This window comes from Hyla sarda, chromosome 4 (genome assembly GCF_029499605.1).
Source record: "Hyla sarda isolate aHylSar1 chromosome 4, aHylSar1.hap1, whole genome shotgun sequence".
NCBI lineage: Eukaryota > Metazoa > Chordata > Amphibia > Anura > Hylidae > Hyla > Hyla sarda.
In genome coordinates, this window is record NC_079192.1 from 348146985 (window position 1) to 348207932 (window position 60948).

At 43.9% G+C, this 60948-nt stretch overlaps 1 protein-coding gene across 2 annotated transcripts; it reads left to right on the plus strand.

Annotated features, from left to right (window-relative positions):
• The first annotated feature begins 42288 nt into the window (after positions 1 to 42288).
• On the plus strand, positions 42289 to 56745 carry HNRNPAB (heterogeneous nuclear ribonucleoprotein A/B). Of its 2 annotated transcripts, none has more exons than XM_056516567.1 (9): positions 42289 to 42442; positions 42599 to 42778; positions 48164 to 48332; positions 48645 to 48803; positions 51056 to 51187; positions 54248 to 54344; positions 54752 to 54907; positions 55016 to 55098; positions 55222 to 56745. In XM_056516567.1, exons 2-8 carry the CDS (start codon positions 42630 to 42632, stop codon positions 55084 to 55086), a joined length of 933 nt encoding a protein of 310 aa, XP_056372542.1. In that variant the 5' UTR covers positions 42289 to 42442; positions 42599 to 42629; the 3' UTR covers positions 55087 to 55098; positions 55222 to 56745. The 2 variants fall into 2 exon arrangements, with proteins under 2 accessions (XP_056372542.1, XP_056372541.1); XM_056516566.1 differs by having other exon boundaries at positions 42291 to 42442; positions 42599 to 42817.
• Positions 56746 to 60948: the final 4203 nt, after the last annotated feature.

Genomic DNA, 60948 nt, shown 5'->3' on the forward strand with positions numbered 1-60948 from the left:
CAGGGAGGGCTTGGGGGACTCTCATCCCGGTCTGGAAAACTGGCTGAGCGCCTTAGCTGCATGCGCTGACACCTTAGTGGAGAGCAGAGTCACAGCACTAGGATTCTGTTGAGATGGACTACAGGACTGAGAGCGGCCATCCTCAGAAGAGTTGTTCTCATCAGAGGACTGCCTGGAAGCCTCAGCCACCATTTTAGACTTTTTATTTCTTCTCTGGGGGCCCCCATAACTTCAGCCAGGCAGACAGGGAAGCAAAGCAAAAGGTATGACCAATGCCAAGGAGTACGAGACCCAGCAAGCTCACTAACAGCCAGGGCAGACGGATGCCCGCAGAGAGCCCAGAACTGCAGGTCCAAGTAGTACTCACTATATTTGCAGTAGAGAACTCCCAAGGCCAGCCACTTCAGCTAGGGGGAAGCAATATAAGTCAAGAGCAGCGGTGTAGGAGAAGCAGCAGAGAGCAGCAGGGGGAGAGGGCCAGAATAGCCAGAGCCAAGTGCGGGAGTTGCCACAGAGATCAGAAGCCACACCCCGAAGTCAGAAGAAGGCGGACTCCACGAGGCCTGAAGAATCCGATCCCGGCACCAGGATCCCCCGGACCCACCAAAATGCAACAGCAGCAGCTGCAATGGAGACTCCACAGCAGCCTGCCACAGGAGAGACCAGGCCGTCGGCTGCAGCTCCAGCTCCCACGGCAGGACGGATCACCATGCCATCAGAGAGGCACCTAAGGACAGCAATGGCAACGGAGGGACAGTGCACCCGGAGCATGAGAGGGTAGGGAATTCAGGGTTAATTCAGCCAAGGCAGCGGAAGCTCCGGCACGTGCAACTGTCTAGCAAGGCATCCAAACCACGCCCCCAAGGTACAGTGCTTTGTAGGCCATACTTTGAAGATTTTAGAGAAGCTGGGTTTGTTTTAGATTCTACCCTGCAAAAATCCTTCCTTCCTACACAAAAGATAGAGAAGGTCCAGGTGCTTGCCAAAGAGGTTTTTGCCACCACTCGTTTCTCCATTAGGAAGGGTATGTCCCTGCTAGGGCTCTTCACATCAGCCATTCCTACAATGCCCTAGGCTTAATACCACTCTAGAGCTCTACAGCTAGAACTGTTAAATCAATGTGATGGGACTCAGGAGGGGTTAGAAAAAATTATTGTTTTGCCCCAGTTGGTAGTATCCTCTCTTGGATGGTGGTTGGTGGAAGAAAATTTGTGCTTGGGCCTAGACTGGAAAATTGAACATCCTATTATTATTACCACAGATGGAAGTCCCTGAGGGTTGGGAGGGGGGTAGATATGGGTAGGAAAGACCTCCAGGGGGTTTAGGATGTAGGAGTTCAACATCCATTGTCCAATTACAAAGAATTGATGGCAATATTTTGTGCCCTTTAGGCCCTAGGTCCCTCTATCCGGGGTTGTGATGTTAAGATTCTCTCAGATAATACTACTGCAGTATCCTTTTTTAATAGACAAGGGACCACTAGGAGTTCTCGCTTTATGTCATTATATTTATAGGTCCTATCCTTTGCAGAGACTCAGTAGAGGTCTATCTTGGTAGTTCATTTGAAGGGAGATTTTAACATCAGGGCAGACTCCCTGAGCCGGCATAAAATTTGTCAGGGAGAGTGGCAGTTGAATCCCAAAATTTTTCTGAAGATTTCAGAATTATGGGGCAGACTCCAAGTGGATCTGTTTGCTACCAGACAGAACAGGCAAGTAGACAGATTCTCTATCCAGAGATGGGATTGGGATCTAGCTTATGCTTTTCCTCCACTTGTGCTCATCCCTAGGGTCATCAGGGAGGACAGAGCGAGAGTTGTTTTGATTGCTCCTTTTTGGCTGCAGAGGACATGGTTTTCCTGTCTGAGGGCCATGTCACTCTCACACACATGGATCCTATTCAGGGGCCAATTCTATCTCTAGGTGGATCCATCAAGCTATTTCTTCAGCTTATCATGTAGCAGGGTTACCTCCTCTGGTTTATTTAAAAGCCCACTCTACTAGGGCTGTAGCCTCTTCTTGGGCAGAAAGGAAGGGGGTCTCTATTAAGAAAATTTGCAGAGTAGCCACCTGGTCGACTCGGCATCCTTTTTTTTTGCCACTACAGACTAAACTTTGATGATTTCTCTTCTATGTTCTTTGGGAGTAAAGTCCTTCAGACGTTGGTCTTACCCTTGTTGGTTTTCTCTGGTATTTTCTCTGGTGGTGCTGTCGTGACGGGGTGGAAAGCCGGTAATAACTCACCGAATTCTGTTTCTTCATAGTCACGACAGCACCATGAGATGCACATGGGTGTTACAAATAAAAAAAAGTGTGTAGAGGATTTTTGTTTCTTTTCAATGACTTTGTTTTTTTTTTTCTGTTGTATTCTAACCTTCTAACCAGTAGTTAGGCAATTCTTGGGTCTTGGCAATTCACTGAGGCTATGAAGGGTTGTACTTCCTTTTGTGCTCTAGGTTTCCTGTCCCTAGGGGAGGAGTCCATCTCTCTCTGGTGGTGCTGTTGTGATTACGAGAAAACAGAATTACCGGTAGTATTTACATATATGCCATTGACCGTGTGGTTTAATGAATGAGGTAGACTGTTCCATAAATTCACAGTTCTTATGGTAAAGAAGGCTTGTCGCCCCTTGATACTAAACCTTTTCTTCTTCAGACAGAGGGAGTGCCACCTTGTCCTTTGAGGGTGTTTAACCTGGAACAGATTTTCCCCATATTTATTGTATGGGCCATTTATATACTCATATATATGTTGATCATATCCCCCCTTAAACGTCTTTACTCAAGACTAAACAAATGTAATTCTTTTAATCTTTCCTCATAGCTAAGATGTTCTATGCCAATGCTGCACAACCCCCCTTTTATGTGTACAAAACTAAACAGGTGATTCCAGGTGATGCCGTACCAATGCTTTATAAAGGGGTAGTATTATGCCTTAAGTCTATGCCTCTTTTGATACATGACAATATCCTGCTAGCCATAGAAGCAGCTGCCTGACATTGCATGCTGTTCTGTAGTCTATGATCTATAAGTACACCCAGAGCCTTCTCTACCATTAACTCTCCCAGTTTCACTAGTGGGTCCAGTACTGAACCTTGGGTTACACCACTAATAACCAGGGACCAGAGTACGAATCATTGACCACCACTCTCTGTGTATGGTCCTTAACCTGTTAAGGACCATGGACGTACACGTACGTCCTAGCTCCCTGGTACTTAAGGACCAACGACGTACGCGTACGTCATGGAGAATTTCGGTCCCCGCTGCGCGCCGGACGGGTACCGGGGTGACTGCTGATATCGATCAGCAGGCACCCCGCGCAAATGCTGAGGGGGGGGGGGTCATCAGACCCCCCCATGTCGGCGATCGGCGCAAATTGCAAGGGAATTCACACTTGCGATTTGCGCCTATTCTGGGTCTACGGGTCTATGGGGACCCGGTGACCCGGAATATAAGGGAGATCACGGTTGTCTAAGACACCCATGATCCCCCTGAAGGGATAGGAGTGAGGTGGCAGGGGTGCCACCCCTCCTATCCCTGCTATTGGGCGTCAAAAGCGACAACCAATAGCAGATCGGGGGGCGGGGGGGGGGGGGTTTACTTTAGTTTTCCCCGTTCTGCCCACCCACAATTGGCCAGGCAGAAACGACCGGCGCCGAAGTCCACTTATGCGTCGGTGATGGCAGCGGGCGGTAGAAGAGGACGGCTATGCGGCTCCCTGGATCGTACGGAAGCCGGTAAGTTGCCTAGCAACATCTGGAGGGCTACAGTCACCACTATACGGTGGTCTCTAACCTGTAGCCCTCCAGATATTGCAAAACTACAACTCCCAGCATGCCCAGACAGCTGTTTTGGCATGCTGGGAGTTGTAGTTTTGCAACAGCTGGAGTGCCACAGTTTGGAGATCACTTTGCAATGATCTCTATACTGTAACACTCTAGATTTTGCAAAACTACAACTCCCATCATGCCCATATAGCAGTTTGCTGTCTGGGCATGCTGGGATTTGTAGTTTTGCAACATCTGGAGGACCACAGTTTGGAGATCACTGTGCAGTGGTCTCTAAACTATAGCCCTCCAGATGTTGCAAAACTGCAAATCCCAGCATGCCCAAAAAGCAAACAGCTGTCTCGGCATGCTGGGAGTTGTCGTTGCGTACCTCCAGCAGTTGCATAACTACATCTCCCAGCATGCCCTTTGGTGATCAGTACATGCTGGGAGTTGTAGTTTTTCAACAGCTGGAGGCACACTGGTTGGAAAATACTGAGTTAGGTAACAGAACCTAACTGAAGGTTTTCCAACCAGTATGCCTCCAGCTGTTGCAAAACTACAATTCCCAGCATGCACGGTCTGTCAGTCCATGCTGAGAGTTGTAGTTTTGAAACAGCTGGAGGTTTGCCCCCCATGTGAATGTACAGGGTACATTCACACAGGCAGGTTTACAGTAAGTTTCTTGCTTCAAGTTTGGGCTGCGGCAAATTTTTTGCCGCAGCACAAACTCCTAGCGGGATACTCATCGTAACACGCCAGTGGGAATGTACCCTAAAAACACTACAATATACTAACACATTAATAAAGGGTAAAACACTACATATACACCTCCTTACACTGTCCCCCCCAATAAAAATAAAAAATTTATTGTACGGCAGTGTTTCCAAAACAGAGCCTCCAGCTGTTGCAAAACAACAACTCCCAGCATTTCCGGACAGCCACTGACTGTCCAGTCATGCTGGGAGTTTAGCAACAGCTGGAGGCACCCTGTTTGGGAATCACTGGTGTAGAATACCCCTATGTCAACCCCTTTGCAATCCCTAATTTAGTCCTCAAATGCGCATGGCACTCTCTCACTTCAGAGTCCTGTCGTATTTCAAGGAAACAGTTTAGGGCCACATGTGAGGTATCTCCGTACTCGGGAGAAATTGCACTACAAATTTTGGGGGGCTTTTTTTCCTTTTACCCCTTATTAAAAGGAAAAGTTGGGGTCTACACCAGCCTGTTAGTGTAAAATTTTTTATTTTTTTACACTAACATGCTGGTTTTGCCCCATACTTCATATTTTCACAAGCGGAAAAAGCAAAAAAAAGACCCCCAAAATTTGTAACGCAATTTCTCCCGAATACGGAAATACCCCATATGTAGGCGTAAAATGCTCTGCGGGCGCATAACAAGGCTCAGGAGTGAGAGCGCACTATGTACATTTGAGGCCTAAATTGGTGATTTGCACAGGGGTGGCTGATTTTACAGCGGTTCTAACATAAACGCAAAAAAATAAATACCCACATGTGACCCCATTTTGGAAACTACACCCCTCATGGAACGTAACAAGGGGTATAGTGAGCCTTAACACCCCACAGGTGTTTGACAAATTTTCATTAAAGTTGGATGGGAAAATGAAAAAAAAAATGTCACTACAATGCTGGTGTTACCCTAAATTTTTCATTTTCACAAGGGAAAATAGGAAAAAAGACCCCCAAAATTTGTAACCCCATTTCTTCTGAGTAAGAAAATACCCCATATGTGGATGTAAAGTGCTCTGCTGGCGCACTACAATGCTCAGAAGAGAAGGAGCTTTGGGATTTTGGATTTTGGAGAGAGAATGTGTCTGAAATTGAAGGCCACGTGTGTTTACAAAGCCCCCATAGTGCCAGAACAATGGACTCCCCCCACATGTGACCCCATTTTGGAAACTACACCCCTCATGTAATGTAATAAGGGGTACAGTGAGCATTTACGCCCCACAGGTGTCTGACAGATTTTTGGAACAGTCGTCCGTGAAAATGAAAAATTTAATTTTATATTTGCACAGCCCACTATTCCAAAGATCTGTCAAATGCCAGTGGGGTGTAAATACTCACTGCACCCCTTATTAAATTCTGTGAGGGGTGTAGTCTCCAAAATGGGGTCACATGTGGGGGGTGTCCACTGTTCTGGCACTACGGGGGGCTTTGTAAACACACATGGCCCCTGACTCCCATTCCAAACAAATTCACTCTCCGAAAGTTCAATGGCATTCCTTCTCTTCTGAGCATTGTTGTGCACCAGCAGAGCACTTTACGTCCACACATGGGGTATTTCCATACTCAGAAGAAATGGGGTTACAAATTTTGGGGTCATTTTCCCCTATTTGCCCTTGTAAAAATTTAAAATTTGGTGGAAAAGCAGCATTTTACAACGAAAAGTCGTCAAACACCTGTGGAGTGTTAAGGCTCACTGGACCCCTTGTTAGGTTCCTTGAGGGGTGTAGTTTCCAAAATAGTATCCCATGTGAGGTTTTTTTTGCTGTCCTGCCACCATAGGGGCTTCCGAAATGGGACATGTCCCCCAAAAACCATTTCAGCAAAATTTGCTTTCCAAAAGTCAAATGTGACTCCTTCTCTTCTGAGCACCCGCACTGCACTTGACGTCCACACATGGGGTATTTCCATACTCAGAAGAGATGGGGTTACAAATTTTGGGGGACATTTTCTACTATTACCCCTTGTAAAAATGTAAAATTTGGGGGGAAAGCAGCATTTTGGGTTAACACACTTACTGAATGTCATTTTGAATACTTTGAGGGGTGCAGTTTTTATAATGGGGTCATTTGTAGGGTATTTCTAATAAGAAAGCCCTTCAAATCCACTTCAAAACTGAACTGGTCCATGAAAAATGCAGATTTTGAATTTTTTTTTTAAAATTTGAAAATTGCTGCTGTAGCCCTCTGATGTCTTCCAAAAGTAAAAAACATGTCAACTTTATGATGCAAGCATAAAGTAGACATATTGTATTTGTGAATCAATATATAATTTGTTTGGAATGTCTATTTTCTTTACAAGCAGAGAGCTTCAAAGTTAGAAAAATGCAAAATTTTCAATTTTTTCATCAAATTTGGGAATTTTTCATCAAGAAATTATGCAAGTATCGATGAAATTTTACCACTAACATAAAGTAGAATATGTCACGAAAAAACAGTCTCGGAATCAGAATGAAAGATAAAAGCATCCCAGAGTTATTAATGCTTAAAGTGACAATGGTCACATGTGCAAAAAATGTTCTGGTCCTTAACCACTTAAGGACCTAGGGCGTATGGATACGCCTTGATGTCCTGGTACTTAAGGACCCAGGGCGTATCCATACGCCTGTGGGAATTTCGGTCCCCGCCGCACGCCGGGCAGGGACCGGGATGCCTGCTGATATCGTTCAGCAGGCATCCCGCGCAAATGCCCAGGGGGGTCATTAGACCCCCCCCATGTCGGCGATCGCGGCAGATCGTTGGTGAATTCACACTAACGATCTGCCGCGATTCGGGTCATACGGGTCACGTGTGACCCGCTGACTCGAAGATACAAGGTGATCAGGGGTGTACAATACACCCCCTATCACCCACTGTATCTATGGGGAGGTGGCGATTTCGTCACCCCCCCCCAGGAGCGCTGCTATTGGCTGGAATAGCAGCCGGCGGGGGAGGGGTTAACTGCATCTTCTTGCAGCTCTGACCGTTAGCTGAGTTCAGTCAGCGGGCAAAACTGCTCGAAGGTGCCAGGGACCCCCCCCCCCTGTGAGGATTGGAGCCCCCTCAGGACCGACGATCCCCCATAGAGCAGAGACAGAAAACCCCCCAGGGAAAGGTAGGAAAAAATAGTGTAAAACAGTAAAAAAAAACATTTAAAAAAAATCCCCCCCCCTGACCCCCTAATAGGTCCCCAAGGGTCTGCCTGAGATTTTTTAGCTTGACCCGGGCCCTATTAGGGGTTCAGGGCGCTGCATTTGGCCCCCCATTTTTTTTTTGCCCGCAGCTTTTTATTTTTGTTCATATAACGGTGTGTGATTTCTAATCACACACCATTATATATAGTATACACCAAGCACACACACTACATAATTCCCCGCCACACACCGTAGAAAAAGGCGATGGCTCGCCGGGCATTTTCGGTAGCGGAGGCATACGCTTTTCTTGCCTCCGACTCCGAATCTGTCAGTGAGGACGATGAAGATCCAACATTCCTGTGTTCTTCATCGTCCTCCTCATCATCTAGTACTGATGATGAGCCCCCTGCATGGCGGTGGAGACGCCGCCAGACGAGGCCATGCACCCCCCATGAAAGTGCCCCAGTGGCTGGCACTAGTGCGAGTGGTGATGCCGCTCGTACTAGAAGTCCGACCCCCCAGGCAATTTTACCGGAGCTCCCTTCCGGTGAACCTGTCTGGAGACCCCCAGAGGGTTATCAGCCACGGATTCCGGAGTTTGTTGGCGACTCCGGAATCTGGATTGACACGGCTGGGTTCACTGAATTTGACTTTTTCAGTTATTTTTTCAGTGACAGCCTGGTCAATCACATGGTGGAGCAGACAAATCTGTATGCCAGGCAGTTCATCGCCCACCACCCTGATTCTTTTTTGGCCAGGTCCAATGAATGGTACGCCATCAGTGCAGCCGAAATGAGGACATTTTGGGGCCTCGTGCTGCACATGGGCCTGGTCAAAAAGCCAAGTGTCAGGCAGTACTGGAGCGGGGACGTCCTATACCAGACCCCGCTTTACAGTATGGCCATGGCACGGAAGCGGTTCGAGGCCATTCGGAAATGCCTTCATTATGCAGATAATGCGGCATGTCCACCCCGAAGTGATCCCACCTATGACCGGCTTTACAAAGTGAGGCCGGTCATCGATCACTTTGGGGCCAAATTTTTGGAGGCCTATGTACCGCTTAGGGAGCTCTCTGTAAATGAGTCTCTCATCAGTTTTAAGGGGAGACTCATCTTCCGCCAGTATATTCCCTCGAAGCGGACGCAATATGGCGTGAAGCTATATAAACTTTGTGAGAGTACCTCAGGGTACACTCTCAAGTTTAGGGTGTATGAGGGACGAGATTCACGTATTGAACCCCCAGATTGTTCCCCCACTCTGGGTGTTAGCGGGAAAATCGTTTGGGACCTTATGTACCCATTGCTGGATAAGGGTTACCATGTGTACGTGGACAACTTTTATACCAGCATCCCTCTCTTCACATCCCTTGCCGCCAGATCGACGTCCGCTTGTGGGACCGTGCGGAAGAATCAGAGAGGCCTCCCTCTAAATTTTGTTCAGACACCTATGCCCAAGGGTGAGTCCCGTGCCCTTACCCATGAAAACCTGTTGCTGGTCAAGTATAAGGATAAGAGGGATGTCCTTATGCTGACCACTATTCATGGTAACAGCAGCTCACCTGTCCCTGTGCGAGGTACCACAACAACGGTTCTCAAGCCCGATTGTATTCTGGACTACAATCGGTATATGGGGATCTTTCTGATCAAATCCTGAAGCCATATAACGCCATGCGGAAAACACGTGTATGGTACAAGAAAGTTGCGGTCTACTTGGTACAGGTTGCCATGTACAACTCTTTTGTACTGTACCAGAACGCTGGCAACACAGGGACATACCTTCAGTTCCAAGAAGAAGTCCTAAAGGTCCTGATCTTTGCTGACCGGGAAAGAGCAGGCCGGACTTCCCAAGGAACTGAAGTTATAGGTGCCAGGATCGTCCCAGGCCAACACTTTACATGTGAGGTCCCCCACACTGGAAAGAAAAGACGATCCCAGAAAAAAATGCAGAGTGTGTAACAGGAGGGGGATTCGGAAGGACACCACCTATCAATGTGACACTTGCCCTTATCATCCGGGCCTCTGCATTAAAAACTGCTTCAGGGAGTATCACACTTCCATGCAGTACTAAATTTTCCCTTTTCATTTTAATTTTCCATAATTTGACCCCAATGTACCAAGTCCAGGGTACATTCCAAGTTTTAACCCCATAAAACCACTAAATTGCCCAAAAAACTCTCATAAAAAAACTGATAAGACCTCTGGGGGTATTTTTTTCTGTGGGTCATGGGTCACTGAGTCACTATCATCGGGGACTTTTTATGTTGCCTCAAATGCGCAGCGCTCCCTCTCCACCTGAGCGGGGTGCGCATTTGAGGCAACAGGTTAGGGACGGCCACACACATCACATTCCCAGAATGATGATTCAGAGCATAGGGTTTGGGGTGGGCATATTTTTAAGTTTTGGCTATGCTCTAAGTCATCATTCTGGGAACATAACCTGTTTTATCCTTTTACGTCCCACTGTACCCCTTGTTAGTTATTAGTGTACCCCATATAATGCCCCTTGAGGGGGGGGGGGTCACACTGTTCTGGCTCCATAGGCAGAAGCTCAAGGCCCCTGACTGCCCTCCTGTTCCTCCGTGACCAGTGTGCACCCGGAGATCCGTTTTACGCCCAGATATGAGGTATGTCCTTTTTCCAAAGAAATGTATTTACAAATTTATTTTTTTGGGCTTTTCTGGCAGTAAATGCGACATGCCCCCCCCCCCCCCCCCCCATTTCAGCAAAATTAGCAAATGTGACTCCTTCTCTTCTGAGCATTGTAGCGCTCCTGCAGTGCATTTGACGTCCACTTATGGGGTACCTCCATACTCAGAAGAGATGGGGTTACAAATTTTGGGGCGTATTTTCTGCTATTAACCCTTGAAAAAATGTGAAATTTGGGGGGAAACACACATATTAGTGAAAATAATATATATATTTTTTACATATGCAAAAGTCGTGAAACCCCTGTGGGGTATTAAGGCTCACTTTATTGCTTGTTACGTTCCTCAAGGGGTCTAGTTTCCAAAATGGTATGCCATGTGGGGTTTTTAGCTGTTCTGGCACCATAGGGGCTTCCTAAATGCGACATGCTCCCCGAGCAAAATTTGCTCTCAAAAAGCCAAATATGACTCCTTCTCTTCTGAGCATTGTAGTTCACCCGTAGTGCACTTCAGGTCAACTTATGGGGTACCTCCATACTCATAAGAGATGGAGTTACAAATTTTGAGGGGTATTTTCTACTATTAACCCTTGCAAAAATGTGAAATTTGGGGGGAAACACACATTTTAGTGGAAAAAAAATATATTTTTTTACATATGCAAAAGTCGTGAAACCCCTGTGGGGTATTAAGGCTCACTTTATTCCTTGTTACGTTCCTCAAGGGGTCTAGTTTCCAAAATGGTATGCCATGTGTTTTTTTTTTGCTGTTCTGGCACCATAAGGGTTCCTAAATGCAACATGCTCCCTGAGCAAAATTTGCTCTCAAAAAGCCAAATATGACTCCTTCTCTTCTGAGCATTGTAGTTCGCCTGTAGTGCACTTCAGGTCAACTTATGGGGTACTTCCATACTCAGAAGAGATGGGGTTACAAATTTTGGGGGGTATTTTCTGCTATTAACCCTTGCAAAAATGTGAAATTTGGGGGGAAACACACATTTTAGTGAAAAATATATATATTTTTTTTACATATGCAAAAGTCATGAAAACCCTGTGGCGTATTAAGGCTCACTTTATTCTCTGTTACGTTCCTCAAGGGGTCTAGTTTCCAAAATGGTATGCCATGTGTTTTTTTTTTTTTTTTTGCTTCCTAAATGTGACATGCCCCCCAAAAACCATTTCAGAAAAACTCACTCTCCAAAATGCCACTGTTGCTCCTTCCCCTATGAGCCCTCTACTGCGCCCGCCGAACACTTGACATACACATATGAGGTATTTCCTTACTCGAGAGAAATTGGGTTACACATTTTAAGAAAATTTCTCTCTTTTTACCCCTTGTAAAAATGCAATAACTGGGTTTACAAGAACATGCGAGTGTAAAAAATGAAGATTTTGAATTTTCTCCTTCAAATTGCAGCTATTCCTGTGAAACATAACACCATTGACCCAGGGACAAGACCCTTGATTCACATATACCATATGTCTACTTCATGCTTGCATCATAAAGTTGACAAGTTTTTACTTTTGAAAGACATCAGAGGGCTTCAAAGTTCAGCAGCAATTTTCCAATTTTTCACAAAATTTTCAAAATCGGATTTTTTCAGGGACCAGTTCTGTTTAGAAGTGGATTTGAGGGGCCTTCTTATTAGAAATACCCCATAATTGACACCATTATAAAAACTGCACCCCTCAAAGTATTCAAAATGACATTCAAAGGGTTTGTTAACCCTTTTGGTGTTTCACAGGAATAAACAACAATTATTTACCCTGGAATGGGTTAGGGTCAATTAAACATAACACCATTGACCCAGGGACAAGACCCTGGGTCACTAATACCCTTCTTAATCCCACCCCCTAAAACTTAACTTTTATTAAAGTAACAATAACAATAGTGATATGGTGATCAACTGAATTAAAATAGACCTCCTTGTGTGTATATAACTATATAATTGGTGAACTATGAGCTGGTTGCTTCCTAGTAGTTAGTCACAGCCAGTGATCTGCAGTATCACTGGTTAATGAGACACAAAGGAGGTTTTGATAAAAACTGAATATGCCCCCTCTACACGTTTCATTGCAGCAGCAACGTCTTCAGGAGGGAAATGGGCATGTGTAGAGGGGGCATATTCAGTTTTTATCAAAACCTCCTTTGTGTCTCATTAACCAGTGATACTGCAGATCACTAGCTGTGACTTACCACTAGGAAGCAACCAGCTCATAGTTCACCAATTATATAGTTATATACACACAAGGAGGTCTATTTTAATTCAGTTGATCACCATATCACTATTATTATTGTTACTTTAATAAAAGTTAAGTTTTAGGGGGTGGGATTAAGAAGGGTATTAGTGACCCAGGGTCTTGTCCCTGGGTCAATGGTGTTATGTTTAATTGACCCTAACCCATTCCAGGGTAAATAATTGTTGTTTATTCCTGTGAAACACCAAAAGGGTTAACAAACCCTTTGAATGTCATTTTGAATACTTTGAGGGGTGCAGTTTTTATAATGGTGTCAATTATGGGGTATTTCTAATAAGAAGGCCCCTCAAATCCACTTCTAAACAGAACTGGTCCCTGAAAAAATCTGATTTTGAAAATTTTGTGAAAAATTGGAAAATTGCTGCTGAACTTTGAAGCCCTCTGATGTCTTTCAAAAGTAAAAACTTGTCAACTTTATGATGCAAGCATGAAGTAGACATATGGTATATGTGAATCAATATATAATTTATTTGAAATATTCATTTTCCTTATAAGCAGTGAGCTTCAAAGTTAAAAAAAAATTCAAAATTTTCAATTTTTTCATCAAATTTTGGAATTTTTCACCAAGAAATGATACAAGTATCGAAAAATTTTTACTGCTAACATAAAGTAGAATATGTCACGAAAAAACAATCTCGGAATCAGAATGAAAGGTAAAAGCATCCCAGATTTATTAATGCTTGAAGTGACAGTGGTCAGATGTTAAAAAAATGGCCGGGTCCTTAAGGTATATTTGGGCTGGGTCCTTAAGGGGTTAAGGCCAAAATGGGCCTGGTCCTTAAGGGGTTAAGCCAGTTTTCAATCCAATCACAAACCAAAATTTCCAAACCAAAAGAACTTACCTATCAGACATCTATGAAGGACAGTATCAAATGCTTTTGCAAAATCCAAAAACACCATTGGGGAGATTTATCAAAACTGTGAAAAATGAAAGAAGTAATCTGATTGGTTGCTATGGGCAACTCAGCAACTTCCCCCTGGACAGGTTTTGATAAATTTCCCCCTATATCCACAGCCATTCCTCTATCAAGGCTTGTACTCACATCTTCATAAAAGCAAATTAGGTTGGTTTGACAACTTCTATCCTTAGTAAACCCATGCTGGCTATCACTTATAATAAGTATTCCTGTATGTAGTCCACCTGAAAAACATCTTATCCCCTATCCAAAGGCGAAAGGACCCCCGCAATCTCCAGGCCAGCAGCATCCAGAACATGGAAGCTTCCGTGTTCGTGACGCCATGCCCTGCCCCCTCCATTCATTTCTATGGGAAGACATGAATGGAGGGGAGGTGTGACGGCTGTAGACTAGAGATGTTGCGAATTCTTCGTCGGCGAACAGTTCCCGGCGAATTTAGCATGTTCGCGTTCGCATCGCCGGGCGAACATATGTGAAGCTCGATCCGCCCCCTATACATTAACATTGCAGTAAACTTTGACCCTGTGAGTCAGAGTCAGCAGACACATTACAGCCAATCAGAAGCAGTCCCTCCCTTCCAGACCCTCCTACCTCTTGCACGGATGCCATTTCAGCATGCTGCAGGCTTAGGAAGTGGAGGGTCAGAGAAGCTGCTCCTGCTGTATAGGGAAAGCGATAGCTAGGTTGCTGCTAGGTGGTGTATTCAGGGTCCAGTTTACTTCTAAAGCACTAGTGTAACATCTGCTTTAAGGACAGCACCCAAAAAAGCCCTTTTTAGGGCTGAAAGATATCAGTCCGTGTGTCTTGCAACAGCTGGAGGCACCCTGGTTGGGAGGGAACCGCTGGTTAAAAGGGGTACTCCAGAATCAAACTTAAGTTCCTTCAAGCAACTAACTACTACAGTATTCAAAGGGCTGAAAGATATCAGTCCGTGTGTCTTGCAACAGCTGGAGGCACCCTGGTTGGGAGGGAACCGCTGGTTAAAAGGGGTACTCCAGTATAAAACTTAACTTCCTTCAATCAACTAACTACTACAGTATTCAAAGGGCTGAAAGATATCAGTCCGTGTGTTTTTCAACAGCTGGAGGCACCCTGGTTGGGGATTACTGCATAAAAGGGGAACTCCGCTGGCAAGCTTTTTTTCTTTAAAGCAACTAACTACTACAGTATTCAAAGGGCTGAAATATATCAGTCCGTGTGTTTTGCAACTGCTGGAGGCACCCTGGTTGGGGACACTGCTTAAAAGGGGAACTCCACTGGCAAGCTTTTTTGCTCATTGTCACACTAGTGCAAATCACATTTGGTGTGAAAGTTGAGCAAATAAAAATAAAAAAAAACTTTTTTGGCTGTTAAATAAAACCAGTCGTCACTGTCAGTTCACGTCACAGTTGCCAGGTTTTTTTGCCCGCAGGGCAAATTGTGTCACCCTAGTGCAAATCACATTAGGTGTGACAGTCGTGCAAATAAAAAAAATATACCTTTTTTGGCTGTTAAATAAAACCAGTCGTCACTGTCAGTTCACGTCACAGTTGCCAGTTTTTTTTTTTGCCTGCAGGGCAAATTGTGTCACCCTAGTGCAAATCACATTAGGTGTGACAGTTGTGCAAATAAAAAATAAAAAAACCTTTTTTGGCTGTTAACTAAAACCAGTCGTCACTGTCAGTTCACGTCACAGTTGCCATTTTTTTTTTGCCTGCAGGGCAAATTGTGTCACCCTAGTGCAAATCACATTAGGTGTGACAGTTGTGCAAATTAGGTGTCACAGTTGCCAGTTTTTTTTGCCTGCAGGGCAAATTGTGTCACCCTAGTGCAAATCACATTAGGTGTGACAGTTGTGCAAATAAATAAATAAAATACCTTTTTTGGCTGTTAAATAAAACCAGTCGTCACTGTCAGTTCACTTCCCAGTTGCCAGTTTTTTTTGCCTGCAGGGCAAATTGTGTCACCCTAGTGCAAATCACATTTGGTGTGACACTTGTGCAAATTTAACCAAAAAAATGACAGGCAGAGGGAGGCTACCCCGCAGGGGCCGTCATGGTGCTAGGATTCCCTTTGGCCCTAGAATGGCCAGTGTTCAGAGGCCACGTACCCTGAACCCCCAAAGTTCTGAGGACTTAGTTGACTGGCTATCACAAGATTTACAACTGACCACTGGCGTGGTCACTAGTACCCTAAGTTTACCATTCACTAAATAATTGGAAATAAAACGTAACTTTTAATACTGTGCCTAATATTAAAACCCAACCAGTGGTCTCTCTGTTATGTGCTCAGTAATTCATGAGGCATGTAGCTACATGCCACTATAAAGTGGATTGCGGCTGCAGTCCGCAAATTAAATTGAGAGACCAAACTGTTGTAATTTAAAGCTCTAAACACATCGCCACCCCGACATTTCACCACCAACAGGTGGCTTTCTCAAGGGTTTTAGGGCAAATGGCGTGTGTAGGAGCCGAGCATGGGGTTTTATAACCTCCCCTGTATGATGTCACTAAACAGGAAATCACCATAGAGTTTCTACTCTGCAAATACATTGGTGGATCGGAGACTGATGCGGGCTTGAGCCAATCCCTTCCATAGTTTGTTGTGACGTTCAAGGTATCCCAGCATGCAATAGCATTTTGTTATCTTGATTGGCAGGTTTTCAGCCAACATACTGTGAAAGTCCAAGCAACAGTACTCACCGGCTGGTGTTATACAAAAATAGAGTTTTTTGGGCGTATTATTGCACATTTTTCTTCCCTCATCAGTGCATACCGCATACGTTCATCTAATTAGTTAACCATTTTGTACCTGTTAATCTGTCAAGGGCCTACATACTGTGAAAGTCCAAGCAACAGTACTCACCAGCTGTTATCTTACAAAAATACAGAGTTTTTTTGCGTCTTGTTGCCATTTTTCTGCCCTCATCAGTGCATACTGCATACGTACATCTAAGTAGTGTACCATTTTGTACCTGTTAATCTGTCAAGGGCCTATATACTGTTAAAGTCCAAACAATAGTATTCACCGGCTGGTATTTTACATAAATTACAGAGTTTTTAGGCTCATTGAAGCGCATTTTTCTGCCCTCATCAGTGCATACCGCATACGTACATCTAAGTAGTGTACCATTTTGTACCTGTTCATCTCTCAAGGGCCTACATACTGTGAAAGGACAGCCAAAAGTAATCACCTGGTGCTATTCTAGACAAATACTGTTTAAAGAGTAGTGAAGCGTATTGTAATACCCTCATACGCACTAAGTATGTCAGGCAGAGAAGTGCCAGGATGTGTACAGAGGAGTGGAAGAGGCCTAAATTCTTCAGGCAGAGGTCGCAGCAGACTAGGGGCAAGTGGCTGCAGGAGTCGCAGCGAGAGGCCTGAGCTCCCATTATCAGCAATCAGTCGTGTCTCGAGCAGCAACCCATCTGCCGTCGTCGATTGGTTAACACGCTCATTCACTTCATCACAAGTGACATCTGACACCCCCAGTCAACAGTTGGTGGGTTCCTCAGACACAACCCTCAGTTGGCATGGCCCGAGAGCAGTCCCTGTCCTCCCATTGCCTCTTTCCTATGCTGTTCCCTCTCCTACAGAAGTATCTTATGCTGTGGGTTCAGCTCCACTATTCACTGAGGACGATCTAATAGAGGACAGTCAGCAGCTACTGCCCAGCGAAGAAGGGAAGGAGACATGCGCCGCTTGCTCCGCTAGGCGGCCAAGTAGTGATGCGGAGAGTGACGTGGGAGGCGGTATTGCCAGGGTTCAGGGTCCTGAAGCAGACACTGTTGTGGAACCTGAGGAGGACATCAGTGACATGCAGACACCTGTTGATGATGATGATGAAGCTGATCGCAATTGGGAGAAGGGGCTTCATCATCATCAGGAGAATAGAGTTGCAGGTTGTCTTTGAGGCAGCAGCTGAGCCAGCAAGGCGGGAGCATGGTTGGCAGTCAGCATGGTGGCAGAAGTGAAAATTCTGGAGCCAAAAGTGCCCGGGGGAGACCGCCTGCTTCGTGGCAGCCTACCTTTCCGGGAGATAGTGGAACAGGGGTTCCTGGAGACGGCACCAGTAGCAGTCAATTAGTGCGGACTGTAGGTGGGAAAATCAGCTACTCGGTGGTGTGGCAGTTTTTCATCAGGCATCCGGAGGAGGTTCATGTAGCCACATGCAAGATATGTCGGGAGAAGGTGAAGCGTGGCCAGGGTCCCAATGTCGGCACCACGGCCCTGCCTCAACACATGCTTTGCCACCATAAAGTGGCCTGGGAGAACCGTGGCTCCGATGTAGTGGTCCAGCCTGCTGCATCACCCAGTGGCCATCCGCTCCCTCCTTCATCCAGCCAAGTCTCCACCACCTCAGCCGAAGGGAGCTGTGCGTCAAACCCTCCTTCTGTCGCTCCAGATGCTCCGGCTTCTCCCACTTTTAGTCAGCCATTCTGCCAACAATCCATCGGCGAAGCCATGTCCCAGAGACAACAGTATGCACCCACTCATCCAACGGTGCAGAAGTTGAATGTGCTCCTGTCCAAGTTGCTAGTTCTGCAGTCCCTCCCTTTTCAAGTGGTGGAGTTTGAGTTGCAGCGGAAAATTTGAGTCCATCTGTGACAGTGTGCGACTCCGCCTCCTCATCCTCCACCGTGTCCTCGGCCTCCACTGCACGTACAAATCTCAGTGGCTCTTCATCGTACCATGTGTGTAGGGCACGGCGGTGTCACGCTGCTCTTCACATGGTTTGCCTTGGCAAACGGAGTAACACAGGGGTGGAACTGCTAAAATTAATTCATCAAGAAATCGGAGTATGGCTTACTCCACGAAATCTGGAAATGGGAACCATGGTGACCGACATCGGGAAGAACATCGTGTCCACGCTGCTGTGAAACATGCGCCCTGCATGGCACACGTGTTGAATCTGGTTTTCAAGCACTTCCTGAAGTGTTCACCCCATTTGCAAGACATTCTGACTAGAGATGAGCGAATCGAAGCTGATAACCCGAATTTGTTATGAATTTCATGAAATATTAGATTTGCAACGAATGCGAATATCGCCGTGATTCGATCGCGCGAATCGCTTCATTAAACTTAATTTTACAGTGTTCCAGGCTATTGGAGACCTAAAATGGCGGATCCACATGTGAGTACATGGGGCAGGGGATTATGGGAGGGCGGGAAACAGCGGCGGGAATGAAGGTAGGCGGGATGACCCTGAATCACATGTGAGATGCAGCCTATCAGTATTCATTGACCCCTGTGATGTCACAGCCCTATATAATCGGCAGCCATCTTGCCTCTCTTCATTTCTTCCATGCACTCAGAGATAGAGAGGACGGGACTGCGTGTGTGTGAATAGCTTATACCACAGCGTACCACTGCAACCGCTAGTCACATCAGCATTGGGGAAAGACAGGAGTGCAGTGCTTTGCTGTTCTCATTGAGAAGGATCTTTGATATCTAAATCTCCTATTCACGTTATTGAGCATTGCATCAGAGAGGGGCAGATAGCTGTTAGCTGCCTCATACAGATCTCCAAGCTGCCTGAACTTTCTGAAGCATCTTATCTCCTCATTTTTCAGTGCAATTCACTGTTTTTTTGCCCCACAAATCATCTGTTGCTCAGAATTGTGTGACAGAGTACAATTTAGGGTTTAATCCCTGTTTTTTTTTTTTTTTTTTTTTTTGTGGTGCTGCACTGTTGGGTCCTGCTGCTGTTCACAAATAAGTTATTTTTCAGTGAACTGTAGTGCATTTGTCTGCCCTTATACGTGTATACCACATGCCTACATCAAAGCAGTCTACTATTCTGTATCTGTAACAAGTCTAGATACAGGGAAAGTCCTGACTCCTGGAAAAAGTAATCACCTGCTGGTGTTGTTAAAAAATACAGGTTTTTTTTCTGCGTATTGTTGCGCATATAACTGCCCTCATCAGTGCATACCGCATACGTACATCCAAGTATTGTACCATTTTCTACCTGTTAATCTGTCAAGGGCCTACATACTGTGAAAGTCCAAACAATAGTATTCAACGGCTGGTGTTTTACAAAAATACAGATTTTTTACTGCGCATTGTTGCGAAAATTTCTGCCCTCATCAGTGCATAACGCATACGTACATCCAAGTAGTGTACCATTTTGTACCTGTTAATCTGTCAAGGGCCTACATACTGTGAAAGTCCAAACAATAGTATTCAACGGCTGGTGGTTTACAAAAATACTGATTTTTTTCTGTGTATAGTTGCACATATTACTGCCCTCATCAGTGCATACAGCATACGTACATCCAAGTATTGTACAATTTTCTACCTGTTAATCTGTCAAGGGCCTACATACTGTGAAAGCCCAAACAATAGTATTCACCAACTGGTGTTTTACAAAAATACGGATCTTTTTACTGCGTATTGTTGCGCATATTACTGCCCTCATCAGTGCATAACGCATATGTACATCCATATTGTACCATTTTGTACCCGTTAATCTGTCAAGGGCCTACATACTGTGAAAGGACAGCCATAAGTAATCACCTGCTGCTGTTCTAGACAAATACTGTTTAAAGAGTAGCGTAGCGTATTGTAATACCCTCATATACGCACTAAGTATGTCAGGCAGAGAAGTGCCAGGACGTGCACAGAGGAGTGGCAGAGGCCTAAAAACTTCAGGCAGAGGTCGCAGCAGACTAGGGGCGAGTAGCAGCAGGAGTCGCAGCGAGAGGCCTGAGCTCCCGTTATCAGACACGGCGGTGTCAAGCTGTTCTTCACATGGTTTGCCTTGGCGAACTAAGTCACACAGGGGAGGAACTGCTAAAATTAAGTATGTTCCTCTTTCCTGCTGTCTGAATAGGTTTGGCTGCTAGGTTTCCTTCTGGATCTTTTGTTTTTGAGTTTTTTTTTAGCTTTTTCACCACATCTAAATAATTCAATAACTAAATTGTAGTCATGGCTCAGAATAGTGGTAAACGGTGTTTAGTGTGTGTGTGTGTGTTTATTACATTTTTTTAACACAGTTTTTTTTTCCCTAAATGTACTTTTTTTTTTTTTGGTTACTTCTTCTACAGATCTGTGTATCCTGTGGACTTCTTCGGATTCGGTGGACTACTTCGACGACCAGCGTTTTTCTTTGCTTGATGTTAATAAAATGGTTAACGAGGGCTTGTGGGGGAGTGTTTTTTTGTAATAAATTTTTTTTTAAACCTGTTGTGTTTGTTTTTTTTACTTTACTAGACAGGCTTAGTAGTGGAAGCTGTCTTATAGACGGAGTCCATTACTAAGCCGAGCTTAGCGTTAGCCACAAAAACAGCTAGCCCTAACCCCCAATTATTACCCCGGTACCCAACACCACAGGGGTGCCGGGAAGAGCTGGTACCAACAGGCCTGGAGCGTCAAAAATGGCGCTCCTGGGCCTAGGCGGTAACAGGCTGGCGTTATGTAGGCTGGGGAGGGCCAGTAACAATGGTCCTCGCCCACCCTGGTAACGTCAGGCTGTTACTGTTTGGTTGGTATTTGGCTGAGAATAAAAATAGGGGGGACCCTATGTGTTTTTTTAAAATATTTAATTATTTATTAAAAAAAACAACGCATAGGGTCCCCCCTATTTTCATTCTCAGCCAAATACCAACCAAACAGTAACAGCCTGACGTTACCAAGGTGGGCGAGGACCATTGTTACTGGCCCTCCCCAGCCTAAATAACGCCATCCTGTTACCGCCTAGGCCCAGAAGCGCCATTTTTGATGCTCCAGGCCTGTTGGTACCGGCTCTTCCCGGCACCCCTGTGGCGTTGTGTAACGGGGTAATAATAGGGGGTTAGCGCTAGCTGTTTTTGTGGCTAACGCTAAGCCCAGCTTAGTAATGGACTCCGTCTATAAGACAGCTTCCACTACTAAGCCTGTCTAGTAAAGTAAGAAAAAAACGCAACAGGTTTTAAAAAATTTTTATTACAAAAAAACACTCCCCCACAAGCCCTCGGTAACCATTTTATTAAAATCAAACAAAGAAAAACGCTGGTCATCGAAGTAGTCCACCGAATCCGAAGGAGTCCACAGGATACACGGATCTGAAATGAGAAGAAAAAAAAAATGCGTTAGTACATTTATTATCACCTGCTCACACATCTCCCGCCCTGCACGACTACAACTGTAAACCAAGGACAGAGCATGTAGGACCCCTTAATAATGATAATGGGGAGGTTGTCACAGGCGATCAAGAGAAGGCGGAGCTACTGAATGGGTTCTTTAGTTCTGTATACACTATGGAAGAAGGAGCTGACATTGGCCAGGTCAGTGCTGGTAACACATCATGTAATGTACTGAACTGGCTTAATGTAGAGATGGTACAAGGTAAGTTAAGTGATATAAATGTAAGCAAATCCCCAGGACCGGATGGACTACACCCAAGAGTTCTTAGAGAGGTAAGTTCAGTAATATCTGTACCCCTGTTCATGATATTTAGAGATTCTATGGTGTCTGGTATTGTGCCAAGGGACTGGCGCAAGGCGAATGTGGTGCCAATCTTCAAAAAGGGCTCTAGGTCTTCCCCAGGAAACTATAGACCGGTAAGTTTAATGTGCATTGTGGGTAAATTGTTTGAAGGATTTATAAGGGATTACATACAGGAATACATAGGGGATAATTGTATTATAAGTGATAGCCAGCATGGGTTTACTAAGGATAGAAGTTGTCAAACCAATCTAATTTGCTTTTATGAAGAGGTGAGTAGAAGCCTTGACAGAGGAATGGCTGTGGATATAGTGTTTCTGGATTTTGCTAAAGCATTTGATACTGTCCCTCATAGATGTCTGACAGGTAAGTTAAGGTCTTTGGGTTTGGAAATTTTAGTTTGTAACTGGATTGAACACTGGCTCATGGATCGTACCCAGAGAGTGGTGGTCAATGATTCGTACTCTGATTGGTCCCCGGTTATTAGTGGTGTACCCCAAGGTTCTGTACTGGGCCCGCTGTTGTTTAATTTATTTATTAATGATATAGAGGATGGTATTAACAGCTCTGTTTCTATCTTTGCAGATGACACCAAGCTTTGTAGCACAGTACAGTCTATAGAGGATGTGCATAAGTTACAAGATGACTTGGATAGACTAAGTGTCTGGGCATCCACTTGGCAAATGAGGTTCAATGTGGATAAATGTAAAGTTATGCATCTGGGTACTAATAACCTGCATGCATCGTATGTCTTAGGGGGGATTAAACTGTCAGAGTCACTGGTAGAGAAGGATCTGGGTGTACTTGTAGATCACAGACTACAGAATAGCATGCAATGTCAGGCTGCTGCTTCCAAAGCCGGCAGGATATTGTCATGTATCAAAAGAGGCATGGACTCAAGGGACAGGGACATAATACTCCCCCTTTATAAAGCATTGGTACGGCCTTACCTGGAATATGCTGTTCAGTTTTGGGCACCTGTCCATAAAAGGGACACTGTGGAGCTGGAAAGGGTGCAGAGACGCGCGACTAAACTAATATGGGGAATGGAACATCTTAGCTATGAGGAGCGATTAAAGGAGTTACAATTGTTTAGTCTTGAGAAGAGACGTTTAAGGGGGGATATGATAAACGTATATAAGTATATTAATGGCCAATACAAAAAATATGGAGAAAAACTGTTCCAGGTTAAACCCCCCCAAAGGACGAGGGGGCACTCCCTCCGTCTGGAGAAGAAAAAGTTTAGTCTCAAGGGGCGACACGCCTTCTTTACCATGAGAACTGTGAACTTATGGAACAGTCTACCTCAGGAACTGGTCACAGCAGGAACAATTAACAGCTTTAAAACAGGATTAGATACATTCCTGGAACAAAATAAGATTAATGCTTATGAAGAAATATAAAATCTCATCCCTTCCCCAATATCGCGCCACACCCCTACCCCTTAATTCCCTGGTTGAACTTGATGGACATATGTCTTTTTTCGACCGTACTAACTATGTAACTATGTAACTATGTAACTATGTTAGTATGCCCTTACAGTAAGGACAAGCTGGGAGTTGTAGTTGTGTGGTGCAGGAGATGTGTGGGCAAGTGACAAGCTTGTCCCCTGCCCCCAGCTGCAGGACTACAACTCCCAGCATGCCCTTACAGTAAGGTTGGGCGGAGGCCGGGCACAGTGTTTACCAACCTGGGACTTGTAGTTTTGCAACATCTGGAGGCACCCTGGTTGGGAAACACTGTTTTAGGCCAGTGTTTCCCAACCAGGTTGCCTCCAGATGTTGCAAAACTACAACTCCCAGCATGCCTGGACAGTCAAAGGCTGTCTAGGCATGCTGGGAGTTGTAGTCTTGCAACATCTGGAGGCACCCTGGTTGGGAAACACTGTTTTAGGCCAGTGTTTTCCAACAAGGGTGCCTCCAGCTGTTGCAAAACTACAACTCCCAGCATGCCTGGACAGCCAAAGGGTGTCCAGGCATGCTGGGAGTTGTAGTCTTGCAACATCTGGAGGCACCCTGGTTGGGAAGCTTGGGCAACTTACCGGCTTCCGTAGGATCCAGCGTTGCGCGACAGTGCCGCCCGACGATCTCCGTCAGCGATCGTCGCTGGAGCCTCGGAAGGGTAAGTGAACGTCTTCGCCGGTCCCCTTCAGCTGTTTAGTTTTGCAACAGCTGGAGGACTACAGTTTACAGACCACAAACCAGTGGTCTGCAAACTGTGGCCCTCCAGCTGTTGCAAAACTACAACACCCAGCATGCCCTGACAGCCAAAGCCTTTGGCTCTCAGGGCAGGAACCCGGGCTGACATTACAGTGCAGCCGCCCGGGCTCCTCATACGGCCTCCCCGCTACCCCCCCCTTGTCTCCCGCCCGCGCCGCTCAGCTCCCGCTGCTACAAGACTACAACTCCCAGCGTGTCCTCACTGTAAGGGCATGCTGGGACTTGTAGTCTTGCAACAGCAGACAGATGGAAGTTGTGTGGTGCTGGCAGGTGAGAGGGGTGGGATGTAAATCACTGTAGTGTCCCGGTAGCGCAGTGAGGGTAGCGGGGAGAAAGTATGTTGGAGCCCGGGCGGCAGTAGCTTTTCCTGCTCCATGTTGGAGCTGGAGTAAATTTAATAAATTTTTACGGCCGTTGCGACAGTTTATTGCACAACTGCGACTGTCTCAGTTAATAAATTCCTGACCACTGCAAGTAAAAACTGAAAACTTGTGTAAATTAAGCGGAAATTTTTTTTGACTTTCTAGCTCTTGCTAGAGAAAGTCGCAGATAAAATAGGGTAGGTGTAATTGCGACAATTTTGCGCGAAAAATAGTCAGAAAAAAATTACTAAACCCCTTAGTAAATGCCCCTCATTTTGAATTACATTCCTAACAGAATTAACAAGCCCAAAGGTAGACAAACAAATTTGAAAGTAAAAGTAAATGATGTTGTTTTTGTTAACCTGAATGTGAGCCAGATGTAACAAAAAGCAAGCAATGTCCCCAAAAATATTGCCATTGAACCTGATAAGAGTACACGAATTGTCAACCTGAACCGTGACAGGTTGTAACTGTAATCGACCTGTAGACATGACAGGCGCCTTTTTCCAACAGCAATTTTAAGATCTCTCCACAGGTGTTCAATGGGATTTAGATCTGGACTCATTGCTAGCCACTTCAGAACTCTCCAGCGCTTTGTTGACATCCATTTCTGGGTGCTTTTTGACGTATGTTTGGGGTCATTGTACTGCTGGAAGACCCAAGATCTGGGACGCAAATCCAGATTTCTGACACTGGGCTGTACAGTGCGACCCAAAATCCGTTGGTAATCCTCAGATTTCATGATGCCTTGCACACATTCAAGGCATCCAGTGCCAGAGGCAGCAAAACAACCCAAAACATCATTGAACCTCCACCATATTTTACTGTCGGTACTATGTTCTTTTCTTTTTAGTTCTCATTCCGTTTTCGGTAAACATTAGAATGATGTGCTTTACCAAAAAGCTCTATCTTGGTCTCATCTGTCCACAAGACGTTTTCCCAGAAGGATTTTGGCTTACTCAAGTTCATTTTGGCAAAATGTAGTCTTGCTTTTTTATGTCTCTGTGTCAGCAGTGGGGTCCTCCTGGGTCTCCTGCCATAGCGTTTCATTTCATTTAAATGTTGATGGATAGTTTGCGCTGACACTGATGCTCTCTGAGCCTGCAGGACAGCTTGAATATGTTTGGAACTTGTTTGGGGCTGCTTATCCACCATCCAGACTATCCTGCATTAACACCTTTCATCAATTTTTCTCTTCTGTCCACGCCCAGGGAGATTAGCTACAGTGCCATGGGTTGCAAACTTCTTGATAAAGTTGTGCACTGTGGACATAGGCAAATCTAGATCTCTGGAGATGGACTTGTAACCCTGAGATTGTTGATATTTTTCCACAATTTTGGTTCTCAAGTCCTTAGACAGTTCTCTTCTCCTCTTTCTGTTGTCCAATGCGTAGTGTGGCACACACACAGACACACAATGCAAAGATTAAGTGAACTTCTCTCCTTTTTATCTGCTTTCAGGTGTGATTTTTATATTGCCCACACCTGTTACTTTCCCCAGGTGAGTTTAACCCAATAACGACCATGGACGTCTATACTCAAGCCTGCATCATACCGGCTGGCCCCCAGCTGATTCCTGTAGCTGGGGGCCGGCGTTAATAGCCGACATGCTGCGATCGCTGTTGCCGGCTATTAACCCTTTAGGTCGCCGATGTCAAAGTTAAGGTGCCTGCATCCAGTCCCTGGTGGTCCAGTGGGGTGGATGCCCCCCCCGCAGTGCAATCGGGGGGGGGGGGGGGGGCATCCACTACTGAGGTAGCCTGAGGGCTTACCTCTCCTGCTGCGGCGGCTCCAGTGCTCAGAATGATAAAGCCTGGCAGGACAAGGCTTTGTCAATCGAGTGCAGAGCACACAGATCAATGGGATTGTATGTAATCCCATTGATCTGTATGAGGAATCAAATGATTCTACACACACATTAACCCCTTCCTTATTAAAAGTTTAAATCACCCCCCCCCTTTTTCCAAATTCCATATTAAAAATATATAACCATAATAAAAATAAACATATATGATATCGCCACGTGCGTAAATGTCTGAACTATAAAAATATATTGTAAATTAAACCGCACGGTCAATGGCGTATGCGCAAAAAAATTCCAAAGTCCAAAATAGCGTATTTTTGGTCACTTTTCATACCATAAAAAAGGAGTAAAAAGCAATCAAAAAGTGAAATCAAAACAAAAATGGTACCATTTAAAACTTCAGTTCACAGCGCCAAAATTACGTATGCAGAAAAATAAAAAAAGTTATAGGGATCAGAAGAGGACAATTTTAAATGTTTTTTAATTTTTGTGCATGATTTTTTCGAAAAGTACGACAAAATCAAACCTATATAAGTAGGGTATCATTTTAATCATATGGACCTACAGAATAAGGATAACATTTCATTTTTACCGAAAAATATACAGAGTAGAAGCGGAAGCTCCCAAAAATTACAAAAAGGTGTTTTTTCTTCAATTTTGTCACACAATGATTTTTTTTTTTCCGTTTCACCGTAGATTTTTGGGTAAAATGACTGATGTCATTACAAAGTAGAATTGGTAGCACAAAAAGCCATCATATGGATTTTTAGGTGCAAAATTTAAAGGTAAGGAGGAAAAAACTAAAGTGCAAAAACAGAAAAACGCTTGGTCCTTAAGGGGTTAAAGGAGCATCACATGCTTGAAGCAATCTTATTTTCCCACAATTTTTAAAGGGTGCCAATAATTTTGTCCAGCCCATTTTTGGCGTTTGGTGTGCCATTATGTCCTATTTGCTTTTTTTCCTCCCTTTTTTGGTTTAGTTCCAATACACACAAAGGGAATAAACATGTGTATAGCAAAACGTGTTACTGCAATCCTTTTCTGTGAGAAATAATTAATTTTCTTGAAAACTTTCAGGGGTGCCAACATTTACGGCCATGACTGTATAGGGGCATAGGTAGCAGTATATGGGGAGCATAGGAAGCAGTGTAAAATGTGGGATAGAGAAAAGTAAATGTGTAGAAGGGGGCCATAGGGAGCAGTATATAGATGATAGGGAACAGTTTATATGAGATAGGTGGTCATATGAAGCAGTTTATGTGAGATATGGGGTCATATGGAGCAGTATATGTGAGATAGGAGGTCATATAGAAAAATACAGGGTGGGCCATTTATATGGATACACCTTAATAAAATGGGAATGGTTGGTGATATTAACTTCCTGTTTGTGGCACATTAGTATATGTGAGGGGGGAAACGTTTCAAGATGGGTGGTGAATATGGCGGCTATTTTGAAGTCGGCCATTTTGAATCCAACTTTTGTTTTTTCAATAGGAAGAGGGTCATATGACACATCAAACTTATTAGGAATTTCACAAGAAAAACAATGATGTGCTTGGTTTTAACATAACTTTATTCTTTCATTAGTTATTTAAAAGTTTCTCTTTGTTTACAGCCATTGACATGTCATCGAGGTTAACACGTGAGGAGCAGATAGAAATTGTGTTGATGTCTGGTGAACGCAGTAACTGGGTCATTGCAGCAGATTTCAATGCAAGACACCCTATGAGACCACCCATCTCCCATGCTACAGTTAGCAAACTGCTTGCTAAGTTTTGTGAAACTGGTTCAGTGTTGAATTTGCCAAAATATGGACGCATGAAATCTGTCACTAATGAAGAAACATCAGTGGCTGTCCTAGCTTCATTCAGCAAGAGCCCACAGCATAGCACTCGCCGCTGTCACGATTCGGCTGGCAGGAGGTGGATCCTCTGTGCCAGAGAGGGATTGGCGTGGACCGTGCTAGTGGACCGGTTCTAAGTTACTACTGGTATTCACCAGAGCCCGCCGCAAAGCGGGATGGTCTTGCAGCGGCGGTAGTAACCAGGTCGTAACCACTAGCAACGGCTCAACCTCTCTGACTGCTGAAGATAGGCGCGGTACAAGGGAGTAGACAAGAGCAAGGTCGGACGTAGCAGAAGGTCGGGGCAGGCAGCAAGGATCGTAGTCAGGGGCAACGGCAGGAGGTCTGGAACACAGGCTAGGAACACACAAGGAAACGCTTTCACTGGCACAATGGCAACAAGATCCGGCGAGGGAGTGCAGGGGAAGTGAGGTATACATAGGGAGTGCACAGGTGAACACACTAATTAGAACAACTGCGCCAATCAGTGGCGCAGTGGCCCTTTAAATCGCAGAGACCCGGCGCGCGCGCGCCCTAGGGAGCGGGGCCGCGCGCGCCGGGACAGGACCGACGGAGAGCGAGTCAGGTACGGGAGCCGGGGTGCGCATCGCGAGCGGGCGCCACCCGCATCACAAATCGCATCCCGGCTGGAGGCGGTATCGCAGCGCACCCGGTCAGTGGATCTGACCGGGGCGCTGCAGTAGCGAGGATGTTGCGAGCGCTCCGGGGAGGAGCGGGGACCCGGAGCGCTCGGCGTAACAGTACCCCCCCCCCCCCCCTTGGGTCTCCCCCTCTTCTTGGAGCCTGAGAACCTGAGGACCAGACTTTTGTCTAGGATGTTGTCCTCAGGTTCCCAGGATCTCTCTTCAGGACCACAGCCCTCCCAATCAACCAAAAAAATTTTTTTTCCTCTGACCGTCTTGGAGGCCAGTATCTCCTTCACGGAGAAGATGTCAGAAGAACCGGAAACAGGAGTGGGAGAAACAAGTTTGGGAGAGAAACGGTTGATGATGAGTGGTTTAAGAAGAGAGACATGAAAGGCATTAGGAATACGAAGAGAAGGAGGAAGAAGAAGTTTGTAAGAGACAGGATTAATTTGGCACAAGATTTTGAAAGGACCAAGATAGCGTGGTCCCAGTTTGTAGCTGGGGACACGGAAGCGGACATATTTAGCGGAGAGCCATACCTTGTCTCCGGGAGAAAAAATGGGGGGAGCTCTTCTTTTCTTATCGGCAAACTTTTTCATGCGAGATGAAGCCTGTAAAAGAGAATTTTGGGTCTCTTTCCATATGGTGGAAAGATCACGAGTCACTTCATCCACAGCGGGCAAACCAGAGGGCAAGGGAGTAGGGAGGGGGGGAAGAGGGTGACGGCCGTACACCACGAAAAGGGGATTTAGAAGAAGATTCAGAGACTCTGAAGTTGTACGAGAATTCGGCCCATGGTAGAAGATCTGCCCAGTCATCCTGGCGGGAGGAAACAAAATGCCGTAAATAGTCACCCAGGACCTGGTTAATTCTTTCTACTTGCCCATTGGATTGAGGATGATAAGCAGAAGAGAAGTTTAATTTAATCTTGAGCTGTTTACAGAGAGCCCTCCAGAATTTTGACACGAATTGGACGCCTCTATCCGAGACGATCTGCGTGGGCAAACCGTGAAGACGAAAAATGTGTACAAAAAATTGTTTTGCCAACTGAGGCGCTGAAGGAAGACCAGGAAGAGGAATAAAATGTGCCATCTTGGAAAATCGATCAACGACCACCCAAACAACAGTGTTGCCACGGGATGTGGGTAAGTCTGTAATAAAGTCCATACCAATCAGAGACCAAGGCTGTTCGGGGACAGGCAGAGGATGAAGGAGACCAGCAGGCTTCTGGCGAGGAGTCTTATCCCGGGCACAGACAGTACAGGCCCGTACAAAATCAACAACATCCGTCTCCAGAGTCGGCCACCAATAGAAACGAGAGATGAGTTGCAAGGACTTTTTGATGCCCGCATGGCCAGCGAGGTGGGAGGAGTGACCCCATTTGAGAATCCCGAGACGTTGGCGTGGAGAAACGAAGGTCTTCCCTGGAGGAGTTTGCCTGATGGAGGCTGGAGAAGTGGAGATCAGACAGTCCGGAGGAATGATGTGTTGCAGAGAGACCTCTACTTCCGAGGCATCCGAGGAACGAGAGAGAGCATCGGCCCTAATGTTCTTGTCGGCAGGGCGAAAATGAATTTCAAAGTTAAAACGGGCAAAGAACAAAGACCACCTGGCCTGGCGAGGATTCAGCCGTTGGGCAGACTGGAGATAGGAGAGATTCTTGTGATCGGTGTAAATGATAACTGGAAATTTTGATCCCTCCAGCAGATGCCTCCATTCCTCAAGTGCCAATTTAATGGCCAGTAGTTCTCGATCCCCGATGGAGTAGTTCCTCTCCGCCGGAGAGAAGGTCCTAGAAAAAAAACCACAAGTAACAGCATGCCCGGAAGAATTTTTTTGTAGAAGGACCGCTCCAGCTCCCACTGAGGAGGCATCAACCTCCAATAGGAAGGGTTTAGATGGGTCAGGTCTGGAGAGCACGGGAGCAGAAGAAAAGGCAGACTTGAGCCGTTTAAATGCGTCTTCCGCTTGAGGAGACCAGGACTTAGGATTGGCATTCTTCTTGGTTAAAGCCACGATAGGAGCCACAATAGTGGAAAAATGTGGAATAAATTGTCTGTAATAATTGGCGAACCCCAAAAAACGTTGGATAGCACGGAGTCCGGAGGGGCGTGGCCAATCTAAGACGGCAGAGAGTTTATCTGGGTCCATTTGTAGTCCCTGGCCAGAGACCAAGTATCCTAGGAAAGGAAGAGATTGACATTCAAACAGACATTTCTCCATTTTGGCATAAAGTTGATTGTCTCGAAGTCTCTGAAGAACCATGCGGACATGCTGGCGGTGTTCTTCTAAGTTGGTAGAAAAAATCAGAATATCGTCCAGATACACAACAACACAGGAATATAAGAGATCACGAAAAATTTCATTAACAAAGTCTTGGAAGACGGCAGGGGCGTTGCACAGGCCAAAGAGCATGACCAGATACTCAAAGTGTCCATCTCTAGTGTTAAATGCAGTTTTCCATTCGTCCCCCTCCCTGATGCGGATGAGATTATAAGCACCTCTTAAGTCCAGTTTGGTAAAGATGTGGGCACCTTGAAGGCGATCAAAGAGTTCTGAGATAAGAGGTAGGGGGTAGCGGTTCTTTACCGTGATTTTATTAAGTCCTCGGTAATCAATGCAAGGACGTAGAGAGCCATCTTTTTTGGACACAAAGAAAAATCCAGCTCCGGCAGGAGAGGAGGATTTGCGGATAAACCCCTTTTTTAAATTTTCCTGGATGTATTCAGACATAGCAAGAGTCTCTGGGGCGGACAGAGGATAAATTCTGCCCCGGGGTGGAGTAGTGCCCGGGAGGAGGTCAATAGGACAGTCATAAGGCCTGTGAGGAGGTAAAGTCTCAGCTTGTTTTTTGCAAAATACGTCAGCATAGTCCATATAAGCCTTAGGGAGACCGGTTACAGGGGGAACCACAGGGTCACGGCAGGGAGTACTGGGAACCGGTTTAAGACAGTCCTTGAAACAAGAAGTACCCCAGCTCTTGATCTCTCCTGTGGACCAATCAAGGGTTGGGGAATGGCGTTGAAGCCACGGTAGTCCAAGGAGAATTTCGGAAGTGCAATTGGAGAGGACCAAAAACTAAATTTTTTCGTGATGAGGTCCGATGCACATTAGGAGGGGCTCCGTGCGGTAACGTACGGTACAGTCCAATCTTTCATTGTTAACACAATTGATGTAGAGGGGTCTGGCGAGACTGGTCACCGGGATGTTGAACCTGTTGATGAGAGAGGCCAAAATAAAATTTCCTGCAGATCCGGAATCCAGGAAGGCCATAGTAGAGAAGGAGAAGGTAGAGGCAGATATCCGCACAGGCACAGTAAGGCGTGGAGAAGCAGAGTTGACATCAAGAACTGTCTCACCTTTGTGCGGAGTCAGCGTACGTCTTTCCAGGCGGAGAGGACGGATAGGACAATCCTTCAGGAAGTGTTCGGTACCGGCACAGTACAGGCAAAGATTCTCCATGCGGCGTTGTGTCCTCTCTTGAGGTGTCAAGCGAGACCGGTCAACTTGCATAGCCTCCACGGCGGGAGGCACAGGAACGGATTGCAGAGGACCAGAGGAGAGAGGAGCCGGGGAGAAAAAACGCCTCGTGCGAACAAAGTCCATATCCTGGCGGAGCTCCTGACGCCTTTCGGAAAAACGCATGTCAATGCGAGTGGCTAGATGAATGAGTTCATGCAGGTTAGCAGGAATTTCTCGTGCGGCCAGAACATCTTTAATGTTGCTGGATAGGCCTTTTTTAAAGGTCGCGCAGAGGGCCTCATTATTCCAGGATAATTCGGAAGCAAGAGTACGGAATTGGATGGCGTACTCGCCAACGGAAGAATTACCCTGGACCAGGTTCAGCAGGGCAGTCTCAGCAGAAGAGGCTCGGGCAGGTTCCTCAAAGACACTTCGAATTTCCGAGAAGAAGGAGTGTACAGAGGCAGTGACGGGGTCATTGTGGTCCAAGAGCGGTGTGGCCCATGACAGAGCTTTCCCAGACAGAAGGCTGACTACGAAAGCCACCTTAGACCTTTCAGTAGGAAACTGGTCCGACATCATCTCCAAGTGCAGGGAACATTGTGAAAGAAAGCCACGGCAAAACTTAGAGTCCCCATCAAATTTATCCGGCAAGGATAGTCGTAGGCCGGAAGCGGCCACTCGCTGCGGAGGAGGTGCAGGAGCTGGCGGAGGAGATGATTGCTGAAGCTGTGGTAGTAGCTGCTGTAGCATCACGGTCAGTTGAGACAGCTGGTGGCCTTGTTGCGCTATCTGTTGCGACTGCTGGGCGACCACCGTGGTGAGGTCGGCGACAACTGGCAGTGGAACTTCAGCGGGATCCATGGCCGGATCTACTGTCACGATTCGGCTGGCAGGAGGTGGATCCTCTGTGCCAGAGAGGGATTGGCGTGGACCGTGCTAGTGGACCGGTTCTAAGTTACTACTGGTATTCACCAGAGCCAGCCGCAAAGCGGGATGGTCTTGCAGCGGCGGTAGTAACCAGGTCGTATCCACTAGCAACGGCTCAACCTCTCTGACTGCTGAAGATAGGCGCGGTACAAGGGAGTAGACAAGAGCAAGGTCGGACGTAGCAGAAGGTCGGGGCAGGCAGCAAGGATCGTAGTCAGAGGCAACGGCAGGAGGTCTGGAACACAGGCTAGGAACACACAAGGAAACGCTTTCACTGGCACAATGGCAACAAGATCCGGCGAGGGAGTGCAGGGGAAGTGAGGTATACATAGGGAGTGCACAGGTGAACACACTAATTAGAACTGCGCCAATCAGTGGCGCAGTGGCCCTTTAAATCGCAGAGACCCGGCGCGCGCGCGCCCTAGGGAGCGGGGCCGCGCGCGCCGGGACAGGACCGACGGAGAGCGAGTCAGGTACGGGAGCCGGGGTGCGCATCGCGAGCGGGCGCCACCCGCATCGCGAATCGCATCCCGGCTGGAGGCGGTATCGCAGCGCACCCGGTCAGTGGATCTGACCGGGGCGCTGCAGTAGCGAGGATGTTGCGAGCGCTCCGGGGAGGAGCGGGGACCCGGAGCGCTCGGCGTAACAGCCGCATGTAACTGGAGAGTGGCATTAGTCGAACATCCCTTCGGCGGATATTAGCTACTCACAAATGGCCCCCTTACAAACTCCAGCTACTGCAGCATCTCAACGAGGATGACCCAGATTGGCGCACTGAATTTGCAGAATGGGCAAAACAAAAATAGGAACAGGACCCTCAGTTTACGCAGATTTTGTTCAGTGATGAGGCAAACTTTTATGTGAATGGTGAAGTTAACAAACTAACCCACATTGGATACATCCCTCCAAGACTGTTGGAACACAAAAATTTATGGTATGGTGTGGTATATGGGGTACAAAGATAGTGCGGCCATTCTTCATCAGTGAAAACCTCAAGGCCACTGGATATGCAAAATTGCTACATGATGATGTGTTTCCTTCTTTATGCACTGAAGCTGGCACGTTCCCTGGGTTTTTCCAGCAAGATGGTGCACCACCACATTATGGGTGTCAGGTTCGAGCATTCCTAGATGAACAGTTTCCTGGAAAGTGGATTGGTCGTTGGGGGCCAGTTGAATGGCCCCCAAGGTCTCCCCCGATCTGATCCCCTTAGACTTTTGTCTTTGGGGTCATCTGAAGGCAATTGTCTATGCTGTGAAGATACGAGATGTGCAGCACCTGAAACTCCTGCGGTGTTGCTTTCAGTGTGTGAAGAGTGGGAGAAGAGGGTTGCATTGACAATCCAACACAATGGGCAGCACAATGAACACATTTTATAAATGGTCAGAAACTTGTAAATAACTCATGAAAGAATAAAGTTACGTTAATGGGTTTATGAACATTGCTGATCGCTGCACTCACATGTTTGGAGACATGTGTATAGAGAATGAATGGAGTGGCATGGGATCATGTGCTGCTGCTCCAATCACTCAGGTGTTCCAGTGGTCAGATCCTACTGATTAGATTTTTACACTGTCCCCTAGTTATGCTGTAGGCATGGTAATGGGGAAGCAGCAAGCACAGCATTAGTGGAGCAGAAAGGCAATGTAAAGGATGGAGTTTGTGTTACTATATAGTGTTGGGTAGACTGCAGAAATAAGGGGCCACAGATGTCTTGGTATAGTCTTCAGTCATCAGGAGACATCATCATATTGCCTGGGCTGGATGGAGAAGAGAACATAAACAATCAGAGAAGAAGCCCCCTTTGGTAAATATATGTGGTATCGCCGCGTGCGTAAATGTCCGAACTATAAAAATATATTGTTAATTAAACCGCATGGTCAATGGCATACACGTTAAAAAGAAATTCCAAAGTCCAAAATAGCATTTTTTTGGTCACTTTTTATACCAAAAAATGAATAAAAAGTGATCACGGCGCAAAAAATTAGCCCTCATACCACCCTATACGTAGAAAAATAAAAAAGTTATAGGGAACAGAAGAGGACATTTTTAAACGTATACATTTTCCTCCATGTAGTTATGATTTTTTCCAGAAGTACGACAAAATTAAACCTATATAAGTAGGGTACCATTTTAACCATATGGACCTACAGAATAATGATAAGATGTCATTTTTACCAAAATATGCACTGCATAGAAACAGAAGCCCCCAAAAGTTACAAAATGGCGTTTTTTTTTTTTCGATTTTGTTGCACAATGATTTTTTTTTCCGTTTCGTCGTGGATTTTCGGGTAAAATGACTAATGTCACTGCAAAGTAGAATTGGTGATGCAAAAAAGTAAGCCATAATATGGATTTTTAGGTGGAAAATTGAAAGGGTTATGATTTTTAAAAGGTAAGGAGGAAAAAACGAAAATGCAAAAACTAAAAAATCCTGCATCCTTAAGGGGTTATAGGCCCCAGAGGCTGCAACACCTAAGCAAGAGGCATCAGTAACCAAACACTGCCATGAAGACCAAGGAACTCTCCAAACAAGTAAGGGACAATGTTGTTGAGAAGTACAAGTTCTAACAAGGGTTAGGTTTAAAAAAGATATCCAAATCTTTGATGATCCCCAGGAGCACCATCAAATAACCAAATAGAAAGAATATGGCAAAACAGCAAACCTGTCAAGAGACGGCCACCCACCATAACTCACAGACCGGGCAAAGAGGGCATTATTCAAAGAGGCAGCACAGAGACCAAAGGTAACCCTGGAGAAACTGCAGAGTTCCACAGCAGATACTGGAGTATCTGTACATAGGACAACAATAAGCCGTACGCTCTATAGAGTTGGCCAGAAGAAAGCCATTACTTTTAGCTAAAAAAAGGCACGTTGTGAGTTTGCGATAAGGCGCAAACCCAACACATCCCATAACCCAAAGAACACCATCACAGCATCATGCTGTGGGGGTGTTTTCAGCAGCCAGGATTGGGAAACTGGTCAGAGTTGAGGGAAAGATGGATGGTGCTAAATAAAGGGATATTCTTGAGCAAAACCTGTACCACTCTGTTCACCTTCCAGCAGGACAATGACCCCAAACACACTGCTAAAACAACATTTGAGTGGTTTAATGGGGAAACATGTAAATGTGTTGGAATTACCTAGTCAAAGCCCAGATCTCAATCCAATCAAAAATCTGTGGTCAGACTTAAAGATTGCTGTTCACAAGCGCAAACCATCCAACTTGAAGGAGCTGGAGCAGTTTTGCAAGGAGGAATGGGCAAAAATCTTAGTGGTAAGATGTGGCAAGCTCATAGAGACTTATCCAAAGCGACTTACAGCTGGGATTGCTGCAAAAGGTGGCTCTACAAAGTATAGTTACCATATATACTCGAGGATAAGCCGACCCGAATATAAACCGAGGCCCCTAATTTCCCCCCAAAAACCCAGGAAAAGTTATTGACTCGACTATAAGCCTAGGGTGGGAAATACATCATCCCCCCTGTCATCATCCAGACCCCATCATTAACACCCTCATCATCATCCCCCTGTCATCATCACCGCCTGTCATCATCCCCCCTTCATCATTACTGCTGTACATCTTAACCGGGGGGGGGGGCTCTTCTCTGCGCTTCGGCCCCGGAATAGTGACGTTGCCTTGACGATGAAGCACAGGGACGTTCCGCATGAACATCCCTGTGCGTCATCGTCAAGGCAACGTCACTATTCCGGGGCCGAAGCGTGGAGAAGAGCCCCCCCCCGGTGAAGGTGGACAACCCGGAACGACTATCCCTCCCCACCAGACGGTCCCTGCAGCACAGATGGCCCGGACAAGCTCACCCTTCCTTCCCGCCGAGGGGAGGTGAGTACAAAACTAAAGGGGGTGGGGGATCTGGATGATGACGAAGGCCACAGTGGTCTTCAACCTGCGGACCTCCAGATGTTTCAAAACTACAACTCCCAGCATGCCCGGACAACCATGTTTTCAGCACGAAAAATCGTGCTGAAAAACTCGGCTTATACTCGAGTATATACGGTATGCACAATGACTTTTTCTGTTATTTTATCCTATTTGTTGTTTTCTTCACAATAAGTAAAAAAATAAACCATCTTCAAATTTGTGTGTAAATTAAATGATCAAAATCCCGTAGCCCTTCATCAAGCACAGAGCGGAGTTTGCTCAGTGCACTGGATGAATGGGGTGATCTCGGGTACTGCACTCCATTCATCTGATGCACAGAGCAAACTCCGCTCTATGGCAGACGACCACAGCCGTCACGCCCACTCTATTCATGTTTATCCTCTGGATAGGATATAGGATGCCTAGGGGCAGAGTACCCCTTTAACACACCAGGGCGCTCTGAAGCATTAAGTAAATTTGAAGCAAGTGCAGGAGCTGTCAGACACTCACTGCTAATGACGGGCATGGGGTGATCGCATTAACCCTTAATAGCAAGCTCATCGTACCCCCAAAATTGCGATCACAGGGGTTCAATGAGCTAAAGTGTGGGAGGAGGGTCTTCTTAGCTGCCTTCGATCGCCAAGTCACTGATGGAGCTTGGCTTAGCATAGGCATAGCATTATACAGTGAATGCAATATAATGATTGCATATAAAAGTCCCCTATAGGGACGTAAAACATGTGTAAGGTGAAAATATTTTTCTAAATTATATAAAAAAAAACTCTTCTAATAAAATTTTTTATCACCCTTATTTTCCCATTTTACAAAAATAACTAAAAATGGAACATAACTGGTGTCACTGAGTGCGTTATTGTCCAAACTACAAAAATATAATGTTTATAATCTTGCACGGTAAACGGCATTAATGTTAAAAATTCAAACAACTAAAAATACTGATTTTTCCAGCTTAAAGTGATATACCACCTGTATTATTCACTGGCATATCTATTTATGATTAAGAAAAGGAACGATTCTGTATACCATAAATGTGGTGAATTGAATGCTGAATTTACCCATCTATTATGGAGTTGTAACAATGCGAAAGCCTTTTGGAAGGAAGTTATATTGCAGATATTGAAATGGAATTGAGTTCCTTCCTTTCTCTCTCTCTTTTTTCTTTTTCACACTGAGGCGGGGGTGCTTAGGGATAAATGTTGTTGTTATGTAATAACGTTTGTGTTACATTGTATATGTGAAAATTCTGAAAAAAATATAATACTGATTTTTAAACACATAATTTGTCAGAAAAAAATGAATAAAGAGCGATCAAAAAGTCACATAAAAACAAATATGGTACTGATTAAAACTACAGATCACAGCGCAAAAAATGAGCACTCATACATCTCTGAATAAGGAAAAAATAGGACAATTTTATGCATACCAATTTTGTTTAAAAAAAGTTAATTTTTTTTTTTTAAATAGTACAATCGTAGAAAAAATAATAAAAAATTGGGTATTGTTTTAATTGAATTGACCTGTAAAAAAAACAAATCCCCCAAAAGTTGTAAAATTGCAGTTTTCTTACAATATTATTTGTGGGTAGAAATTTATATTGGTTTCACGTTACATTTTATGGTAAAATTTAAGGAATCATTACAAAGTATTGGTCCTGCAAAAAAAACAAGCCCTTGTATTGGTCTTTAGGTAGAAAAATGAAAGAGTTATGCCTCTTAGAAGGCAAAGAAGAGTAATCCTGTAATATCAAGCGAAAATACTTGACGATACATATTTACCTAGATGGATTTTATCTAACACTCTCTTAGATGGCTATAACAACGACATATATGGGAGTGTTAGATCTTTGATAACAGCCCCTTTTGTCTATTATCTTCACTCCATGGGTAATTACATTTGTATATATGGCATAATAAGTCTTACTTTGTAGCCATCTTAATACTTTGGTTTGTTCTGCATCTTTCGACTCAATTGTTAACTGGTGGAATTTACCTCTGATATCTTTTGCAAAGAGAACCGATTTACCACTAAATGTTGTATTATCTATGCATTTGACTATGGAATAGCACTGAAATCCATTTTGGAGCCATAATTGAATATCTTCTGTTTCTTTTGTAAGTTTTCTTATTTGTATGGAGACAATTAAAAATTGTTCTAAATAAAGTTATTTAAAAAAAAAAAAAAAGAAGGCAAGGAGGAAAAAACACAAAAATTAAAATTGGCTGTGTCCTGAAGACCAAAATGGGCTGTGTCCTTAAAGGAGAACTCCGGAATATAAAAATTGTCCCCCATACTGCCAGCAGTAAAAAAAATAAAGATGTATAAACCTTCCTCCACTCCCCTGGGGCCTCCGGTAACCGTCTCCGGTCGCCGCTGCGATCCTCTTCCTGGTTCCTCTTCCTGAGTCATACTGCGCTCAGCCAATCACCAGCCGCAGTGAAGTCCTGACTCGGTCGGCGATAGGCTGAGCGGCAGGTGCCGGTGTAGTGAAGAATTTTGTGTCCAGAAGGGTTCTCACACTGCCGCTCAGCCTATCGCTGGCTGAGTCGGACTTCGCTGTGGCTGGTGATTGGCTGAGCGCAGTATGATTCTCCGACCACAGGCAACCAGGAAGAGGATCGCGGCGGAGACCGGAGACGGTTACCAGAGGCCCGGTACTGCCGGCAGTATGGGGGACAATTTTTATATTCCAGAGTTCTCCTTTAAGGGGTAAAAATAAAAACACAGCATGAGTAAATGTGGGCATCTCCCATCCGGCCACAGAAGTCAATGGGGTCAGCTGCTCCCGTTAAAGGAGAAGTCCCGTTCAGAACTTTTATGTGCCATTATCCCTGGATTGCCAGCATCTAAAAACCAGACTCACTTGCTGCTGTTCCCTCTTTACTGCCGCTTCAGTACTTTGCTACAGTCTTCGTCCTGGATGCCTGTGGTCAAAGTGTCACACTGGTGATCACCTAATCACCAGTCACAGCAACGTCCCCCACGAGGCTGAGTGGCAGTCTGATGCATTGAGTCCCGGCACTGGTCGCAACGATACCAGGGCACCGAGGGAGCGGCAGCAGGTTTGTTATTTTAGATACTGGCAGACTGGACATAATGGCACAAAAAAGTTGTGAACAGTACACATCAGCATCTCTTTTTTGGCAGGATGCCAACGCATATGATTAACTGGGGTGGGAACGCAGTGTAATCGTACCCTTATATGGTGTTTTTACTTCGTGTTTTTTACACCATGTAGTGGCAGTTTTTTTTTGTCATGTTCTGAAGTTTTTATCGGTACCATTTTTGTATTGAACGTACTTTTTGATAGCTTTTTATTCATTTTTTCATGATATAAAAAGTGACCAAAAATGCGCTATTTTGGAATTTTTTTGTGCGTACGCCATTGACCATGCGGTTTAATTAATTATATATTTTTATAGTTTGGGCACGCGGCAATACCACATATGGTTACTTTTATTTACACTGCTTTTTTCTATGGGAAAAGCGGGGTGATTCAAACTTTTATTAGGGAAGGTGTTAAATGACCTTTGTTAACTTTTTTTTTTTTTTCACTTTTTTTTTGCAGTGCTATAGCTCCCATAGGGAGCTATAGCACTGCACACACTGATCTTATACACTGATCCCTGCAAAGCCATAGCTTTGCATGGATCAGCGAGATAGGGGCTCGATTGCTCAAGCCTGTAGCTCAGGCTTGGAGCAATCAAACGCCGATCGGACGCGACGGAGCAAGGTAAGGGGGTCTCCGCTCGCATCCTAGCTGATCGGAACATCGCGATTTTATCGCGATGTCCTGATCAGCCCGACTGAGCTGCTGGGAAGCGTCTACTTTCATTTTTAGATGCGGCGATCAACTTTGATGGCCGCGTCTAAAGGGTTAATAGCGCGCGGCACAATGATCGGTGCCGCGTGCTATTAGCCCAGGGTCCCAGCTATCGTTAGCAGCCGGGATTGACCCGTTATGATGCAGGGTCACGGCGTGACCCCATTTTAAACACCGGGCGAAGGGCGTACAGGTACGCCCTTCGTCCTGAAGGAGTTAAAAATGTGTATTTTTTCCAGCAGCTATTGCTTGTGTGTCTCTATGAGGAGTACAAATACAGGAAGTGAGGGTGGACAAGCGGGGCTCAGTGCACTAGGAAATCACAGGACAGTGTGCACTGAGGCTCTATAACATGTTCCTGGCTCATACATTAGGATGATTGACAAGCCAGGAGTCTGCACAGATCCCTGCTTGTCCTACCCTCACTTCCTATGTTTGGACTCATAGGGACACACAGACAATAGCTGAGGGACAGCATTTTGTCACCCAAAAATATACACATTTTTTAACCAAAGTATATTACAAATATACATATAATTGTATCATCTACATCATATTAAAAGTTTGTTGATGACAGGTACACTTTAATAGAAATTACATGATTTGTAAGGAGGAAAAACACAGGGTAAAATAAGCCACATAAAAACGGCTATGCTAATACACAAGGTCAAAAAACCTCTTTATGTTAGGAAAAAAAATAAAGAGGAAAGCTGTTTTTTGGTTTTAGGTAAAAAAAATAAAAATAAATAAACACTGTACAAAATTTGTATCTGTATATAGCAGTGTTTCCCCAGTGTGTCTTAAGCCGTTGCAAAAAACACAACTGTCTGGGCATGCTGGAAGTTGTAGTTTTGCAACAGCTGTAGGCACACTGGTTACGATAGGCACACTGGTTACGATAGGCACACTGGTTACGGTAGACACACTGGTTACGATAGGCACACTGGTTACGATAGGCACACTGGTTACGATAGGCACACTGGTTACGATAGGCACACTGGTTACGATGCACTGACTGTATCATGGAGAACAAAACAATGAGTGGTTTTTGTCATTTTCCTTGAGGGTAAAACGCTCGACAAAACGGTATAATGTGAAGGAAACCCTGAAGTAACTACCTGTAACGTAAGATACATAGAGCAAATACGGCATGCCTATGCTGTGTAAATGGAAGTCTACCCCGGTAATCCACCTAACTATGGGGGGGTCACAGAAATGTAACAGCAGTAGTCGCTTTTATAACAAAAAAAAAAAAATAACGAGCATCCAACAGACAATAAGATCTCCCCCCACAGGTTCGTCTACTTCGAAAGTCTCGCGTTGAAACGTATGTAAATTGCCCCGCCTTCAACCTCTGCAACAAACCAGCCAATAGCGACGTTCGATAGTTTCATGTATTTAGCGCAGTAACCAATAGCGTGCGGCGGTGTTCAGTGGTGCGCCGTTCCGGCTTTATAAAGGTAGCCACGAGTTGGCATTCTCACGAGAAACCATTTTGGAGGAGGCGAGCGCTGCTAGGGGCTCCGTGCAAGGGCGTCTTCGTGATCTGTCGGGAAACGAGGAGGCCGTGTCCTACATCGACGCTACAGACCCCGTGACTGTTTTTACGGTACATTCCTCTAAGCGCTTCAGCTTTTACTTCGCCAGCCTTTTTTGATGCTTAGCCTTTGCTGCGTGTATGTAGCGTAGAGATCACGTGGTTAACGCTTACGATGTGCACGTCCTCTGGCCTGTAACGCTTTTTTTGTAATTACTTTATTTGAAGGACGTGATCCCCGTCGCTCGATTGTTCCAAAATGTCAGAGACAGAGCAGCAGTACATGGAGACCTCAGAGAATGGCCATGAGGCTGCAGAGGGAGACTCCGCCGACACTAAACAGTCCGAAGACCAAAATGGTTCCGGGGGTGAGCAGCTCAGTGCAATCAAATCCGAGGAGGACGCAGGGTGCGTACCTGATATTTCTGCCAGTGTAAATCAAACAGCGTAAGTTGTGGAGCTTCCTCTGGTAACTATATTTATCGATGCGATGTTTAGTGCATCCTTTGTTCCCCTGCTTTTGTTGGCGCCATCTGCTGTAGGGGGAGGGCGGGGAGGGGCCTGCTTGTATTACGGCCTGGCCGAGTGTATCTGCTTTACGGACGGCTCCCTTCCTGCTCTGCTCGATACAGAGAAGCCATGCAGCAGCTTACAAGCCTCCTCAGCCGGTGCTTTATAATGACTACACAGCTTCGGGGTCTTGTGAGTGACTGCTGCCCTGTAATGTGTATACATAAAACGTGATCATAGAGAAGGCCACAATACCATGTAGTATACATTCAACTGCTGCTGAACCTCTTGTATTATGGCCTTCTTACTAAAACTCAGATTTGCTCATAGAAACCAATTACAGCTCACCTTTCACTTTAGATTGTTCTGGAAACAGAAAAAGCTTAACAGTTTTTTATTCAATTTATTTTATTCTGGGCCCATTTGTTCTTGCATTCTCATGGGATTTCATAGGTTAGATCTGGTTACTGGGTCTAAAAGGGAATTCATTTCATTTATCCCTCTTCCACAGGGTAGCAAATTGCTAGCAGGTTGTGGGTTTAAACAGTGACTACGTTCCCAAAAACACAGGAATTTGTAGACAGTTCTCCACCCTCACTTAATGGGGATCCTAAGTACTGCCCTATCTGGGCCACAGCTTAACCTGCTATTTCCTGGTCTCTTCTGCCCCCCCCCCCCAAACCTGCTAGTTATCCCCTATTGAGTGGCTAGGGCATAGCTGAAATGGGTGGCCCTACAATGGTGAAAGGCTCATGCACTTGTAAAATTAAAGTTGTGCTGTAATTGGTTGGGTGTTCATAATTTCTATGCTCTGCTTCACTTATGGTTGACTCAATTTTTTTTTTACATGAACACTTGTAAAGGGAAAGATGCCAACTGCTGAAATGGCTTTTTGTTTTTATATAAACTTATTTATAGAGTGTTTCTTAAGATAAGTTGTTAAAAGGTGTACCACAAATACTGTTTGGTAACTTTCATCCCTGTGCAATTCTTCTACCCTACGGATGCAATCACTTCCTGGTTTTCTCTTACCCTACTGTGTTCATGCATCAGTACATACTTTCCCACAACCCCCCTTGCTTACATACAGTGGAGATTAACTGCAAATACATTCAGGAAATTGCAGTTGAACATGTGACCATCTTAGGGTGGGTTCACACTATGTTTTCTCCCATACGGGAGCGCATACGGCAGGGGGAGCTAAAACCTCGCGCTCCCGTATGCCTTCGTATGCGCTCCCGTATGTCATTCATCTCAATGAGCCGGCCGGAGTGAAACGTTCGGTCTGGTCGGCTCATTTTTGCGCCGTATGCGCTTTTACAACCGGACCTAAAACTGTGGTCAACCACGGTTTGAGGTCCGGTTGTAAAAGCGCATACGGCGCAAAAATAAGCCGACCGAACGTTTCACTCCGGACGGCTCATTGAAATGAATGACATACAGGAGCGCGAGGTTTTAGCTCCCCCTGCCGCATGCGCTCCTGTATGGGAGAAAACGTAGTGTGAACCCAGCTTTAGTGGGTTCTATCGAGGGCAATCAGGTTCAGTACTGGTCTATGGGGATATTTAGCATAAACTGTGCAGAGGAAAGGTTGACCTAAAGCAACCAATCAGTTCGCTTCTTTCACTTTTCAAAGCCATTTTTAACAGTAAAAAAAAAAAGCTCTAACTGGTTGCTATGAGCAACTGGTCAACTTTCTGCTGCACATGTTTTTGTAAATCTCCCCTATAGCTCTAACAGGACTTTCAGAAATGTGAACTGCAGAATGACCACGGCTATAGCTTCATGCACATTCAGGTCACCAGGAACACTGCTGTTTACGGAAACTGATAATAAACTCTGGCCAAAATGTATTTCATCTTATAAATTGTGATTTGCTAAACCCCACCAATGAGAGCTCAGTGTTCATTTTACCAGAGCAAACTGAGAAATGAAAGCAGAGCTGTGATTGGTTGCTATGGGCAAATCGGACACTTATCTGATCAGTTCTTTATTTGCTACTTCGCTGTATAGTTGAGGGTACCAAAGCAAATCGTCATAATCACGAATGAGTGTTTTGACAAATATGCTATTGCATTTACGATTTGACCTTTTTGGTATATTGTTTGGCTGAGTATATATGGCTTACTGTTTTCCTTCATTAAATTTAACTGTGCTAAATACAAAAAGCATGGTCTGCTATTGTATACAGCAAAAATACATTGCAATACATTTTTTTATGCAATGTTGGTCAATGGGTAACAGATTTTGCTGTATGGCATGCAGCAGAAAACCTTTTTATAGAATGAAGTGTATACGCTTTTTCTCTTTAAGAGTAAAATATGAATGTTAAATGAAAATAACTTGCTTTGTTATATGTAGAATGTTCAAAAGGACTTTTAAACTTACAAGGATTGTATGATGGAACCACGGACATCTAGAAACTGACACATGAGCTGACTATATGGCCTTGGCGATTTGTCCCAAGTTTGAAACTAAAGCTTTATTTCTAAGGACAATTGCATATATAGCATTTCCTTAATGGGGTACTATGGGGAGCTAAAACTACCCACTATCCTGTGCGTAGAGGATAAGTCTGATCATGGAGTCGTGACTGCTGGACACCAGTCTCTCCTGTACAGGGTACAGTAACTTGCCCCTCTTCTGCACAATCTGGCCCCCACCTTTTTAAAGGACAACTGTAGTGCAAGACTTTTATATATTCCTGTGCCCGGGCCTCAAAAATAAATGTTAACCTACCTTCCTACGTGCCCTGTTGGTCCAGCAGTGCTAACATCATTTGACTTCCTGGGGACACCGCAGAGCTGTCGGCATATCTCCGGCTGCAGCGATGTCCTGCCCAGGCCGGTGATAGGCTGAGCTCACTGTCATGTAAGAAACCAGCCAGGGCCGGCGACGTCCCTGTCCCCAGGGATTGAATGAGGTTATCACTGCTGGACCGTGAGGCCTGTGCCGGACCAACGGGGGGCATGTAGGAAGGCATGTTAAAGCTTATTTTTTTTATTTTTTTTGAGGTCCGGGCATGGGAATATATGTCTTGCACTACAGTTGTCGAATATAAGCGGGATTGGCTGCCTTCTCAGCTGCTAATTGGCTGAGTAGTCAATTTCACTTAGGTGGGGATCAGTGTGCAGAGGACAGGTAAGGCCCTCTTCACTCTAAAGTTGCTCTGTTAATAGACCAGTTATAAACTTACATTAGAAAAGCATTAAAAAACAGATGTTAAATGGCGTTAAAAAATCCCATAGAATTTAATGAGCTTTTGATTATCCGTTGTGAATAACGAACATTTGTGACAGAAGAGGAAAATGGAACATGCACTAATTTTTCTTCCATCACAAGAAACAGGAAAGTTAATGGCCGTTGTTTTTAACATTGAAGACTATGGCAAAGGAATGAGCCTTTGTCATCCGTTTGCACCTGGTTTATATCAGTTATGTTCAGAAGAGGTGACATCAGCAGACTCCTGCACTGCTGAGGGACTACTACTCCCATCATGGAACAGACTTGTTTCCATGATGGGAGTAGTAACTTCCCAGTTGCAGGAGTCTGTCGGTGGCTGGGGAGGCTACATTAGTGTTTGTACTACAACCCCCATCATGGAACACTCTGTTCCATGATTGGGGGGGTTGTAGTACAGGGACTGAGGGATTGATCGCACCGGGTCTCGCTTCTGAGACCCGATGTGATTAGAAGTTACTAAATTGGGGGGGGGGGGGGGGGCGGCATGCTGCACTTCCCTGTGATGTACAATGTATTTTACTTTATTTTTAAATTCCCAGTCGAGAGCCCTGAATGGCTGGTACTGAGGAGCCATTCAGGGCACCCAGCGAGGTTTTTAAACTTCAGTGTTCCTTACTATATTATCACATCCCCCCCCCTCTTAAGTATTTTACTCTCCCATGTGTATATGTATGCCTGCTGCCTGGTCTTCCAGTGCTGTCACAGTGCACATCAGGGTCATGCCTTTCCATTCCCTGCTGTTAATCTCAATTTCTGACAGAGGTGCCGTGGAGAATGCAGGGACCTGTTCTCCCCCCACCACATATCAACAGATGAATATGGCCGTTATTCAGTTGTTGGCACCCGTTATTTCATCCGTTATTATGCATCCATTTTTACACAAACGGGTGTTTAATAACGCATGAATACTCAGTGTGAAAGTAGCCTAAGTTATCTGGGTCATCAACAACTACAGCCTGTCTGTGGCTTTAGATCTTAGCCCTGGGGGGCTTAAAGGAGAACTCCGGAATATAAAAATTGTCGCCCATAGTGTCGGCAGTAAAAATAAAGATGTACATCTCCCCCGGTAACCGGCTCCGGCCTCCGCCGTGATCCACTTCCTGGTTGCTGGTCATCAGTCTTACTGTGCTCAGCCAATCGCCAGCTGCAGTGAAATCCCGACTCTGTCGGCGATAGGCTGAGTGGCAGTGTGACTTTTTCAGCCGCAGGTGCCGGTGTAGTGAAGAATTTTGTGTCCTGAAGCGTTCTCACACTGCCGCTCAGCCTATCGCCGGCCGAGTCGGACTTTGCTGTGGCCGGTGATTGGCTGAGCGCAGTATGATTCATCCGACCACTGGCAACCAGGAAGTGGATCACGCCGGAGACGGTTACCAGAGGCCCCGGGGGAGCGGAGGAAGGTATGTACATCTTTATTTTTTACTGCCGGCACTATGGGCGACAATTTTTATATTCCGGAGTTCTCCTTTAAGGCCTCTGGCTGCCATGGCAAGAGCAATACTATGGATTGTGTTTGAAAGCTGGCAGCATTGCACAGGATCCAACCTGATTCAACCACCTAAAATGTATTGGACACAAACTGGCCATTTCAGGGTTAAAGAGGTTGTTTATGTTCTAAAAGGGACCAAAATGCAGTACAATAACATTGCCACCTCCAGTTGGCACTTGTTAGTTTTGCAGCAGTTGTTAAATCACTACTACTCATGGGCCTAGGTCATGCACTGTACTCCTGGCATCACTGATCAGTGTCGGTAGCATGGCTGCTGTGGCAGTCATTACATCTGCTCCTAATAGTCCTATGTGGCATGCTGATTGGTGATGTAACAAGTAGAGACTGGAGGGGGATGTCTACTGCATTTTGGGCTTTTTTTCCTCATGTACTTTTTATTTTTTATTTAAAAAAAATAATTAAAACGAGATTATAAAACAAGATCGTAGAAATCTGGTAATTCGAGGTATTTGATATGGTTTGGTCAAAATGTTTGCTTATGATCTAAGACGGTTGACTCTTGGTGTTCCCTAAACTGATGCATTTTATTCTAGGAAAATGTTTGTTGGCGGTCTAAGCTGGGATACAAGCAAGAAAGACTTGAAAGATTATTTTTCAAAGTTTGGGGAGGTGTCGGATTGTACTATTAAGATGGACTCTAATACAGGACGATCTAGAGGATTTGGCTTTATTCTGTTTAAAGAGTCTTCAAGTGTTGACAAGGTTTGTTTTTCCCCATTCCAGGAGGGTTATGTGATTGTGACTTGGTGTGAATGAGTATGGCATAAGAGCCTGTGCATCTTGGCACAATAGGTTTGGGCTTCTGCATTCTACTGAGAGCTTTATAAGCCAGCAAGAAACTGCATTTCCAGCTGCCCCATCTCTTAAAAAATATCCTGCATGTAAATAGTAGGTGTTTCCAATAATGACACTCAGAATTGCTGGTTGTGCAGTTTCTTTTTATTTGCAATGTGAACATGAAGTGGCATGGAAACTTACTAGTGGCTTACTACTTTTAAAAACTCTAAATTTCAGGTTCTGGAGCAAAAAGAACACAGACTGGATGGAAGGCTTATTGACCCTAAAAAGGCAATGGCAATGAAAAAAGATCCAATAAAGAAAATATTTGTTGGTGGGTTGAATCCAGAAGCTGGAGAAGACAAGATAAGGGAATACTTTGCAACCTTTGGAGAGGTAAAATGTCTTAAAGCTGACTACTCACACAGTTAAACATATGTTCACAATTAATTATTCCCCTCCCCCACTGACCCAAAGTAAAACTTACTCATCAGATCCATCAAAATTGTGTCCATGATATGGTGATGTATGGACACAGCAGGACTAGTATGTGTACAGGGGGGGAGCAGTTTGGATATGTTGTAAAGCATGTATAACCAACAGGTTTTGCAATTCATTTCATTAGAAAGTTCTCAGTATTTCATACTGAAAGCCAGTCAAAGTTTTTGTAACTGACAGTGTCCATTTAAAGCCAGTGGATCCATACTAAATCTGAGGCTTGCTAAAGTATCCTATGGCATGTGGCAGTGTAAACTGTCCTAGTACCTTAAACTATACTGCTTATTCCTGTTGACATTTGTAAATTCCCACAATGTCAATTTGATCCCATTTTCACTGATAAAATACCCAATGTTAACAGAAGACAGGTGTAAAGTTATTGTACAGTGATCTTTGTTTCACCAAAGAAAGGGAATGTTGCTAATTTTTAGCTATAGCATTTTTACAAATATGCAGTTTACTCCAGGACACTGGCATGCAAGAATTGATAAATTTCCCTATACAGTTTACCAGTTATAGTAGCTCTACAAGCTCAATAGGCTTGTCACTGGTCCTTGAGACAGTTGCAGATTTATCAGAAATTGGGGTTCATATGAATGCTTTTGACCAATGATTGACCAGTGTAAGACATAAACTTGGATGTACCTGGGCTCTTGCTGTGCAGGGGAATGCCCTCTGGGTTTTAAAGCGTCATTTGCATAACAATTATTGGCACTGAAGCGAGCTATGGTAATGACAAAAGGTATGCCCAGACTCATGGTGACTAGCCTCATCTAGCAATGTACTTAGCCACACCCATGCTTTTCTGCTGACAGATCCACTTTAAAAAAAAAAAAAGATTCAGATTACTGTACCAAAATTGAGCAATCCCTCTGATGCTGCCAAGGTCCTTCTTTGCTGCTGTTGCTAAAGCCATTGATTCCTTTCCTGTGGAGGCAGGTTGCCCAGATAGGCTAGAACTATACTAAAAGCTCCCTGTGACAATGGGGATTGGTACAATGTGGCTATGCAATTGTTATATGCAGATTGGTGCATAAGGGTAGGTGCCATTATTACTCTACGTTTGGCAGCAACAATAGCAATTTGGAATGCCTTTGTGACTCATGGGTATACAAGAGACAGAGGTGATCTCTCAATGTAGCTTTCTGAAGAACGCAAACCCGACCCACATATCATGAAGGGGATTTGTTGGGTTAATTTACATTAGACTGCAGCAACTGTTGCCACATGGGAACACCCTTAAACGCTCTACAGTTTACAAGTCACTATGCAGTTCTACAATTCATCTTTGTAGAAAGCCTTCTAGAAATAGATGTTCCAGACCGGGGATTTCCATATGAATGTTTCAGTTGGCTGTCTACGGTGATCAGTGTTGGAGACCAGTTAATACAAATCCATGTTTTATTCATGTTATGCCGTGGACATCTCTTGCCTTAGACTACTGACTAGATCACTCCTTTTAAGAGTCCACCTCTGCCTTTTTGTCTAACATGTTACTTGACATGTTAATTCACACAGGGCACATGAGACCCACTGCAATATGTATTAGCTGGATGGTTGAGGGCATTGCACTTGCCAGCCAGCTGATGTCTGTACATTTTTCTGCTTAGCCTTCTATGCATAGAAATGAATGACTCTCTTGGCCGGTCAAGGAGCTGAGCAGTGCCACTCTTCCAAGGTTAAGAACTCACAATCTCAGCAGGTGTCAGGTGAGCCCTGTGTCACCCAACAACTCTTGACATGGGTGATCAATATGTCAAGTTTTAATTGACAGTAACCCTTCAGACCTGAAAGGCAGAGATGGATTCTTTAACAGACATAACCTATACAGTGTCCCAGGGAAAGAGGTCCGATTTGCCCATAGTAACGAATCCCAGTTTAGCTTTTTCTCGTGGCTATAAAAATAGCTGTTTAAGGTTGACCATGGGTTTATTTGGCATTGTGTAGTGCTTGCTTTCTGACTGACTTAGGTTTATTAATGTTCCAAACCCAGCATGAAGGTTAATGAGACTTTTTTTAATTTTTTCATACACTTGTACTAATTTGTGGATATAGTTTGGGTGAGAGCCTTGAAACTACATGAAGTGTGAGCTAGAAATCTTTGTAAGAGTGCATTGTCTGTGTTCTAAAACATGCAAATATAATTTCAGATTGAAGCAGTTGAACTTCCAATGGACCCAAAAACAAATAAAAGGAGAGGCTTTGTGTTTATTACATTTAAAGAGGAAGAACCTGTGAAGAAGATCTTGGAGAAGAAGTTCCACAATGTTAGCGGTAGCAAGGTAACATTTTTGTACTGTACTCTAACAAGAACTTACAATTTAAATCTTTCTGTATACCAAAGCAGTACTGTCTTATAGCCACAACAGTCTGGTAGTTTGATAACCTCCTGATGTTCTGGTCATTGGCATTTATGGAGTTAAGCAGGCAGGTTCAGGATTTCCTTCTGGCTGTTGCAGAGGGATCTTGACTGTATATTACAGGAGCCACTACTACTGTTATGCAATATAGAGACCAGTGCATGGAGGGTTAATTTTCAGATTAATTCCTATAGACCATCAAGGATGGCCCAATAAGGTACCCTTTCTTCCCATACACCATCGAATAGTGAATAAAAGTGAAATCTTTATTGATAGTTGCGCACGATAATTATATTAAAATTCAAAGTGCCACATAGATTCTCCTTATATTCATACTAATATATGCTGACCAACTGGTTCAGTTCTTTGTTGGAAATTCCCAGCTCTGAAATGCCTGCAGTGCAATTCAGATGCTGATCTGGAGTACTAGTGGCTACTTGATTTTAAAACCTATTAAATTGCCCCCCTCGACATGTTTCGCCACGATGCGGCTTTATCAAGGGGTAAGAGGGCAACTACTACTGTTAGCACAAGCGCAGCTGGATTTTGTCACCGCTTCTTGGATAATAAACTAGCTCCACATGGACCAAGATTTCAGTCTGCCTGAGAAGCTGGTTTACCCATAGCAGCCAATCAAGCTCAGTTTTCATTTTATCTAGGTAAAATTTTAGTTTGAAAGCTGAGCTGTGAGTTATTATGAGCTAATCAGATTTATTTATTTATTTATTTATTTTTTCTTGGCCTTGGTAGTTTTTGATTAGTGTTTAGCCAAACTGAGAAAGACAGGTTCAAATCTCTTGTTAAATCCACTCCTGGTTTTGGCTTAAAGTACAGGCCAAAATGCTATGTGAGCATAACCAAAGGTGACTTCATGTGTTCTAATTCAGATGTCTGGTTTATGTTACTGAGGGGTCAAAAAATGGCAATTAAAAAACTTTGAAAATTCAGATTTTTTTTAAATTAGTAAAACATTATGGAATCTATACAAATCTTGTATTGCTGTAATCAGGCCGCCTTAATGTATCAAAACAAGGTAAATGGCGCAGAAAAGAGAACCACCAAAATATATAAAGTTTTCAGAGAATGTTGTTGAAAAATTAAAAGGTATCAATATAGTAGTTAGTCATGGCTATTATAGGGCAAGGAGGAAACGAGTGTAAAAGCAGAAATTGGCCTGGACAAGTGGATTGTCATGAGACAAGTAGATTTTGCTCCGTTGAGTCCCGTGGACAAGTAGTTTGATAAAGGGTACCTCTCATGAAATAAACTTTTGATATATTTTAGATTAATGAATGTTGAATAACTTTCCAATAGCATGTTAATGAAAAATATGCTTCTTTCTATTGTATTTTTCCCAATCAGTCCTGTCAGCAAGCATTTCTGACTCATGCTGGAGTCCTAAACACTCAGAGCTGCCAGCCTGCTTTGTTCACAGCCAAACAGGCTGTGAACAAAGCAGGCTGAAAGCTGAGTGTTCTCCTTTGTGAACAAAGCAGACTGGCAGCTCGTAGTGTTTAGGACTCCAGCATGAGTCTGAAATGCTTGCTGCCAGGACTGGTAGGGAGACCCCTAGTGGTCATTTCTTCAAAGTGGAAAATTAAATAGAAAGAAGCATATTTTTTAATAACATGCAAATATAAAGTTATTCTGCATACATTAATCTATAATATATCAAAGTTTTTTTTTGAGGTACCCATTAAATTTCAACACCCCCTGTATGTTCAATTGTACAAAACATTAATTGGCCAGTCTGTATGCAGGATTAACCCCTTAAGGACCTCTCCTCTTAAAAATCATAACACTATCAATTTTGCACCTAAGAATCCATGATAGCTTATTTTTGTACCACCAATTCTAATTTGTAAGTCATTTTACCCAAAAATCTACAGCAAAATAAAAATTGAAGAGAAAATCCAATCTTGTAAACTCTGGGGGCTTCTGTTTCTACACAGTACACTTTTCAGTAAAAACTACACCTTTATCTTTATTTTGTAGATCCATATGATTAAAATGATACCCTACTTATATAGGTATGATTTTTTCCAGAATACAAAATCAAACCTGTATAACTACCTGCACAAAAATTAATACCATACGTTTATCCTTATAACTTTATTTTTCTGCATACAGGGCAGTGTGAGGGCTTTTTTGCACCATGATCTAAAGTCTCAGTATCATTTTTTTGTTTTGCTTGCTTTATATTTTTTTGGTATAAAGTGACCAAAAATATACTATTGACTGTGCAGTTTAATTGTGTGTGTGTGTGTGTGTGTGTGTGTGTGTGTGTATATATGATTTTATTTATCTTTTTTTTTTTTTTTTTGGCCATTTACGCACATGGCAGCACAGTGTTTTTTTATTTACTTCTTTTTTCTTTTACTGGGGAAAGGGGTCGATTCAGACTTTTATTAGGGAAGGGGTTCAATCAGTAACTTTTTTTCACTCTTTTTTTTTTTTTTTTTTTCTGCAATGTTATAGCCCCCATAGGGGACTATAACATGCAGTGCACTGATTCAATACACTGATCAATGCCATTGCATTGATCAGTGTTATTGGCAGTTGATTGCTCAAGCCTGGATTTCAGTCTTGAAGCAATCGCCAATCGGATGCACAGGAGGCAGGTAAGGCACATCTCGTTTTCACCACATTGGTCTTGATCAGCTCGACTGAGCTGGAAGCTTTCACTTAAGATGCGGCAATAACAGAGCATTGCATCTAAAGAGTTAAATCTGGACATCTGCCAGAATGGCAATGTCCGGCATTGGCCACAGGTCCTGGCTGCTGATACTGTTATGGTTGTATGCAGGCTTTGGCAGTCTTGGCCTAAGCACTTGTTTATGGGCACTGGGACAGTGAGTTTTGTTGCACAAACTTGACTATGCGTTAGAGTGGTCTTGTGTATCAAGGCTTTTTACTGTAATGTTAATGTATAGCTTCTGAAATATATATATATATATATATTTTTTTTTTTTTTTTTTTAAGTGTGAGATAAAGATAGCCCAACCTAAAGAGGTATATCAACAACAGTATGGTGGACGAGGTGGTTTTGGTGGTGGAAGAGGAGGACGGGGTGGAAAAGGTATGTATTGTCATGCAATGTAATGAACGCTGTTTGACTATCTGCATAGACATAGTATTATTGGAACCTAGGAGACAGGCACACTGTTCCAGCTTTACTAAAACTAAGAATTAACCAGATTTCACACATCTAGTCCAGATTTACCTGTCTAAAGACTTATTAGGGTGTTGGGGTTTCCAATCTTGCAGGTATACAACAGATAACAAAATTAACATGGGGCAATGGTCTACACTGAGGCTTTTAATGAAACTAATGGGAGATTATGCACAAAGGAATACACTTAGATTACACACCAGATAAAGACAATTTCATGTAAGGAACAGGCCCAAAATCTCAAATGATCTCTCAAGCCTATAAACTCTTGTGTATATATCTGGTTAGTAGTATGTTTTTGTAAATCTTGTTAGGTCAAGGACAGAGTTGGAATCAAGGATACAACAATTACTGGAATCAAGGTTATGGCAATCAAGGATATGGCTATGGCCAGCAAGGTTATGGTGGCTACGGAAGCTATGACTACACTGGATATGGGTATTATGGATATGGACCAGGGTATGATTACAGTAAGTGTCAGTAACTGATGAATCTAAAACCAAACTTTTAATTTCTTCTTTGCTTCAGAGAAATGAAGAATTTGTTTTCCAAGGCCTTTGTTTTTCCTCCCACACCAGGTCAGGGCAGTGCAAATTATGGAAAAGCACCTAGACGTGGTGGCCATCAAAATAACTACAAGCCATATTGAACATTTCTTCAGGTATGTATTAAAATCAATGTTGTGCTAAAAAAAATTACTTTGTACAGTATAAATGGAAGTCTGTGTGAATGTAAATCAGATTCAGTTATATGATGAAGTATTAACATGTGATTCTATCGCCAGGTAAAGACAGCTGATTTGGGGGTCTGCTTAAAACTGCAGCTCTACATCTAGGGACTGCCTCTTGGAGTTAAGTATGGACTCTTGCTCCTTTTGTACAGAAGGCCTCATCCTAGGGAACCAGTGTCAACTTCCACCTTTTTATTTTGTATTGTTTGTGTCATACATTTCCAGGTTTGGAAGTGTTAATTTTACTGTACTTTTTGGTACCTTTTGGATTCTAATGTATTGTAAGGTATTTTACATGTGCAAATTCACCATTACATTTTTGAAGCTATCAAAGCTTTTGAAATAAAATCAAGTTTGAGTAACCCGTTTCAGCCTGCGGTTTAAATGTTAAGCGCATGTTAAGACTGGTGATAACTTAGTTACAGTCTTTAGGGTTAGTCAGCATTTATCTTGGCTAAAGTATTCCATACTATAAGACAAAGTGCAAAAGAAATAAAGCTAATTCTGTTCTTGTCACTGTAGTGTTACCCTAATTGTCTGTATTATGGAGGAAAACCTGTACAAAGGTTTAGTGTAAGCAATTTTTAAAAGTTTAAAATCGGTTATGATTTGGATGCCCAATGGCTTTAACATGGCATTATGGATGCCCTCTTAAGTGAGGGTTATGAGTGTATCTGACAGTGACTGACTGGCTGGGTTCACACCTTGTTTAAACAGTGTTGGCTTCCTGTCACAGGCATGACAACATATACCATGGTGAACTGGCATTGGGCCCACTTAGCTGTATCACTAATGACCTACCCCAAGAGACATACCTTTTTATTGACCTAGCCACATTTGGCTTGTGTTGTGCAGGAGCAACTTAACTGAATGGCACCCACAATTTTATTGTAAAATGTGCTGTGAAAAAAAATTGTCGGATGAAGTTAACAACTTGATAACTTGTGATTTTTACTGTCATAACTAGAAATTAAATATAGCTATGCTCCTGACCTAAAGGTTTTACATTTTTAATAGTAAAACTTCATTCTGCAGGTCAGAAGATGGCAATTCAGGTTTTTTTTTTCTCCTTGTTAATGGAGCAGTGTGAGGAAATGTTCTGGTCATGTAGTTTTAAACATTTATGGAACTTCATCATTTTATTGCATAGCTCTGGTAATGTGAGGGGACCATTAACAATTCTGGTAATTTAACATTCACTCTGTGGGATAAACCTATATTTTATTAGGCATATTCCTACATGTAGTAATGGACTTATATTATACATAACTTAAATTTACACAGCTTTCTCTGCTTCTGGGTATACTTGTACACCTGATGAGTTTAACTTCCCCCTTATTAATTTGGCTCAATTCTGTCTTACACATTTACGTCAAGCACTGTTTGTACTATGTCTGGTTCATTTTAACCTCAGTAGGTCCAATACATTATGGTATATGATGGCATGCCTTCTTGACAAGATCCTGATGTATTCCTAAGGCTAGCTTCAGTGTTTCATCATGCAACAAAGTTATTGTTTAACACCCAGTTTAAGTTTCCCATGTTACAATTAAAAAAATAAAATAAAATGGAAGTGTCTGTTTCAGAAACACTTGTTTTTACACCGGCCACTGTGGTTTTTGGTTTGAGACTATCTGCCTATGCTATTAATGATGGATAACATTTTGTGATCCTGTAGCTGACTATCTTCACAGCATAAAAAAAAGCCAAATTCTAATTTATCCACATCTGCAGAATAGGGGATGTCTGGTCGTGGGGGTTCTGACCACTTGAACACCCAGAGATTCCCCCGTACAGGGTCCTGACTGCCCAAGCTGAGCTGCTGTGACTTTTCACACCCAGCGGGTCAGCCAGTACAGACATGTCCCCTCCATTCATCTCTATGGTAGAGGTGGATTCCTGTGTCTTTGCATCTCCCATAGAGATGAATGGAGGTGGGCATGTTTCAACCAGCTGATGTGCTGGATACAAAATGCGCTGTAGCAGTGCAGAGCCGTGACACTGGCAAGAGCTCGCAGGGGTCCCAGCAGTCAGTCCCCCGCAATCAGACATAAAATTTTATGTGTATAAGGACTCCTAGTGGTGTCTTCATAAGCTGTGATTTCTATAAAAATCAGACTTATGTATATTGGAATGTTTTACATCTTTGCAAAATATTGAAGATTTATCAGTCGTACAAAAGAAATGTAAGTGCGGTTGATTTAAATTTGGTTCTTAAAAGCAAAATTTCTTCAGAACACCAGTTTTTATGTTTCCCACTCCTAATTTTGGAAAATCCCTGTCACAACTGACTTTGTACAGAAAAGTGCTCTCCAAAAGCTGTTTTTGTAAGCCAGGTCTGACCTGGCTTTAGTTGGCAACTTATTTTATGCCTGTGGATAACTTCATACATCTGTGACCACTGTAAAGTGAAAAATATATAAAAGTTGCTTAGGTAAGGCTGTCTGGTACTTTGTGCATATGCAGAAGTTGCTAAAAAAATTGAATTTGCAAAATCTTTGCATTTAATGTTATTGCTTATGCTTGGCAATGATCAATCTCCCCCATAGTGTCTTCTACCAGTTCCCATTTAAGGTCATATCGTACAGTATAATATCCACTACATTGCTAATAACATAGTGCCTTCACCTTCTTGAACTGTGCTCAGCAATATTTGTAAGCCCTATAGAAAATTGGTGGAATGCTGGCCACAAACTTATTTATTCAGGGTATAGCTTTCCTTTTGAGAAGACTAATCCCTGGGACAATCATCAGCTGCCTTGTGCCTAGTTGGTAAACTATGGAATACCATTAATATCAGAACAGGTTGTTGGCTTGCAATAAGCTTGTCAAAAAGTGCACCACTTAAAGGTATTAGTTTCCCTGGCAAGTAAGTGTACCTGTTGCTTTCATGTAACTCTTTAGGATAAGTGTACATTCACACTATGGAAACCTCCGTTTTCCTTGTGGAAATTCGGCAGCCTCCTAGCAATTGCTCAGATCTCACAGCTGAATTTCTACCACATATCAAAGTTCTGCTCCAGAGAACTAACCTAATCATTAGATGAGCAAAGTTGGTGATTCGATTAGTCACAAACCTTGCGGATACAGTCCTAGGAGAGTCTCCAGCCCACCAGAGCGCCTGAAAGCTGAACTAAAGTCGGCAACTGCTGAGAAGTTTGTGATGAATCGAATTACTGTAACTTTGCTCATCTAATCATTATTGTAATTATGCAAGTGAATTACTACTTAATCAATAGGACTTTGATTTTAGTGGCTTCCAGTCATTAAATAATGTACTCGTATCAATAAGGCTGGGTGCACACTACATTTTGGGCAGTGACTGGATCCAACTGGGGGAGTGGAAATTGGGCGCTTCCGTATCCCAGCCAGACCCAGCCCCCATCTCATTCATTTGAATGAGCCGACCTGAGTCTGACTCTGGTCGACTCATTTTTGCTCCATAGTCTGTTTTGTCACCAGACCTAAATGTAGGTCCGATCAGGAAACTGGATACAGGACAAAATCTGACAGTCACTGATTTTGGTTGACTCAAATGAATGAGATGTTGGGGGTGGGGGTGGGGGGTGGGGGGGAGGGTTTGTGTCTGTCTGGGATACGGGAATGCCCGGATCTAGTCCCCATATGTCCAAAACTTAGTGTGAACCCAGCCTTGGCTAGATCCACTGAGGAAATTTGAGTTGAAATCAGTGTGAAAACATGGGGTTCTTCAGTGGAAGATTTTAAATTAAAAAAAAAAAAATCAACTGGTGCCTAAGTTACAGATTTGTAAATTACTTCTAGAGATGAGCAAATTTACAGTAAATTCGATTTGTCACGAACTTCTCGGCTTGGCAGTTGATGACTTTTCCTGCATAAATTAATTCAGCTTTCAGGTGCTCCTGTGGGCTGGAAAAGGTGGCTACAGTCCTAGGAAAGAGTCTCCTAGGACTGTATCCACCTTTTGCAGCCCACCGGAGAACCTGAAAGCTGAATTAATTTATGCAGGAAAAGTCATCAACTGCCAAGCTGAGAAGTTCGTGACAAATCGAATTTACTGTAAATTTGCTCTAATTACTTCTGTTAAAAAAAATCTTAATCCTTCCAGTACTTAGCTGCTGAATACTAGAGGAAATTTTCTCTTTTGAACAGTGCTCTCAAAGTTTTCCACCAGAGTACTCCTTTAACCCCTTCCCGCTAGATGTATGCATACGTCCCAGCACCCACCGCATTCGTGCACTGGGATGTATGCATACTTCATAACTTTCCTTGGGCATTGCAGGAGATTGGTGGCGGGATCTGGTTGTCAATCACAGCCAGAGTCCTGCTGGAGCCATGATTGCACCGATCCTGGCAGGATTAACCCTGTAGATAAAGTGATCAATCCTGATCACGGTGCCTATGGTGTTGACAAGGGGAGCACTCTCTCTCCCCCTGTTCACCAATGGTGGTGCCGCAATACAATTGCAGGTCACTGTTTGCTATGGCAGCAGGAGGTCTGATCATGACCTCCTGTCTGCCTGCTACAGAAGCCTGTGAGATCCAACCACAGGCTAAATCGTACAGGCTGTAGTGTGTGCAGCTAATCGGTCATACTGGGCTGCAGTACAAATGTATTGCAGCATAGAACCTGTAAAAAAAAAAAAAATGCCCATTTCCCAATAAAAGCCCTAGATTATCACCATCACCACGAAAGATCAAAAACGCAAATCATATACATAATTGGTATTGCCATGTCCATAATGACATGTACTATAAAACTAATGTAAATGATCCTACACGGTGAATGCCTTATAAGAACATAAAGTGCTAAATTGGCCAATTTTGGTATAAATAGCGGAACGATGATACCAATAAAAAGTACAGCTCATCCCGCAAAAAATAAGCCTTTACTCAATGGCGTTGGACGAAAAATAGTTATGGCTGTTGGGAAATGGCAGAAAAAGAATATTGCTCAGCAAAGGAAAAAAAGAAGATGGAAAGCTATATAAAATGGGTATCACCATAATCATACTGACCCACAGAATATAGAGCACTTTTACCACACAATGTACGCCATAAAGCCACAAATTTTCCAGGTCACAACATTTTGGAGTTTTTCACAAAAAAATGCTGCATGTGTCAACAAAAATGCACCACTTATATAAAGTACAATGTCACGAAAAACTCAGAATCGCTCCCCTCAGGAAAAGCGTTCTAAAGTTACCATTTAAAGAGATACATGTCAAAGAGCCTGGTCATTGAGGTAAAATGGGTCTGTCCTTAAGGGTATATTCACGCGAGTCCTGTTTTCAGTGGATTCATATCATTCAAATAGATGATTAATGGAACTGCTTGCGGATTCTGCTGAAAAAAAGTCCTATTTTTAGTTATTTCAGCTAGAGATGAGCGAACTTACAGTAAATTCGATTCGTCACTAACTTCTCAGCTCAGCGGTTGCTGACTTTTCCTGCATAAATTGGTTCAGCTTTCCGGTTCTCTGGTGGGCTGGAAAAGGTGGATACATTCCTAGGACTGTATCCACCTTTTCGAGCCCACCGAATCGAATTTACTGCAAGTTCGCTCATCTCTAATTTCAGCATCAGATTACATGTGGAATAGGCACTCATTTAGATGGCATGCACTAAGGAAATTCCTTGTGTAATTTCCTCAGTGTGAACATACCCTTAGCATGTGTTTACACTGAGGTAATTTAATTGTCCCAGTGAATTTAAACTGTGCAAATGAGTTATGTATTGTGTGTATATATACAGTCATGGCTGTAAATGTTGGCACTAGAGATGAGCGAACTTATAGTAAATT

Coding starts and splice junctions, on each gene's coding strand:
- HNRNPAB (XM_056516566.1), top strand. CDS start 42,630: ATGTCAGAGACAGAGCAGCAGTACATGGAGACCTCAGAGAATGGCCAT. Junction 42,818..48,163: donor GCCAGTGTAAATCAAACAGC/GTAAGTTGTGGA, acceptor ATTTTATTCTAG/GAAAATGTTTGTTGGCGGTC. Junction 51,188..54,247: donor ACAATGTTAGCGGTAGCAAG/GTAACATTTTTG, acceptor TTTTTTTTTAAG/TGTGAGATAAAGATAGCCCA.